General features: G+C 40.8%; 1 protein-coding gene across 3 annotated transcripts; it reads left to right on the top strand.

Annotated features, from left to right (window-relative positions):
• The first annotated feature begins 41,232 nt into the window (after nucleotides 1-41,232).
• On the top strand, nucleotides 41,233-71,627 carry WDR26 (WD repeat domain 26). Of its 3 annotated transcripts, XM_086631751.1 has the most exons (15): nucleotides 41,233-41,591; nucleotides 43,224-43,323; nucleotides 43,463-43,519; nucleotides 50,234-50,370; nucleotides 50,963-51,060; nucleotides 51,883-52,039; nucleotides 53,722-53,778; nucleotides 56,596-56,734; nucleotides 62,542-62,682; nucleotides 64,052-64,171; nucleotides 64,990-65,135; nucleotides 65,664-65,742; nucleotides 66,331-66,460; nucleotides 69,228-69,413; nucleotides 70,905-71,627. In XM_086631751.1, the coding sequence occupies exons 1-15, from the start codon at nucleotides 41,233-41,235 to the stop codon at nucleotides 70,928-70,930; spliced, it is 1,932 nt and encodes a 643-aa protein (XP_086487877.1). In that variant the 3' UTR covers nucleotides 70,931-71,627. The 3 variants fall into 3 exon arrangements, with proteins under 3 accessions (XP_086487877.1, XP_086487879.1, XP_086487878.1); XM_086631753.1 differs by lacking the exon at nucleotides 53,722-53,778; XM_086631752.1 differs by lacking the exon at nucleotides 53,722-53,778 and having other exon boundaries at nucleotides 43,463-43,570.
• The last annotated feature ends 462 nt before the right edge of the window (nucleotides 71,628-72,089 follow it).

Below are 72,089 nucleotides of genomic sequence, written 5' to 3'. Positions count from 1 at the left end.
ACCCTTCACTCGGTACATCTCTGAGATTGTCTCAGTAATCACCAAAAAGTGTTACCTCCATCTCGTTATAAACTCATTACAGCTTTCTGTGGCATGAGGACCTCACAGCGGGGAGCCATTCCTTTGTCATTTCTGAACGGGACTGCTGCAAATCCGCAATCATCTGAGGCAAAAGGTGAAAATAATATGGATGTGCCTGACCCCTTTCTCACTGGCTCAAGCCTCTGTGAGCACAGCAGGACCATCAGTCTGCCTATTAGCTCCCCCTCCCCTTCTAAAGGTCTCGGACCTAACCTTCTGATGAACTGATGGATCTGATCCTAGCTGCGTGAGAAATCACAGTCCAGCACCCAGCTGTGCTCCTTTGAAATAATGCTTATCACTGAGGCCAGAACGGAGGGTGTGGGAGATGAGGATGCAGCATTATCAGCTGAAGGGATCTGGAATAGGCACACTGGACAAATACAGAGTATAACCATCTTTAGGAAAAAACCCAAACTGTTGCTTTCAAAACTTATTTTAATGCTACTTCTCCCAAAGAAAACCCAAAATGACATCCACATGTTAAGACATACTTGGCTTTCTTTTCTATTACTGGAAATAAAAGGCCCAGAGGTTCTGCAGCAGTCCATTAGGAACCACAGTAATCCTTGCTCTCTGCTGTTCAGTAGCTTGTTTCAGCAGCCACAGTCTCAGACTTAGCACCTCATCTTTCATTCTGCTGTCTTCGAAATGTCACAAATGCTCATGCTTCCTCCGGGTCATGTGTTTCCAAGCCGTTCCCAGAAGGGACTGCTGCTCTCACCCTGCAGCACACACCTGTAACCCAGGAATGCAGCAGCAAAAAATGTTCGGAATGCTGAAGCACAGAGGTGAATTTCAGACCAAGGAGAAAGTCAGGAAGAAACAAAGTAAATTCACATTCAGACTGATCAAAAAATGGTTTGTATTCTCTCCTCTTATCTTTAACCAGAGGCTATTTCACTTAAATTTATTTGCTGATAGGTCACACAACATACTTTGAGTTTAACAATACTTCCTAGCACAAGTTTTTACATGAACTGGTTTTGTGGGCTGTATCCCACAATACACACAAACAGATCATGACAGTGTGTTTGTAAAGCCTTCAGAGAAACGTTTTTTACAAAAGACTAAGGATCCTTGCTTTACTTGAGCAGATTAAACTTAAGAGGGTTACAGTTACCACTGAAGCATGCTTTGTGTCTTGGATTTGTTCTTTGTAAACAGAAAGCATTTGTCTTCACCTATTGGAAAATATGATTGCAGATTCCTGAAGGAATTAAAGAATCAAGTAGACAATTTTTCGCAATAGTCTGATCCCAATTTCATACAGCGTCATCACAAGAGGATAGATGGTGGTGCTGCTTTTGTACAACCAGTATTAGATGCTGATTTTCAAAGCTATCACTCTGCAAATATTATCATAGGTCAAAGTACAAAGAGAGAGGATTTAGAATCATAGAATAATATAGGTTGGAAGGGACCTTAAAGATCATTTAGTTACAACCCCCCTGCCATGGACAGGGACACCTTCCACTATATCAGCTTGCTCAAAACTGCATCCAGCCTGGCCTTGAACACTTCCAGGGACAGGACATCCACAGCTTCTCTGGGCAACCTGTTTCAGTGCCTCACCACCCTTAGAGTGAAAAATTTCCTCTTTCTCTCTAATCTAAATCTACCCTCTTTCAGCTTAAAGCCATTGCCCCTTGTCCCATCACTACACACTTTGTAAAAAGTCCCTCTCCAGCTTTCTTGTAGGCCCCCTTTAGATAATGGAAGGCTGCTAGATCACCCCAGAAGGCTCTCTTCTCCAGGCTGAACAAGCCCAACTTGCTCAGCCTGTCTTCATAGGAAAGGTGCTCCAGCCCTTGGATTATCTTTGTGGCCCTCCCCTGGACTTAAGTAAAAAAATTGAGATTTTTTACTTAAGCACAGCTTTTTACTTTGTGAGGACCTCTATGAAGGGCCCATAAAAATCCAGTCACTAGGTAAATAATAGCAAAAGAGCACATCTGATGAGCAACAGACAGCCCTTAAGGCCACATGACATCCAATGTTCCTGTAGATTTTGGGAAATTAGATGGAGTAGATTTATGAGTTCAGGATGTCCTTACATTAGCTGGTCTTGGACCACTTGATTTTATATAAAATGACCTTTTGTGCTAGATAAAGAAAGATCTGAAGGTACCGAAAGAAATTTCCAGTGGCTAATTTGTAGAACAGCATCAGAGGTGAGAAGGGACTGCTAGCGAGTCCTTTCAACTCTGAAATAAGTACCATAACTGTATAAACCTAAAGGACAAGTCTTTATAAGAGCAGTAGTCCCTGAAGTGAGAGGCTAAAATCACCGTAAATCCACCAAGGGGATATATCCTCAGCCAGGGTGTTTCATAGTATTAAGATTCATATATTATTGTTACACTGTATAGTTTTAAGTGTAACATATTCCTGAGTGCCTGTTAGAGTAAAAGCCATTGTATTAGTTAGAGAATTGTCATTTGTTAGTTAGTAATACAACTGACGCTCTCTTTTGTGAACTTTAAGTAATGCTAAATAATTAACAATGCTTATATTCAAACTGCCATACTGCTAATAGTCCACAGAGATTAGTAGAAGCATTTCATATCCTTATGCACTATTATTTCAGATTATCTGCAGATTCCTGCATTACTTTACTGTCAGTTCCTTTTCAAAAGGTTACTTTTGCAGTAATAAAGGCAAGTAACATTTTGTTAATGAAGTCTTATTTTCAGATAGGAGGAGTATGATAGTTCACAAACCCACTGACAATCATCTCATTTTGCTGCCAGGTGGACAAAACGCTGTTTCACCAGCAGTTAGCAAGAATACTGTTCACACCTTCTTCTGTAGGAACCAGCTGAATGAATTTTAACTACTTTATCATAAGATCATAGGAAAGTTTATGTTGGAAGGGATCTCAGGAGGATCTCTAGACCAACCTCCTGATCAAAGCAGGGCTGAAAGCAAGGTCAGACTAGTTGCTCAGGGCTTCATCTGGTCAAGTCTTGAAAACCTTCAATTACAGAGATGGCCCAGCCTCTCTGGGCAATCTGTTCTACTGCTTCTCTCAGGTCGTCTTCAGTAGACTTATCAGTTCCCAGCCAGTATCATTGCCAGGGCTTATTCCTTCCCTAGTACAGGACCTTACATTTGTTCTTGTTCAGTTCCATAAGGTTCCTGTCAGGCTATGAGCTCCATGTTTAATCACTGAAATTCACTTTAAAAAGCATGGATTAATATGCAGTACAGAAATGTTCCTAAATAGCAAAATACGACTGTTCAGAGCATGACACTATACTGCTTTGCTACTACTGTTCACTTGCCAGCCAATATCAGAATTATACACTACCACATTCATGCCCATAATGGCCACTGGTGAAATCTGGGCTTCAGATTTGCAACTTAGATCGCTCACCTGAACTAATTGATCTCAGTAACTGCTCTGTCCCATGCTTTAATAACCAGCACCACAGGGACACAGTATACATTTTGACTGTTCGTGTCACTGATAATTTGCTAGCAAATAGGCGAGTGTTTGAGAACAGAGAGAATCTGGGACTTTTTCCATTATCGGCAGGGTTAGTGGAGCGATTTTGTGAGCACAGGTCTCTGCAGCTCTTTATCCCTAACCTATGCTTTTCTCCGCCATTTCTCCAGCCTTCTCTCCCCTCTACTGCACAGTTCTGCCCACTAGCCTGTCTTTCCCTTATCTTCTTGCTAGTTTAGAGTCTCAGCCTGGTCAATCCACTGCCTCCTACTTCCTCACTTCCTCCAAACTCAGCTTTTGTCTCCTGGAAGATCATTAAGACTGCTTCCTCACAGCGATGAACTATCCGACAGGATACTAAGCACTCCAGAAAGACAGGATGTCTGCTTGCGCAGAGTACCAAAAGCAAGTGGAAATAGCACTTGCAGAGAAGGTCCCGCTTTAAAACACCACCACTGAAATGGAATGGGGAAAGAATTTGCTTAATTCCAAGAGAACTCTAATAACTGTCTGAAATTTTCAGAAAGATTAAAATTAGCCAAAGACCATAATTATTCATGGCAACAGCAGAAGTCATGTTCATCTTACAAAAGTTACCTCCTTCCAGATGTGAAGTCCTTTCAATACATGGAGAAGGCAAGAGCCTTCCGTAAATTAGTAGTAGGATTTTCAGCATTGGCAAAATAACATGTCTACTTCTTTTTCTATGAACATTTTTCTGAACTGTTCAAGACCTTTAAGATCTAGAGAGGAAGCACAACATAAAAATGGGACCCCATGAAGGGAATGGAAAGTAAGGTCTTAACATGGAATATCTGAAACAGTCTTAATTACCTTTGACGTTACCTGTTTTGCTTCTAATCAATACGTAGAAACTTCACATAAATAATTCTTGCTAACATTGGTTAATATTCTTAAGAAGGAATTTAATTTGAGTCTGTACTGGGAAGACAGTGGGCTCCAACTTTATAACTTCTGAATAACTGAATTACATCAAAGGAATGAGAATAGAATAAGAATTTTTCTGAATAAGTAACCTATGAGAAATCCTTCATCAATCACTGAAGATCCTGCAGAGCTAGCTATGCAGATAAGACAGTTTGAATAAGACACACATTCAACCAAACAGTGAAGTAACATTTTAGGCCAAATTCCTCCGATTTTAATGGTGTTTAATTTTTTCCTACTCCAGAGCCTGAAACATTCTACTCATCTACAAGGCCTGCTCATTGCTCCCACCCATTGCAGGCTGTTTCAGATCACACTTCATGGCTCAATCATTCAGAACAGAGAAGCCAGTACAAAGTCAAATATGAGATGTCCTTCAACAGTTCTCCTTCTCAGAGGAAGATTAATTTCTCTCATACTAAACCAAATGCTCTTCCTCTTTATCTCTTTATACTGAGACTGCTACTGAATGCTCAGCCCTGCTGTCCAGAAAACAACAATCTGGTGCAGTAAACCAAGGTGTGGTGTCTTTGCTATAGTTTAGACAAATTTCAGTATTTCACCAAACTGGCATATGTGTTCTAACTGCATTAATGGTCTTAGTCATTTTTAACTTGTAGGCATAAATGAATAGTTTCAGTATGGTCTGCATAAATAACAGTGTTGACTAATGAATACGTAAACATTAAATTATGGCTGTACTTATTCAGAAAAAGCGTTTTCATTTTTGGGGCAGTTTTATGAGAGGTGGGTACATCTGTGATGTGAAAGGAAGGAGAGGCTGTGCAGACATACAGCAGCATGCACTGCACTGACAGTACAAATGGACTGGTTGCCATCAGCTCAGGACCCTTATAACCTTGCCTCCTTGTCCTCTGCCTCTGCTAACTTAGTATCAGGTTTTACTGATTTCTGCTTAAAGGGAAAAAAAAAAATCAATTGCCCAAAACCCATGAGTTATACTACTAGCATATCAATAAGAGAACTCTTTATCAAATGCTGAATTTAATTAAAGATTGTCCAAAACGATCCCCTAAGCTTTTGTAACTTAGAAACATATTTCTCATGTTACACCAGAGAGAACACTAAAACCCCATACATGGGGATATTTTTAACTGTAGGAACTAAACTAACGATTGTAGCACTCTGTATCACTTAGAATTTCTAGTCAGTTCAGTGAAAGTCCCTCATAAAAACTATTTTAGCATTTGACAACAAGAACTGAAGAATTCATATTGTGAATTGGAAAAATACCAGAAGAAAAGGTTGGAGGTGGCAATGGAGGAGTGGGAACATGTTTAGCAAGAAGTCTCATGAGAATGCTGTGCTGAAAGATCATTCCTATTCTAAATATAAACGTTTAATACATTAGCCATCCTGGTTTTAACATCATATGAAATATTTCTAGTCTGAAGGAGAATCAGCAAGACAAGGTATTTCTCTGCAATTTACCCATCTGTTACGAAGAAGAGATCAGGAAAGATTTGACATCCTGGTTGCAGGTTCTAGCGCATTTTATACTGCAAATATATTATCTTCATCTGGGTTCTGTCTTCTTTTTCTTTCTGCCATCTTTAAAAGTCTAAGTAAACTTGCTTAGACTGCAAGGGTCAGATAATGAAAGTTTGGATCTAGATCTTTAGTAAATATTCAGAATGCCATCTGAAATACTCCATTTAACTCTAGGAATAGTTAGCAGAAACAGTGATTATGATATATTAAGTAAAAATTCTGCCTTTGTTTGGCTTATTTTTGGAAGTTAATACAAAATACATGTCATTCAGAGTCGCCTTTTTCCTAATCCTATGTTTTGTACCTACATTAATCATTAAGGCCAAGGTACGCTTTCTTTTGTTAAACCAATTGTCACTTTTATTTCTGAGACAAAAGTGGCTGAGCAGTAACAGGTGCCAGCTCTAGTCATCCATGATCTCCAAATGGAGCTCTCTTGTGTTATTTCTTAAAGACTTTACTTGTCACTCAGAACTCTGAAGCAGTCGTTCACTGGAAGATCAATGAAATACAAGTCTCAGAGATTACTAGAGAAATGGAAGAGCTAAATGTGATCTTAACTAGTCATTACCTGGGAAAAGAACAATGACTCATGTCAACTTCAGAAAGTTAAACAGCCTTTAAGAAACTATCATGACTCACAAGTACTGCGCGCACACAAACACACACACACACACACACAAATCTGTTTTTCAGTTCAAGGCATTTAGCTCCTCTGCAGAGAAACTAAGCTCTCTTCTCCTTGAACCTGCAACAGCCTTACATTAATGGAATTGCCTTGACATCAGCCAGCTAATTGATTCAGAGAGGTAGATGCTATATATATGTTTCTTGCAGACTGGGTTACGTAAACGGTTGATCTATAAACTGATGTGAAACAGCACACAACAGGAACAAACTTTTTTTTACCCTTACAGATTTGTAAGAGTTTGCTTTGGACTGCAACTCAGACAACTCTCAAAATTTAACTGATTCCATGCAGGTTTTCTTTGTGGGCATGGTTATCTAAAAGAAAAATATTTTTCAGCAAGTATTTTGGTGGGGGGGCTATTTTGGCTTCTGAAGCATTCATTTTAGTGGCAATAATTCCATATCCATTGAAACAATTAACATCAGCAAAACTATGCAGTTAAGCAAGGCTGATCAAGTTGGCAGACTTGGGCTTGAAACAGAAGCAAGTGTGACATCTTAGCAGTACTGCTATTTCCAATTCATGTTAATGATCTTTCAGTTACTGTTGTCAGTAACATGTGTACATGTATGCTGCCTTCTGAGAGGTACTTCAATACCGATAACTGAAAATCAGAAAGCATTTCATAGAATCATAGAATCATAGAATTGTTAGGGCTGGAAGGGACCTTCAAAGGCCATCTAGTCCAACCCCCCTGCAAGGAACAGGGATATCTCCAACTAGATCAGGTTGCTCAGGGCCTCATCCAACCGGGCCTTGAACATCTCCAGGGATGGAGCATCCACCACCTCTCTGGGCAACCTGTTCCAGTGTTCTACAACTCTCATGGCAAAAAATTTTTTCCTAATATCCAACCTGAATCTACCTCCCTCTATTTTAAAACCATTACCCCTTGTCCTATCACAACAGGCCCTCCTGAACAGCCTCTCCCCTTCTTTCTTGTAGGCCCCCTTGAGGTACTGGAAGAGTACCTGATTTTTCCTGATTTGAGCTGCGGAAGATTTTTCCACCATGATAATCTGAATACGACCAGACAAAACACATGCATTCAGTGGAGATCATACTGCAGGAAAAGGTAACACACTGGACAACCCCCTGAGTATTCTTGTTCTGGCCCAGGTGGAGAAGTTAATTTGTGATAATTAGGGTGTAAATTTCCGAGCACTGCATTAGCTGTCCTAATTCCCACTAAGGCCACTTTGTTTTACTAGGAGAAAGTAATCTTGCTTTGAGAGTACAGTAAGCCATTTTGCCATTAACACTGAAGTGTCTCCAACAAAAATAGTGTGAACGGTAAATTCATGCCCAATGTGGATTCTGATTAATTTCCTTTTGTTAAAGTGCCCATAAATAGGTGAGGTGTCTTGCAGCTGACAAGCAGGCTAATAGATGCCCAGAAAGAAAATGTCTATCACGAAGTGACAGAAGTCACTGGGGAAATGAATTAAGATTATCTATGTCCACAAACGGCATTATTGAGTTCATTTTCACCTCAAAGAAGAGGAACAGCTTCTAATGCACCCCAAGGAAGAAGGCAAAATTATTGCAAATGAGCTTAAGCAGCTGAGTAAACAGCTTGATATGCCTAACAACTAACTGCTCATCTGTGCAACTAGGGTAGCTGAGTGCAGCAAGGTGTGCACACGCTGCATTGAGCCTGACACAGCAGCCGAGAGAAATTGTCCTCTGATGGTTGTTCACCGGACTGTCTGAAATAAGCAAATCCAATTCTTACCAGAAAAGTGTCTGCCCTGCAAAAACTCAAGAGTGTGCCAAGCACAACGAGATTCCCCTGCTAATCATCTTGGTGAAGAGGAACAAACATTTAATTACTCTTCTGCTCCAACAAATGGTACCTCCACACTATCATCCAGAAACTGCACTGGGGGTTGTGTATGTCTTTACCCATTCCAAAATCATCCCACATGGATTATTGCAACCTGTGGGGCTGCCAGGTCCGAAATAAACCAAAACACATTAGGTAGTTTCCAACCTTTTGATTGCGTTTATTGATATTCTCTATTAACAGGTGTGGGACTTTCTTTGAACTTAGTAAAAATATGCTCATAAAATACTGACCATCTGTCCAAAGGGTCATACTGTGTTTTCTTAAGATGTAATTTAACAGTGTGCTGCAAAAGACCCAGAGGACTGAGAGTTATTTTAAGTGGAGTACATTTACTTACGTGTTTTGCAACATATTCTCACTTTCATTTCTTAGAAATCGGAGCGGGTGAGTTAGAATGAATGAAATTGACTTGTTGACTTGTAAGAAGCAAAAATAAAAATGTTACCCCTACCAGCTACAAAAGTGCATGAATACTGCATGACATCTGCCATTTTTTTCCACTACACAGCCAGGGTCATCTTTAAGAGGACAACTTTCAGGTTAGAAGCTCGAGTCATAGAAACATTAATTTAACTATGCTGCAAGGCAAAGATGTATTTAGCTTATTTGAATTCCTAGGCAAGGTGTGAAATCAAACTGGAGAGAGTCTCTAGGTAAACTAAGAGCAATCATCTGACTGCGTTTCGATCCAAAGCCGCATCAGTCATAGCCATATAAACTCATTTTATGCACGATTTCTTCTATTAACTTATTTAGTGTCTTCTGCTTCTGAACATCAGATGTGAATTCCAAACCCCACAGTTTTGGGCCCCAAACCTGAGGCATCTGAATTTACTGACGTATTATATTGTGAAAGTGGATCATCACATGACTTTTTATCTAAATATCTATCAAATTCATAGGGGCTAGCAGCAGATATTCACCCTTCTGTCTATGCAACTTCTTAAATGCGATTCTCTTTCAATACACAAGTGTTATGGTATCCATATGTATTGTGAAAATGTACTTTTTCACAGTAATAACTAGTATCTTACTATCTTTGACAACAATATTTTTTTTTCCAATACTACATTATGAGACAGTCTGAGATATCCAGGAAATGTCCCTATAGGAAAGCCAGTTTATCTAAGGGGACTGGCACACATTTCCAGTGTGGTTTATATTTTAAAAGTTGCTATGATCTCAGATTGACTAAATATTTGAAAAACTCTGAAAGACAGATGAAGTTCCAGAAGACTGGCAAAGATAAAAACCATTTTCAGAAAAGGGAATAGCCAGGGAATTATAAACATTTTGGCATGCTTCATTATTTCTTCTATTATTTTTCCATTAATTTAAATTAAACAAATACCTAGAGGAGAGAAAAAAAAATAGCAAAAACCAATGATTAATCGAGGTAAAATTTATCAAATGAAGCCAAATTCTTTCTATAACAAAGTATCAGGTCTTGGGGAAAGGAAAAAACAATTAAAGCCATATATTCTAACTCAGATTTTGACACTATTTCACATGACATTTTGAAATGTAGGTTAAGGAAGCATGGTTTGGTTGACATTTTTATGTGACTATTAACATTGTGTTGGGAAAATGCAGCTGGTTTTGCTATTCATGATCCACTGTCAAAGTGGAGGGGTTTTGCAGATGGGATTGTGTAGGATTCTACCTCAGGTCTAGCACTAGTCAAAACTGCCATTAATAATTTGAATAACACAGTGAAGAGGATTATTAAATACCATTCAGCCATCAGCTGCAGAGGATCCCTTAACTGCCTGTGAAAGGGCAGGATGCAAATTTAGAACTGAGGATCATCACAAGTTAAGGAATCAATGTGAAAAGTATACATAACTCATTAAAGAAAAAATGAGAAGTACTGCATTTAGGTAGGAATAATTAAATACATGATATTAAGAGTGGGAACAATCAGACAGCAGCTCTTAGAAAAATAGCTGCATGTCTTACAACTGAATGTCAGTCAATAGTATCAATCTGGAATGAAAACAAAAAACATTGTACTGGAATATATAGGCAAAAATACATCACTGAGATGTGAAGTGATGAAATCTTGGGACATTACATTTGTGAAAACTATGTGCACCAGTTGGAGATAATTCAGGAGATAATAGAGATGTAAAACACAGGGCCTCTGAGATAAGGCAGAAAGAATTGAGTTTGTTTCACATAAAGAAAACTGAAGACCTATGTGAAAACAGTCTTCAAATATGTAAAGGTCTAGTGAGTGTGGAAATAAAATTTAGTATTCTTTGCCCACTACAGATAGAATAAAATTTAATGGTCTTAAATTACAAAAAGTGATTTAAGTTAGAGATTAGAAAGACTTTTCTACTGGTAAAGACAATGAAGTAACAGACAGAATTGCCAGAGAGACCAGTTCCAAGAAATGGAATATTTTAAGAGCAGTTTACATAAGCCTATGTCAAGAAATACTTGAGCTGGCTTTTTGTCATGTAGTTAATTCGATGGCATTTTGGTGTGCCTTCCAACTCTATTACCTACGATTTTAAAATATTCTGTTTTGTTTTAATTAAGTTAAATGAGTAAGGGGAAAATCTATTGGCTTATCCTAGAGAGGCGATCGATGCCCCAAGATTGTCAGTGTTTAAGAGGCATTTGGACAATGCCTTTAATAACATGCTTTAACTTTTGATCAGCCCTGAAGTGGTCAGGCAGTTGGACTAGATGATCATTGTAGGTCTTTTCCAACTGAATTCTTCTCTTCTCTTCTCTTCTCTTCTCTTCTCTTCTCTTCTCTTCTCTTCTCTTCTCTTCTCTTCTCTTCTCTTCTCTTCTCTTCTCTTCTCTTCTCTTCTCTTCTCTTCTCTTCTCTTCTCTTCTCTTCTCTTCTCTTCTCTTCTCATTTCACACAAACTCCACTGTAACAATATCCAACCAAAGAAGGCACAGTACCATTAACCAATGAAATATACAGCAACTACATTACAGTGGGAATCATTCTCAGGTTGAACAGCAGGCCAGGAGACTTCTATGAAGGAATTTTTCAAAAGCTGTTTTCAAAATGGCTTTATGGATGGTTATAAATTTTTCAGTTCTCAGTGAATATAGATTTCTCATACTCAGATAGGAGAACAAATATTTTTCCCAAATGAAAGAAGTAACTGTTAAAACATATGGGTATATGAACATCATATTATAATAGAATCAGGTTATTGTGTAGGTTTCAAACTAGAGTGTGCTTAGAAAAAACAAAACTTTTTGTCTGCATCTGCAAAATAAAAGCAGGAATAAGAGGAGAACACATTATATCATGTCTGTTTAAGAGCTCTGCAACCCTCCAAATTGCATTCAGTATTAACTATTTAATGCCCAATTGTGACAGTAAATGTAACAAAGAACGATATTCAAGCTGTATATGTGATATAGTCTATAGTCTATTTAATCCAGAAAATTCCAAGTAATGCAATTACTTTGTCTTATTCCCGCTATTTACTTTTGATTTAAAAAATAACAGTTTACACAGAAGATACATCCCACAGACTTTCATGCACGCTGCATCTAAGGTCTAAGATTGGATGGTTAACTAGACTTTGATTATAAATTATGAACCAGACTCATTACACTACCTAACACGTATTTTAAATCATAGAATCACAGAATACTTTGGGTTGGAAGGGGCTTTTAAAAATCATCTAGGCCAACTCCCTGCCATGGGCAGGCACATCTTTCACAAGGTAAGGTTGCTCAAAGCCCCATTTAACCTGACTTTGAACACTTCCAGTGATGGAGTGTCGTGGAATGTCGTGCTTTGACCCAACCAGCCACGTAGCAGCTTGCTCACCCTCCCTTACCCCTCAGGAATGGGGAAAAGAATTGAAAGGGAAAAGGAGACTCATGGTTGAGATAAGGAAAATTTAATAATTGACATGAAATAAAATGAAAAGTAATAATGATAAAAATAATAATATATAATATATAATATATAATATATAATATATAATATATAATATATAATATATAATATATAATATATAATATATAATATATAATATATAATATATAATATATAATATATAATATATAATATATAATATACGATATACTATATACTATATACTATATACTATATACTATATACTATATACTATATAATATATAATATATAATATATAATATATAATATATAATACATACAAACAAGTGATGCACAGTGTAATTTCTCACCACTCACTGATCAATGCCCAACTCATCCCGGCTAATGATCCCAACACAGAGAAGTCCCAAAACTGCAATCCCAGAAGACTGAAGAGCCCCAAAGAACGATCCAAAGAGAAAAAGAGAGAAAAACCTCCCGGTCAACTCTCATCTATATACTGACATGAAGTTGCATGATATGAAATATTCCATTGACCATCTTAAATCTAAGCTCAAACCATAAGCTGCGAGTTGTGGGTCCTTTGTTCCAGCCATGCTCTTCCCCAGCCTGCCGTGCACTTTCACACTGGCAAAACATGGGAAGCTGAAAAGTCCTGATGTCTCAGCAACAGCTATAAACATCAGTGTGTTATCAACATCCTTCTCGTAGCAAATCCCATACTAAATCCAAAACACAGCGCTATTCTAGCTACTAAAAGGAAAACTAACTCTGTCCCAGCCAAAACCAGGACATGGGGCACCTACAACTTGTTCCAGAGTCTGAATACCCTCATCATAAAAAAATTTCTCCCTCATATCCAGTCTCAACCTACCTTTTTTCAGTGTAAAACCGTTGACCCTTGTACTATCACTACAGGCCTCAGTAAAAAGTCTTTCTTCATCTTTCCTATAAGCCCCCTTTAAGTATTGAAGGGCTGCAGTAAGGTCTCCCCAGACTGTACTCTTCTTCAGGCTGAACAACCCCAACTCTCTCAGCCTTTCTTCATAGGAGAGGTATTCCATCCCTCTGATCATCTGATGATTTTCATGGCCAAATGATCTCTTACCTTTTATTCAATCCTCTTCAAAAGGTTTCCTGAGATTTAGGGAAGTGCAATATCTGAAATCCATTTTAAAAATGTCTACTTACCCACTAAAAAACCATAAAACCTAGATTTTTTTTTTAAGCCCAAATATTCAGACTTCTTCTTCTGTTATTATATCTGATGGATGAGGTAGCTAAATTTCAAAAAGATTAAACCCCACTACCAGCCAGAACCTTTTGTGTGGGTTTGTGTGGAGGATCATGCTTGACTGACACAAGCAAAAAGAGAAATGCTAATTTCTCTGCAATTGGTAAGTGCTGTGCAGAAGCAGGGAAAGGCAGTGGAGTAAACAAACAGCAGGGGAAAGTACAGCCTTAAAATTTGGCATTATAGCAGGCAGCTGAACTGCACAACCACATTTAGAAATAATTGAGCTGCTCTGTTTGGTACTTCAGAGCTCACAAATTATGTTGGTTCTTTGCTTACTGAGAGTATCATCAGTCGAATTGCATGACTTCTGTTATAAGAGACTTTCATGGCAAAGAATAATTGAGAATGGATAGAACTGTAAATCTCTGAGGAATTATTCAATGTACATGAAGTCTGAAACAAAAGCCTGGATACGGCCATCCTCAGAGCAGTCTGGCTCCAACTTTGTTCTATTTACAGTTGTTTTTTATTCTGCTATTTTATGACTGTTAAGTATTATATTATGAATAGACTAGAGTGTGAGAAGTGGGAGAGGTGTGGGAAATACAGAAGATGAAATATCGCTAGGACAGGAGACAGTTAGGGACTGACCTTTCAGCACTATAAGCAGTGCAAGGTACTGACCTGCCTGGTGAAGAAATGCCTAAGGAAATCCTCAGATTTCTTGTCCATGTTTGCTTGAAGTTTTGACACACAGAATCACAGAATCATAGAACGGTTTGGGTTGGAAGGGACCTCAAAGATATCTAGTTCCAACCTCCCTGCTGTGGGCAGGGACAGCTTCCACTAGACCATGTTGCTCAAAGCCTCATCCAACCTGGCCTTGAATATTTCCAGGGATGAGTGTGATAGTTTGATGTGTGGGGGGGTGTTCTGGTGGCAGGGGAGGGGATTTGCTCCCTGTGCCACCAGATCTGAGTCCCATCCCCCCCCGGGGGAGGTTGAGCCAAGGCGGCGCCTCTGCGAATTGCCCTATTTAAGTTGGGACAAAGGGGCGGGAAAGGGCTTTTTGCTCAGGAGCTAGGAGAGAGCAGGAGGTCGCTGCCCTCGCTCCCGGCTCCCGGCCGAGCGGCCGCTCGGGCCCGGGCCGGCGCCATGTGCTCAAGATGGCGCCGGGGGAGCCGCATGGGGGACTCGGTAAGCGCCCCACTACCGGGGTGCCCGCCGGGCCGAGCTTCCCCAGAGAGGATTAATATCTAAGAGAAGACAACCACAACGACCGGGTCAGCAAAGATGGAGCAGGAGGAGGTGTACTGGAGCTGAGGCTTCCCTTGCAAATCGGTGTGAGATGGCAGGCGGCCCCCCTGCAGCCAGGGTGTACTCGGCGGAGCAGCGACCCACTCGTGGCCCGTGGAGAAACCCACGTCGGGAAGGAGATGCCTGAGCCCAGGAGAGGTCGTGGAGCAGGGGATGCGCGACCAGGTACTGTTGATAATGGGGCATGGAATGCACGACGAGGTCGTGGAGGCATCTGGAGACCGTGGGACGACCCACGCCGACGCGAGTGGCAGCAGCTCCCTAAGAGGCCGAGACTGGTAAAGCCCGAACTGGTGCGATCCATGGGGAGGATTGCAATCCTGCGGGCAGGACTTACTTTGGAAAAGTTTGGGGACTTTTTCTTTGTGAGTAGGGGATCCACCGAAGCAAGGGAAAAATGGTGTAAAGACTCCTCCTCCTTTAAGAAAGGAGCGGCAGTGAACAACATGGATGAACTGACCTGTACTCCCCCATTCCCTGTCTCCCTGCGCCGCTGGGGGGAAGACAGAGCCAGGAACGAAAGGAAAATAGGGGGTGGGGAGGTGTTGTTTTAAGATCGGGCCTTGTTTTCTCTTTTCTCCTCTCAAGTAACCGGTTTCGCTCCCTTGTCTCCTGTTAAGTAACTGTTAATAAATTGTTTTGTTTTTATGAAGAAAGCCTGAGTCATGTTTTGCCCGAGACCATGGTTGGTGGGTGCTCCCTTTCGGTTCTTGTCTCGACCCTCAGTCCAAAAACCACGACAATGAGGCATCCACAACTTCTCTGGGCAACCTGTTCCAGTGCTTCACCACGCTCAATGTAAAAAATTTCTTCCTTATATCTAATCTAAATCTACCCTTTTTGAGTTTAAAGCCGTTGGCCCTTGTCTTGTCACTACATGCCCTTGTAAAACGTTCCTCTCCAGCTTTCCTGTAGGCCCCCTTTAGGTACTGGAAGGCTACTGTAAGATCTCCCCAGAGTCTTCTCTTCTCCAGGCTGAACAAGCCCAACTCTCTCAGCGTATCTTCATAGGAGAGGTGCTTCAGCCCTTGGATCATCTTCGTGGCCCTCCTCTGGACCTACCCCAACAGGTCCATGTTCTTCTTATGTTGGGGACCCCAGAGCTGAATCTGGTACTGCAGAAGGGGTCTCACAAGAGCAGAGAGATTCAGCAGAATCATATCAATGTGTATAAATACCTGAAGGGAAGGTGCAAAGAGCATGGAGCCAAGCTCTTCTCAGAGGTGTCTGAACACAAGACAAGAGGCAATGGGCGCCAACTGAAACACAGGAGGTTCCCTCTGAACATCAGAAAATACTTTTTACTGTGAGGGTGATTGAGCACTGGCACAGGTTGCCCAGAGAGATTATGGAGTCTTCCTCGTTGAAGATATTCAAAAGTTGTCTGGGCAACCTGTTTTAGGTGACCCTGCTTGAGCAGGAGGGTTGGACCAGATGACCTCCAGATGTCCCTTTCAACCTCAATCACTCTGTGACTGTGATTCTGTGATCCACTGCTACTGAGCGTAGGAAGCAGTCAGTTTGTTTTACAAGTTTTCTAACTTTGTTTAGGAGTCATGCCACAGAAATCAATGAAGTAGATCACCAGTGAGAAAGGCCCCAGTTTCTTGAATCTCAAACTGACAAAGTTGAAGCTCCCAGGCTAAGAGCTAGAGAGACAGAAGAAACACAGCAATCCTCCAGCTGATTAAGGAACAACCCAGATCTGTTATGAAAAGCCTTACACAGTTCTTGCCAGGTGACTGTAAAGTATGGTTTTGAAATCATTATTTTAGACTGCTGTTGTGAGTAGGAGAAATGAAGATAAAGGCAAGGCAGTAAACTTTCTCTAAAGAAATCAATGAGAATGTAGAGTCTATTTACATTAGATATTTATGCAATCCCTATTACAGCAGTATCAGTACTCTTCTCAATATTTAATGTACTTCTCTTTACAATAAGGCTGTAAGGTCAGTGAATCTGTGAAATTGCACAGTCAAAAATAAAAGATTCATGAACCCCGAGAGAAAATGCTATGAGAAGACTCAGTAAACCACTCATGAAGAGTAACTCAGTGATATCTCCTTGGAGAAGAGCATACATGATTTCTAGGTCCTGCTTTTAACATTTCAGATCTGCCAATATCACTGAATCCAAAGATATGGGGCTGACTGTACGTGCACAGATCAGCTGAGCATGATGGGTGCCGTTCGACAGTTACTGAGCTGTTAATGCGCACATGTGCAGCTGCTATCATCTGAGTTTTGGTCATCTGAAAAGATATTATTTTCCTGCTGTCCAAAACAACAGCAATTACCTGTAACAACATGCTGTTCTGGGAGGCTTAACAGGTATGTTGTTTACTTATTTTATCCAATGACTGATTACATTTAAAGCAGATAAATAAGCCCAGAAGCACTACTTACTTAGGTGTGCACCTAACCTGTTGAACTTAAAATTCAAATAACTAAAGAACAAGCACTCATGTCTCAGTCCTAGACTTTCATCTCAGTTGCATGACTATCTTTTCTGACATTATCTCACTCCATGGCCTGATTTTTCAAAGACACTACTTGTAAATTTTGAAAAATATAAATCCAGGACTGAGCATGCAGGACAGGAAAAAATCATGTGGTGAACATCTCAGCAAGGTTTGAATGTGTTTTTTCATCTTCCCAGTCCTTGACTGTAATAGAAATACACTACTAGTAGTTCACAATTAATAGATTTCTCAAACTGTCTCCAGACTGCAATGTTACTTGTCTTTGTGTGTTGTCAAATGAGGATCCAAAAGCACTTCCAAAGCACTTCCAAAATACAAAAAAATACATATGTATTATTTATACAAATAATAGGTTTTACTTTTTTGAGTGTATCCACAGCTATTCCATGAGGATGAACCAGTCATATGAAGAAGGCTTTCAAATCAGATCCATACCTCACAGATCGCGTCTAAATCAATACTCAAAGAACCACAAGAGAATATATTTTGTGTTTCACTTACATATTGCAGATGACTTTTTTATGAAAAAGTAAGTTGTAAGAAAGCTGAGTTCCAGCTTCTGCAAAAGAACAGAGGCAGAGTTAAGCTACATCACTTATTCTAGGCTTGAAAACATTTTGCATGGCCATTGAGAGGTTAAGTTCTTTAGAAAGTCCAACAGATTGCAGCACAAAATCTTTTCACAACACTGATACCAGCACACTTTGGGACTGAAAGGCAAAGCCGTCAGTTAATCCAGTTCTGCCAAGACAAACACCTTCCTGAATTTAGTGTTAGAGAGAGCATCTTCCCGGGCATGAGCTCTAGAGCCTAGAGCACCAAGCAAGGAAAGCAGCAGAATGACAATTGGCAGGAGAAAGGTCTGCTACTGGATCAGATTTCTACATTTGTGGAAGTCCAACCCTCGCTTTCACCACTGTAGCTCCTGAGAAGCAAAAGGGTATCTTAGAAAATATCAGTGCTGGAAAGATATTCTAGGTGTTAATCTGAGAGTGTACATAATAACGTCACTGTTAGGAGCATGGTCCAGAAGCTGCCATTCGAACAGAATTATGCAGATTTGGTGCCCCCTGCTGTCTTTTCTTTCATTGCCAGAGCGACAGATGAAAATATGTGTGCAAAAAGTGCTGAAGGCACCGAACTGCACAAAACACCCCCAAAGGGCAAAATAAAGACCCCACTCGAAAACACACATTTAAACTAGAGTGTGAGTCCACAGACTGTTTTGGTGAAGAATCCAGGAGCTGAGAAGAGCAGAGCTGTATGTTGGCAGAATAACGATCACAAACAAGAGGAAAAGCATCAAGTGCATCGCCACCAAAGGGAACCGCATGGAGGCCTGAGCTTCCACCTTGGCACATCTCCAGTGCTTGAGAGCAGGACCACAGAAATGATTCAGTCTTTTGTGGGAATAAAACCACACAAAATCTTCGTGGTGCCTCTTTCCTCGCTCAGGACTGGGACTGCTACATTCCTGCCTCTCACTCCCAAAGACAGAGTTTAAATAGACTCAAATCTTTTGTATTTATAGGAACACTTAGAGATCTCAGAAAATCATAGTACCAGTGGTACCTCCAGGTAAACTCTGGGTGCATTTACGTAAGCTTTTGTATGAATTAAACTGGAAGACGTGCTCCAGGAGCACACCCAATACAGCCACCTCCTTACATGGGACAAGCCTAGAGCTAACCCAAAGCAGAACTCCTCCGATGCACACAGCGTGGCTGTTGGGATGGTAGCACAACCTGTTTCTCTCTACAGAGCCAATCCTCTTGGACTAAGCTGTGTGCTAAAGTAGATCTACCCGTCAAAAATAAGACTTATCCATTGAATCTCACTGCCACCGAGGGTAGTTGCCTAACCTCTCCTTCCCTCTAGCCGCCCATTCCCAGGTCATCCACTTCGTTAGCACCAGCAACCAGCCAGCAACCGTCTGGCACACCAGGCTCACTTAACTTCCAGACTCAACTGAAAACTAATCTCTCCTCTTTTTTTTTTTTTCTTTCCTCAGGGATGTTTTTTGGTTGGATCAGTTTATTGTATGATCACGTGGGTGCCTGGTCTGATGTAAGAACGAGGAGGAATGTCTCTTTTGGCAGCAGTACAGTCTTAGATTGGCTTAAGCTAATCATGAAACTTCTAGCCTAAAACAAACAAGGGTGTGAGATGCCAACAGGTGCAACAGCTTGTTCAAAGTAATACAGCACATGTCTAGCACAGCTGAGTTGAAAGCTTGCTATAATCAATGGCTAAGATTTTATATCCCTAACTTTTTTTATTTATCCATTGGTTTCTTGCCCCTTCCCTGTACTTCACCTGGAATACCATACAACATAAGTGATGATGAAGCAAAGCTACAGTGCCCCATCCAAGTGTCTGCAGAGCGACAGACAACTTTTAGAAGAAGAATGTCTGTTTAAGTGATTTTCTACCATCAATCAACAGTAGGCTAACAACTGATAATTTTGTGTGTTTATTCTCAAAGACATCTTTTTAAAGAGGCCTTTGTTCAGTAGCCACAGCAATGAATTGGTCAATCAGTTACTTCCTCCCTTTTGTATCTATGCTTGGAGATGAAAAAAAAAACCAAACATAAAAACTCCACAGAGAAGGGACAGTCTTGTCTTGCTGCAACAGAGGCATTTAGTGACTGAGACTGGTGCTTGTATTCCTGAAAACACCAGTGCTAAGGCAGCATTGTGCTGTGCTTCAAACAGATGTGCAGCAGAGGATGCTTCATCATTTCATATTCTCCTCATGTTGGAAAGCTTTTAGGACTGACATTGAAACTACAAGTCATGAACTGTTCTGGAAAGGCTTTCTGGTGAACAAGATGAAATTTCTGTCACTTGTAGGGACTAAGAAGGTTTTTCAGCTTCAAGAGGAAAGAATTTATCCAGCTTCTCTGACACTTACTCATATACACAAGTCCTAAATGGCCATTTTCAACTCTTGAACTCCTGTGACTTAGTGAGATGGCATGACCTGTATGACATCTGCTGTAGCAGCATTTAAACAAACATCCTTTAAAACATCTTGCTCACTCCCACCATCCAGAAACCCTATTTTGTATTTTACACGTTTTGTTTTTATACCTCAGCATTCAAAACACCAGAAGGCAGGAGTTTGGCCTGGTAATTATTGCACTCTCATACAAAATCAACTCGCTTGCCACATCCTTTATACTTGTTATTTTACTCAGTATATTGGCTGCAGGAGCCGAGTCTAAAAATTCACCTCTATCTCCTCTGACTATTGTGTAAGTCAAGGGTCTGTCCTCTTTTAACTTCTTTTCAGGGTGAAAGGCATCCACGTACAGCCATGGCAGGGGTTGTGCAAGAAGAAGATTACGAGGGTGGATCCACTTGTTTTGATCTCCCAACAGAGCACTTTAGCTCGCCCTGCTTCCAGGCTCCTGCAGCTGCTGCCTTGCTCTTTTTCCAGTACTAAGCTCTCTTCTTTCAGCGTTTTTTTTCTTTTGTCCCTGAAATAAATTCAAAATGTGCATATCTAGCCACCATCAGTTGCAAAAAGCCCAGCCTCAATGCTCTTGAGAATGAGGAGCTCACTTCTAACTATTGAAAGGAACTTGAGTGGTGAAAGAGTTGGTTTGTCACAGAAGGGTGGTGTGAAGAGGGATGAGTGTGGAGGTTTAAGTCAGCAGGTCTTATTATCGCTAGACCTCAGGGCACTGGCTAATCAGTAGGGGTGTAGGTTTATTGCAAAAAGTGTATGATACTTATGTCTATGTCTGAAACATTTGTTTTTGGTGAGACATCAGAGAGACTTCATGAACCACTGGCGTGCTGCACCATAGCAATTAATAACCATTATCAGGAGATTCCCTTTCAGTGCACGCCAGGCCCCAGTGTGCAGGAAGGGATGAAATCCATCACTACTCATGCTCTTCCAAGCATGCTTTTCCCAACACAAAACCTAAAGTAAATATCAACATACATGTCAGACTTCCTTCCTTCTTTTCTTAGCATACTCTTTTTCCTATAATTCAAGTATAAGAACACATTTCTTCCAGCTAGCATATATCTGGATTTTCTTTTATCTAAAAATGCAGATTTGCACATTGTGAGTTGTAGCTTTGTCATCATAGGATAAGAAAACCCTTTTGGAATAAAGAATACAGAACTGGGCAGCAAAAAACCCAAACTCAGTTTACAATGTTAACAGAAGATCTTGCACTTACTACACTTGTTAGACATCCTGTCTAGAATAGGATGGCAAATTGCCCGAGGCTTTGTTTATGCTGGCTAGCAAAAATGCTATAAACCAAGCAGAAGACAAACTGGATTCTAACATGATTTGTCCAGTCTGTGAGGACTAAAATCAAACTTTCTAAGGCTAAAAGCCACAACAACAACATTAAAAAAAACACAAGTGGGAGGACTGAAATGAGCTACATGTAATACAATAAAAAAAAAAAAAGAAAAGCAAGCATCTATGACCCAGAGCCAGAATTCAAGTCATTCAAATATAGAATAAACAGTGAAGGGATAGTAAGCAAAAACAAATTTCTGTAGCAAATATCCATATTTCAGGGTTAGCTTAAAGAGCCAAAGCTCCATTCATAGTCTTCTTCCAGAGACCAAACTAGGGTTGAACTAAGTGCATACATATGTCAGTGTATCAGTGAGTACCAGTATATACTCTTATGTTAGAACAACATTCTATCACATACTTTTGTTCTTATCAGAAGCTGGAAGACAAAAACACTCTTCATCCTGCAGTTAAGAACACCAGGTAAGAATCTATTAGTCTACATAGTCAACAATACATTTTATGAATCATAGAATCATAAAATGGTTTGAGTTGGAAGGGGCCTCAAAGATCATCTAGTTCCAAACCCCCTGCCATGGGCAGGGACGCCCTCCACTACACCACGTTGCTTCAAAACCTCATCCAACCTGGCCTTGAACACCTCCAGGCATGGGGCATCTACAACTTCTCTGGGCAGCCTGTTCCAGTGCCACACCACACTCTGAGTGAAAAATTTCTTCCTTATATCTAACCTAAATCTGCTCTCTTTCAGTTTAAATCCATTGCCTCTTGTCCTGTCACTACACACCCTTGTAAAAAGCCCCTCTCCAGCTTTCCTGTAGGCCCCCTTTAAGTACTGGAAGGCTGCTAATAAGATCACCCCAGAGCCTTCTCTTCTCCAGGCTCAACAGCCCCAACTCTCTCAGCCTGTCTTCATAGCAGAGGTGCTCCAGCCCTCGGATCATCTTTGTGGCCCTCCTCTGGACCTGCTCCAGCAGCTCCATGTCCTTCTTATGTTGGGGACTCCAGAGCTGAACACAGTATTCCAGGTGGGGTCTCACGAGAGCATTATTTCATTAAGTATTATTTCGTTTTCTTTGAGTGCACTCTTCTATGTTTCCATTTATTGTTACCTGTGGTATCTTTAGACTGGAAGCTCTTAAGAGTAGGGACTAACGTTTTCTTCATGTCTTTGTAAAGATTAGGACAGCAGGGTCTGAAACCAGGGCTACTAAATATTACAGGAATCCAAGTAATGACATATAAAAATATCATCCATTATAAACCAATTTAGCTCCAACATGGGCAGTTGTTGTAAGGTATTTTTATCTTGAGTTCAGTATTTAAGCATTTTGGTTATGAGAATTAAATATTTCCTTTCGTGTGATCCTACTAAATGTGAAAGATGGATGGTCATTAAAAAAAAAAAAGTGTGAAAACTGTAATATTGATATTCTTGGAAAGCAATGCTGTAACAGCCTTTCAGTGTGTGTGTGTGTGCGCGCGTGCATGTCTTGAAAGTTTCCTTTCTGGCCACAGCTTCCCTGCATGGAAACTGCATAGGGTAGAGATGAATAAATGGTGGGAATTCAGATGTCATCCCAATTGTGGATTTAGACAGGGCGCACGCACTCAGGGAGCTGAAGAGCATGCCTGAGGCACACAGTATAGGCACAGCTAACGCAGCCAAGGAGAGGGCCTTAGGCAATAACTGACTTTGCAGCTCTGTCTAAGCTCCAGTTTTATAACTGGGTGCCTTCTGATGCTGCTCCTTTTGCTGTGAAACTCTCCCTACCTGTAACAAAAAGCTCCGGTAGTTTCACAAGACATTCCCAAACGAGAGATATAACGATACATATAACGGCTATGTGCTGCATGGTCCACTGCAATCAGATATTACGACTTTTGATGGTATTCCTTTATATAAAACGTGACATCAAGAGTAAATATTTTATGGTCAGTGATCTATAAACAATAGAATTGAATTTCTCATTCGCTGGGTACATGGGGCTAAATCTTTATCCGGTGCTCTGTAATAAAACACAGCTCATAAAGTAGTATTATGCTTTGGAATATAAATATGACGCATTATACACAACATGTAATTTAATCTGTCTTGACTATGGCATAAATGGTTGGAGGTGAATGCCATCTAGACTAATACTAATTACACTTTGCACCTTTATGAACATACTGACTGAAGTACTTATCAGCCATGCACACAAGCAATTTGCTCTAAGCCACACAATGAGTCAGTGGCAAACAAAGGAGGGGGAAAAAGGTCCCTTTATCTCCCAGACTTCTTCTGAGCCAGTTTCTCACCAACACGAATTAAAAGCCATACTGCATAGTGATAAAGTAACTGTGTTTTATCAGAGTTGTAACCTCAGCCTCACAAGATATGAAAAAGCTTTGTACAAGTAAATATAAAAAATATATATATTTGTTAAACATGGTAAAACATAAAATAAATGGATTAAAGTCTTACAACTCCTAAAATAGCTCATTTTTACACCTTACTGATGAAAAGAGTACTACTCTTAAAAGTACACATTTACTGTGTAAACCTCAGTATTTTGTGTAGCCTTTAAGTTCACTGCAGTCATTCTGTACCATATTTTTATGTTTTTTTAAATGACCACTGGGTGTCAGAGTTATCAACAGTAAACTCTATGCTGGAGAACTTTCCCAGGTTTGTTTCAAAATAGGTTCATATTATCAGAGATAATACCAATTCCTATACTATATTGCTACTCTCATTACAAGACAAGGAAATGTTTTCCTCAATTAAAAAAAAAAAAAAATCAACCAGTGTTAATACAAACTCTGCACTTCTAGAAACTATAGAAAAATTGTGATTTGTCTTTCAAATTTAGTCTACAGGTAAGATTCTGTCATACTGAACATTTGTGAAGAATTGTCACTGCGAGCATGGAATGAGGCAATTCTAGACTTCATGGACTCGAGTAATTTCCATAGGCTTTCTCTTTCCTTTCTTCTTGTTGTGGACACCTGGGAGAGGACATAGTGGACAGCCAAAGTGTGCCAGGACAAGCAGGTTGGTGCTCCTAAAGCGCCTGAGGCCACCACGATGTCTGGAGGATGCTTGGGAAGCCTCTGCAGTGTATGTGCTAAGGAATACTGGTCTGGACCAGGTGCTGAGATCAGCCAGGGCTTCATATTTGAGATCATCCTGGATAAGAGTTTTGGGGATTTTTGTCAGGACCTGTAAGATGTGAAGAAGGAAAAAGGAAGGTATTTCCTGGCATATATTGGAGTTCAACATTTGAGAGCTGAATGAAGGTGTGTGGGCCTAATTCTGACTGTGTCCTCACCAGCTGTAGCTGCTGCCACATTTTAAGTTTTCTCATTCTCTACTTTTCCTTACCCATCTCTGACTTCAGAAATGGAGAGAACCAAAAATGGAAGCAGAGAACTAACATAATCCCTGAAAACCAGGCTCTACAGAAGTACCTACGGTTCCTGGCCACAGCTCAGGTGACGAGTGAGAGATACAGGCTGAGACATGGGCAGGTGAGACAGAAATGCCAAACAGGCATTGTCATAAGAGATGCGTAACACATGGCAGGCATCAGCCTCTCTCTTATGTGCTATGTTTAGGGCCCTAGATCGCCTTAAGCAAATCGTCCTGCCCTGCCCAGCATTTTCCAACTCCTCCACCTCAGACACTTGCCGCCTGATTGGCTAAAATAACCATCTCAGCCAGAATTGCATTTCTTTTTGTTATTTTTACCTTTAAGCTATTTTCATCCAAGTCCAGATGTACACAAGAAGGCACACTCAGCAGAACGTAAGCATTATCTAATACACAAAAGATGGATGCAAAGAGGAAGAGAATTAAGCTGTTCTTCATGTCCAGTATGGCACGATAAGAAGTAATGGGTGTAAACTGCAGGTGGGAGGTTTAGATTAGACATTAGAAATGGCTTTATAACAGTAGGTATCGTTAAGGACTTGAATAGATTGCCTGAGGAGGCTGAGAAGGACTTCAAAAACAGGTTAGACAAGCATTCATCAGGAATCATATTGGTATACACGTTTGCAGACTGGAGCAAGGAACGGATTGTTTGAAGTCCCTTCTAGTTCTGTTTTCCTGTGATTTTACGATTCATGGATGTCTAATGGTCTGTCTTCTGCTAAGGATCAATCTTAAACAAATCCCACAATCTTAAAACACTGCCAGTAAAAAAAAAAAAATTGATGTTATTCCAATTCCCTCTCTCCTTACTGAAAAAGCCCTCCTGCTCTTCAACACATTCAACTGCAAAGCTGAATACAGCCAGTAAAATACTGAGAGCTCTATATTAGCAGCACCGATAACACTGTGGCAATCATACAGCAAGCGATCTGAAATCTGTATTTCTTTTGACTAAGTTCTCACCCCTTATACCCTTCTCTCCTCCTCCCCATCCCAACACAATACCTAATTTTCTAAATTACTGGAGCTATTATGCACACTTTCATTAACATAGCAGGTGCAGTTATTTAGACCATTAATGTACTAGCAGTAGCGTACGTTGGGAGTGACCCCACTGCAAATTAACAGTTCAGACACAAGAGGGGAATGGTGCTTTAAAATACAGCTGGAAATCTTCCACTGTACCCAAACAGGACTTGGTCCAGGGTCCTTGTCTGAAAGCTGCTCCCTTAACACAAGTCTCTTGAGTTGGAGGAGAAAAGCGTTACAGATTAATTCTGGTTTGTGGAGAAAAGAGGCTCTTTTCTTCCAGCTGAAGTTAAAAGCTGCCAGCAAGCATCAGCAACCTATTTGGAAATTTTGGACTGACTCCTCATGTGATTTGACCATGGACTTTTTCTCCCCTTGCTATTGTATTGTTTCTATGAAGTCAGTTACCAAAAGCTTTTTTGATTCAAATTGATTCTTTCTGTCCTTTTCTTTCACACTACTTTGCCACTATATGTCTTTCCTTTTGTATTCCCATTGCTTCTTAGTAATAACTTCCTTTCCAATAGCTTGAAAGACTAATGCCAACGCTAAGAAAAAAACAACAGTGGAATCTCCCCTATTCAAACTGTTCTGTTTATATTACCTTCCCATTTCGTCTCCTCTTTCTAAACTGTAAGCTTACTGGGCCTGGATAGACATTCATTTTATGCTTGTACTAAATATCAACAAAAATAGGGTTCACTTTGCCTGGGTCTATAGGGATTACTGGTCCACGGATGTTAAAAATACTGTGCTTATGTATTGTAAGTAATGCAATGTTGGGTTGTGGTTACTACTACATACCTTTCTAAGGAAATAGAAAAAATAACCTCCCGGAATTCTTCATGAAATATTACCAAAAAATACGAAAAACAGGAGATGCAAAAAAAAAAAACCAGTATGATGCATCATATTAAAAATGCTCCTGTGCTGCTTACAACCCCACATGTCAAACCACACTCACCATTACTGAATACAGTACTGGCCACGGAGCGGGGACCCACAGCGTTTGTTTGGTATTTGCATCACCTGTGCTACATATTCTGAATGACTTTGGTTTAGCTACCCGACTTATTATTCACATAAAACTATAGTTAAATGTAGGATATGACTGCACAGCACAGCACTCCTACCAAACTAACTCCAAAACAAGATGCTGTATAGGTGTGTCATCAGGGTGCTCCACCCCGGCTAATTAGCACAGCAAGCAGCTGGGAAGGCAGGCTAAGGTGGGAGACCTGTGGCTTCCACAGCTCCAGCCCATAGTCCAGTGTCCCTGCGGGAACTGAAATGAGGAATAGGCCAAGTGTTAGACCCAACTCACTTCAAAGACTAAGAAATAGCCTTTTGATGTCTATGTAGAATATATGGATGTAAAGACAAGACCTACTCCTCTTTTAACTGAGGGACCTCTTTAAGTGAGATTCCAGTCCAGCTAGACACAGCAGTCCTTCTTGTTCAAGCCGCCTAAATTGCTCTTCTTCTGCAGAGCTACAAGGATGGCAATGCGATCAGAAGTTACAATAAGTTGGGTCTTATGTTGTTGAGGATTAATTATGTCATTCAATAAATGCTAATCTGTTTCAATGGACCCTATTGTGACCTCACACCAATAAGAATTACAAAAAAGCTGCACAGAGGCCAGTAGAATTACACAGGTGTAAGCCAGTCTTAAACCAACGTAAATCTAATTTAAATAAACAAATAATAGGCCCAATATATCATCTATCTGAACTTACTAAAATAAAAATCTATACCAAATAATATTTGGAGTAATCACCACAGGTCATATCCAGTGAACCTCATTCTGATTTTACTTATTCTTCTTCACATAAAATTTCTGCAATGTAAAGAAAGAAGGATTAAGCCAAACAATTCCATGAAATCATTAGCTTCCCACCACAAACACAAATAAGACACGCGTAAGAATAAAAAGCCAGTTTGGCAAGATACCATAATGCCAAGTCAGGTCAGTCAAGTTATAATAATTTCTAATTAACACTCTTCCAAGTTTCAGTGCTATTTATTTGCATGTCAGTGTCACTCAGAACAATGCAATATTCTTTCCTGCCTATGAAAACCACTAAAAAACGAAAGAAAAACTCACAGCCTGATCTGTACAAGCAGAAAACCAACATAGAGACAAATAAAAATGATGGTTGAACTTGGCAACCCTTGATGAAAACGTCTTTAAAAATTAGAAGACTGATACATGTTCACTGATCAAGAAAAGCATAAATCAGCAGAGGCTGAATACCACTGAAGACATGAATTCTACATCTTGTTTTGAGTTCATTTATCCAAGCAGCAAAACTTCCCCCATCTCAGAGGCTTTGTATTACCTTGCCCCTGAAAATGCTTCCTTTTGAAACACGGAGTAGTGCTGTTACCTAAGGATTACAAACGCCCAACATAAAATTCAGCAGGTTGAGCCTGCTAGAAGGCTTCATTAAAAAATTAAATATTTTAATTATGTTTGGAAATTGCCTGATAGTGCAATAACTATGCAATATTATTCAAGAAGACTTGTTTGAAAAGCAAAGTCATGGAAGCAGTTCTGTTGACAATCTGGATATGCCTCAATTTACTGTATTCAGAATATCTGTAGTTGAAAAAAATTAGACCAAATATCCATAGGGTTCATTATATGCATTAAATTTTTTACAATTTAAATTAATGTTTACAGGTATACATGTTATGTAGGTAAAATGATAAAATCCATTAAAGATGTTGAAAGGTATAGCTAAAATTTTCATTCCTATGACAAACTTTCAAACATATCTAAAGTATCATTGTCTTATTTTTCACATAATAGTGCGCATTTATTTTGTTAACATTAATTAATATTTTAACAATATTGATCAAAAATGTTAATATGTAATCAATGATAAATTAAGTAGTAGAGTAATATATTAGTTTTGTGTAGAAGACGGACTAAGGATGTTTTCATATTAAATATCTCATAAGACTTGAGTGAAGTCATAATGTGTTGATATCGGACATTTTAAAGTACCTGCATGGTCAAGCTTTTTTAACAATGAAGTAGATAATCTTAAATTTCTTCTCAATGTTGAAATAATGTTACCAAACAAGAAGGCATCACAAGTATCCATTAGAGGGTAAGTGACCTTATAAAATTTAAAAATTAATATGAAAAAAGAATGGGTTTAGGGAACAAAAGGGCATATTTTAGAGTTTTGTTGAGAAAGCTTTATTTCCAAGAAGAGGTAGCTGATACCTGTAACTTTTCATGTTTCTACAAAGGAAAAGAGATTGTGGAAACACTGAGAAACTGCTGACAGTTTTGTATACTCAGAGTGCTTACTGCATTTAATCAGTAAAGGTTATTAAGCTTTCACGTTGTTTTTGCTCCTGTACAAATAGAGTAATAGTTCTATGAGAAGTTTAATAATTTGCATATTTCCAAAGCTACAAAACTAATTGAGCAGCAGTGACCACCCATTACTATCTAATGGACTGCATATATTAGACTCTAGCTAGCGCCAACAGCCACAAGACACACACCCTGAAGAACTAAAAGGACGGTGAGCTCTGGGAGAAGCTTCCAAGTAAGAGGTAGTAGGTCTAGATCCTCAGAGATCCCTAAAGGTCATCCTAGGATCTTACATGAGAATCTCCTTAGAGACCTGCTGCTTCTTCAAGTGATCTGTCAAAAGTGGCCTCAGCATCCCTCCCTGGCTAGTAAACTCTCGTGGATGAAACCATTATGAACTTGAAGACAGATGATGACAGATCACCAAGAAGTGATGTGACAGTATGGCTCCACCTTGGCTTGTGAGCTGCATGCAAATCATGAGCCACAGGTTGACCTTGCAGTAATATGGGAGTAGGTGTTCAACCGTCATAACTTGCTGTGACTGTCAATGGCCTACTGGCATCTTTCACCCATGATGACACTGTTTGCATTTTCAAATCTACCACTAAAGTGGTAGAATTTAGGCCAGAATTTACCTCTTTCAACTGTACGCACCTAGAAGTTAGTGACGTAGTCTAATGGAGTTGGGCTAGGCTTCCCCTAATGTCAATGGAGAAAGACACCAGAAAGCGATTCATCCTGTCCTCAGATAAGTATCTGGAATGAATCACCTTTGTAGGTGCCTTCAGCTCTCCAGAGGAAGCTTAGAAAAATAGCTTGGGCTAGATGCTTAACTTACAGAGGTATAAAGTCAGGCTAGATGAATATCATGAACTATATTTTTTAAAAACAAAGTTCTATCAAGGTTTTCCTGCTAATACTATTGTTACAAGAGTAACAGCAAAGCAGATTTATCAAGCTACCTACTTTGCATTTGTGTCCATGCTCCTGGCAAAATGGAATTCGTCCTGTTCAGCTGTGTCTTTGGCACTACATGTCTTTGGTACCGGACTTCTAACAACACAAAGGGATTCTTTTAGCTTCAGGGACAGGAGCCTCTGGTTTTAAGAGAGAAAGCCTGAGCTCATTTCAGAAAGCCCTGTGAGGTTTTGAGTGTCCATGGTGTGAGATACACTTAGCTACTTCAAGAAGACAGATTTTTTATAATTCATAATACCAGGTTCCAACTGTGAAAATGTGGCAAATAGTACTACCCACAGAAGGATGTCCACGCATGCACTGAAATATTTAAAAGACCAAGCCTTTGATTCTATTTTTAAAAAACTTCCCTTTCCTCCTTCCAGCTCGAACTACTTCCCACCATGCCTCCCAGCTCCGAGTGTATCTAGTAGGACATGGTCCTCTCTCAGATGTGGCATTCTGAAGAAGTGCTACTAAATAGGAGATATTTACAAAGAAAATGGTAGTATTTATAGAAAACTAGGAACTAATTCGTAAATTCTGCAGACATAATTGAGTATATTGTACCATCTTGTCCTGATGGATAAAAATAGGAATGACAATATACAGGGTGCCCTTCTCATTAGTCAAACTGGTAATGAGTAATGCATCCAGATGAATGTCAGTAAAGCCTACCTACCACGCTATGCCTCAGAAACCCTCTCGGCACTCTTCTTTAAGAGAGAAGCCACAAAAGCATAAAGGTTTAATCTGCATGTATTTGAAATGATTATATTATTTTGAGGTAAAATTCAAATAAGGTATACTAGTCACCCCAAACAGGTGCCAGTAAAAACTAACTCCACCTACATTCCACAGATTTTACCCTCTTCAAAAGAAAAAAGTATTTTAGAAAATTTTGGGAACATTAAGTTTTCTATTTGAGAAATCAGGTTGGTTTAGCACCAAAGACTCAAACATATTAGTCAAAGACAAAAAAATCCACACACTATGAGATACTAGGAGACTTTGGAAAAGGATCTGAATAAACTCTTCTGGAAACCACAATGTAACATTTAAAGGTCATCAGATCACATGGGTTTAACACCTTACTGCTTGCTGTTAGCTACAGAAAGAACTTCTGTGTCGCACTACTGTCCCAAGAGCTGGAGTAGTCGCCCTTCAATGCTGTGTAATACTCTGCTTCCCCCTCCTGCATCTCAGGCCAGTACAGGCCTGGAACAACACTCTTTTTCAAGCATGCAGAAGTATTTTTGTGCTGGGTTACTGGGGGTGTCTCGTGTTCTTTATTACAGTAGCTATTTGAAACTTTCCAAGGTCTTAAGTGTGAGGAGTAGTGCCAGAGCTGATGCACTGCAAAATAGTGACAATCGAGATGAAGTGGTGAAGATTTTTTACCATGTAACTGTACAGAGCCACATGAAGGAACCTTTTCTCTAATTTTGTGGCTTTTTATTTCTGATGTAAATACTATGCACCTACAAGTATGAAGAAGCTTGTGCAGAAAGTTGGATTTTAAGCAAAGATACAATTGCAACAAAAACTAGTGATTTCCCTTAAAATAAGGTGCACTTAAATCATAGAATCATAGAATGATTTGGGCTGGAAGGGACCTTAAAGATCATCTAGTTCCAATCCCCCTGGCCACGGGCAGGGACACCTTCCCCTAGATCAGGTTGCTCAAAGCCTCATCCAGCCTGGTCTTGAACACGTCCAGGGATGGGGCATCTGCAGCTTCTCTGGGCAACCTGTTCCAGTGCCTCACCACCCTCAGAGTGAAAAATTTCTTCCTTCTATCTAATCAAAATCTACCCTCTTTGAGTTTAAACCCATTGCCCCTTGTCCTAACAATAAACGCCTTTGTAAAAAATTCCTCTCCAGCTTTCTTGTAGGCCTCCTTTAGGTACTGGAAGGCTGCTAGAAGGTCTCCCCAGAGCCTTCTCTTCTCCAGGCTGAACAGCCCCGGCTGTCTCAGCCTGTCTTCATAGGAGAGGTACTCCAGCCCTTGGATCATTTTCATGGCCCTCCTCTGGACCCACTCCAACAGGCCCATGTCCTTCTTATGTTGGGGACTCCAGAGCTGAAGGCAGTACTGCAGGTAGGGTCTCATGAGATCAGAGTAGAGGGGCAGAATCACTTCCCTTGACCTGCTGGCCACACTTCTTTGGATGCAGCCCAGGCTATGGTTGGCTTTCTGGGCTACCAGCACACATTGCCCGCTCATGTTGAGCTTTTCATCAACACCCCCAAGTCCTCCTCCTCCAGGCTGCTCTCAATCCATTGTCTGCCCAGCCTGTATTTGTGCTTGGGATTGCCCCGACCCATATGCAGGACCTTGTGTTTGCCCTTGTTGAACTTCATGAGGTTTGCATGTAATGCAAACAGTAGTGCGAGGACTTTCTTGTGACACTAACCTTTAATCTCCCATCCAAAGCAAGTAAGGAGGGTCTGGTGGTTCACTTGTTTTTGTAAATATGGACTTGGGAAAACCATATATTCCTGATTAAAAAGGGGAAAAAAAATATTACTAAGTAATCCCAGGGCTCCCAGGAGCTATTCACAAGCTTAATGTTAAGATACAATCTGCTGGTGATTACGTAACAATTTCCCCTCTCTGCCCATTCCAGCATGCATATGAGATTCTACAGCGTACATGCCTGGTCTTGAATGTTTAGTTCCAGGTGTAAGAGCTCATTGCAATACAACCCTCTAGAGAAAACAGAAAAAGCGGAGAGAAAGGACTAGTGTACATGTCATTCTGGGAGAGGCACGGTCTAATTCAACGGCTAGGCAATAGAAAGTGGTGTGTTACCCCAGTCAGGGTTAGGCTCTAGGAGCTATGTAGGAGTTGGCAGACACAATTAACAAGCCTGAAATAACAATTGCCTTGAGAGCCAGTAAGAAGTAAAAGGCAAGGGAGCGGCCCTCCAGTAGGAAAAGTAAAATAACTGCAACAATAGAAGGATAAATCTAATCTCACACAAAAACATTGATAACCCATCTAAGCCTCGGACACAAAATCAAGACACTAATATTAAGGAACACAGACTACAGGAGACACTCTAAACAACAGGCTTGGAAAGCCCCATGGGACAAAATCAGTGCTACGTTTTTCCATGGAATACCTGCCAGCTCCTGCTGCATACAATGGTCAGAAGGGGATTTAGTAAGTGTTAGAGTGAGCATTTATGCCTATCAAGATGTGGAGAGGAAAAAAAGTCTAAGCATGCTGTTATTCTGACCATTGCGAGTGTGGAAACACCTCTTTGAAGCACAGACCTGGTGGCCTACCATGTTTCCAAATCCTGGCAACATGTAACTTCCCAATATGTCTCAAAATAGCTCATATACCACAGTATACACAGGCAGATTTTGCAGGCTGAGTCTAGGATAGTCCCAGACAGATAAATCATGCATGCAAAGCAAGTCTGACATGTCAGATTCACAGCATATGCAATATTGTCTTGCTGTACACACTCAGTGAAGTTGCACAGTAAGTACAAGTCTGGCATCAGACTTTTCACACATGCGTGTTTTATCTGCCCATACAGAGAAGTCTGACTTCTCCCAGTGTATGGCATCCTGAACATCCAGAAAAACACCTATGGCAACAGAAATAGAGGGAAAGCCATGCCATGTATGATCTTCCTATAAGAAATTGTACTGACCGTATAATAATTTGACACACCCCGTATCAAACAGGATGTTCCATACTACATAGAATCATAGAATCATAGAACGGTTAGGGCTGGAAGGGACCTTCAAAGGTCATCTAGTCCAACCCCCCTGCAAGGAACAGGGATATCTCCAACTAGATCAGGTTGCTCAGGGCCTCGTCCAACCTGGCCTTGAACATCTCCAGGGATGGAGCATCCACCACCTCTCTGGGCAACCTGTTCCAGTGTTCTACAACTCTCATGGTAAAAAATTTTTTCCTAATATCCAATCTGAATCTACCTCCCTCTATTTTAAAACCATTACCCCTTGTCCTATCACAACAGGCCCTCCTGAACAGCCTCTCCCCATCTTTCCTGTAGGCCCCCTTGAGGTACTGGAAGACCGCTATAAGGTCACCCCGGAGCCTCCTCTTCTCCAGGCTGAACAGCCCCAACTCTTTCAGCCTGTCCTCATAGGAAAGGTGCTCCAGCCCTCTTATCATCTTCGTGGCCCTCCTCTGGACCCTCTCCAACTGGTCCATGTCCTTCTTATGTTGGGGGCTCCAGAACTGGACGCAGTACTCCAGGTGAGGTCTCACGAGGGCAGAGTAGAGGGGAAGAATCACCTCTCTCGACCTGCTGGCCACGCTCCTCTTGATGCAGCCCAGGATGCGGTTGGTCTTCTGGGCCACAAGATCACATTGCCAGCTCATATTGAGCTTCTCGTCCACCAGTACTCCCAAGTCCTTCTCCTCAGGGCTGCTCTCGATCCATTCACCACCCAGTCTGTAATTGTGCCTGGGATTGCCACGACCCAGATGTAGGACCTTGCATTTGGCCTGGTTGAACTTCATGAGGTTGACACAGGCCCACCTCTCCAGCCTGTTGAGGTCCCTCTGGATGGCATCCCTCCCTTCCAGAGTGTTGACAGCACCACACAGCTTGGTATCATCGGCGAACTTGCTGAGGGTGCAATATGGGATCCTCAGCGCTTTCTGATACTTATTTTTGTTACCATTCCATGCTGTGATTGCTCAGGAGAGTGCAGAGGTCAACAGCAGTGTATGTCCACAACTTTGGTGGTCAGAAGACACAGTGCGATTACCTAATATTTAATTAAGTTACAACAATAGCACTAATGTCCACATCCCTGCGACATGAGCTCATCTACAAAGCAACACGATGTCTTTATTGAAGTTTTGGGACATAGTATCAGTAACCCCTGAGACATAACAATTATTGAATAACCAATATTGTTCCTCCCATACCATTCTTCTAGGAAGCATATTTAGAATCACAGTAAAATTAAAGTTGGGTGAGATCCTTTGCAGGTCACTGGTTCAACTTCCTGCTCCAAACAGGGCTATCTTCAAAGCTAAACTAGGTTGCTTAAAGCCTTGTCTAGTCTAGTTGCATCTCCATGGATAGAAAGTCTACAGCCACTCTGGGCATGTGTTCCAGTACTTGAATACTCTCACTTTCTTATACACAGTTGGAATTTCTCTGGGTACAACTTCTCACTTTTGTCTCTTGTCCTGTTGGAGCGCATCTCGGAGAGAAGCCTTGTGCCACCTTCTCTGTAATTCCCCCAAAAGCTGAACACTCTAATTAGATCATGGTGTGGTGAAACCCACTTCCTCAGCTTCTCCTTGTAGATCATGCACTCCAGCCCCTACCACCTTAGCCTCTGCTGAACTTGCTCTAGGCTGTTGATGAAGGACCTAAAACTGGACAGTGGACATTCAATGTGACCTCACCAGTGCTGCACAGAGAGCACATACCTGCTGGGTATATTGGCAATGCACTCCTGTAGGTGTTGAACTCTCATGATGAACTTCTTTTGTCCACCAGGGTGGCCAGGTCCTTTTCTGCTGAGCTACTCCCAAGCCAGTTGGCTCTCAGCCTGTAGAATTGTATGAGGATAGTCTGTCCCACGTGCAGGATTTTGCACTTGTCTCTGTCGACCATCACAAGATTCTCACAGGCCCATTCCTGCAGCTTGCCAAGGCTACTCTGAATGGCAGCTGTGGCCTCCAATATGTCAACTGATCTCCCCAGCCTGGCAAGGAGATCAGGTGAAAACTTGCTGAGGGTGCATTCTGTCCCATCACTTGAGTCACTGATGAACATATCAAACCAGACTTGCTCCAGTATCAATCCCTGATCCCTCCTAACTGGGCACCAGTCAGACTTCAAACCAATGAGGCACTACCCTGAGGTACAGCCAGTTTTTCACAGACATAGTCTGCCTGCCCCATCCGCATCTCCCTGATTATAAGGTAACTGAGGGAAACCCTATCAAAAGCCCTAATAAAGTCAAGCTTAAACAGCAACCTCTGCTTTCCCCTTGCTCACTAAGTCAGAAGTCAGTGAAGTTGGGTCATAACTGAACTTAAAGGCGTAACATTTGCCTTTTTTCCTTCATCGGCAGTTCTAAACACCACAGCCTTTCAAATGTCATAGGGAGTGAGCACACAATACCACTGGCCAGCTCCCTCGATGCTCAGCCTAGCTGGTCCAGCGGACTTGTATATGGCCAGTTTGATTCAATGGACTTCGACTTAATCTACTGTGGGTAGTTCTCCTCTCCGCACAAACTCTGCTACTAGTCATGGAAGCTTGGGAGATGCAGCTTTTTTCCCAGTAAAGGCCAAGGCGAAGGAGGCCTTGAGTATCTCAGCCTTTTCCTTGACCTTTATCACTAGGGGAATCACCGAATTCTGCAACAGGCTCACATTTTCCCTTGTCTTCCTTCTGCTGCTGATGTACCTGTAGAAGCCCTTTCTGTTGCCCTTCACATTCTCTTTCAGTTGCCACTCCAGCCAAGCTTTGGCTTTCCAGATTCTGCTCCTTTACCCCAATACCGACCATCCTCTTCATGAAGTGATGGAACTGCAGCCCAGTGTAGTTTGCTTACAAATCCTCTATCTGCTGAATACTTCCTAGAAATGCTATTTAAGGAAGGTGGCTGTTTTTCATCCATATCTCATCTTTTGAAAGTTGAAAGCATATGCATGTGCCTGTTCAAGCATTCATTTAGCTGGTACTGCAGACAATGCCATTGCTCTAAATTATTCTTTCTTCCTTTGTTCTTTGTTGTTAGTTGGTTTGTTTCCAGTAAGCTCAAATTCAGTGCAGAAGAAAAGGAAAAGTATACACACATACACCTGATACGAAGAAATCAAACGATCCATTACCTTCACCATGCAGATTTGAGTGCTAATCCATCTCTCCAGGATTTTATCTAATATTTTGTAGTATTTCAGTTCTGCCTAAGCACTTTCACATGGTTATCATAAAAAAACCCAGCCCCTTAATGAGACAATTCCTTCCTATTATTCAGATCTGGACTTCCTGCCCCATCCTCCTCTAAAGCAAAAAGAAAAAAAACCAAACAAACGAGAGAAATTACTCAAAGTTGTCTTAGCTTACAGTCATTCTGTAAATGACAAATTCAAGGTGTTTTTTTCTTTTTTAACTTCCCAGATCTAGAAAAGGGAGGTGTTTCTTGCTTTTCAAGCACTTGTTTATAGTCTAGAATGTCCCAAGACAGTTTTCTTATACATAAAGACAACACTTGGTCATTTCATTGGTTGTTTCGGGTATGGAGTGATTGGTTTCTTCAGTCTTCCAAACTTTCACAATAACTAAGAAATGTTTCTGAAACATTTTCTATTAAAGATATGGCTCTATACAATAGGAAGTTGTTTGAATTACAATATAGTCAGAATTGTACATATTCTGCATAGTTATGTGTTAGCTCTGTACTTCAGTAACATGGTTGATATTATGTCAATTTTAAAGTTGCTAAAATTTGTCTTTAAAATTCCTCTTCTGGGTGTTTATAATTTTGTCAATTTTATTGCTGAACTGTTGCATTTATTCTCTACTTTTGGGAAACTTTGAAGGCATCTGAACATGATGAATGCATACTTCTGTTATTATAATAAAGTCCTCTGTTACAAGTGAGATGTGGTTTGTATTTAACAGACGATTCGTCCAATTGCTCAAAAAGCTACACACTTGGATTGTCATTAAATCTGCTCTTTCTCATAAGGGTGTGGAATAGAATTAGGATCCAAATCAGGGCTCAGCTGGTGAAAGACTGCCAAAGCACACTGCCACTGCCCCTTTCCTGATTCTCCTTTTCCTCGCTGCAGGAAAGTCTGTTAGCCACAGGCCTGTCACATCCCAGCTCCCCCCTTCTGGAGACTGGGAAAAGCCTAGGTGAAGGAAAAGCCTCTCCTATCACCAGGAAAACCATAGGTGACAAAGGAGGAAAGGAGCAGGAACTGCTCCAAGAACTTTCCATGTGTGGGCTAGGATCTGGCTGAGGCATGCTCTTCACACCTGAGACTCTGAATCATGCCCCTTCTATACCTTCACATCAGCTGGGATCCTGAGAAACTTTCCGATGTCACATCCCAGCTCCCCCTGGCACATCAGCCGGGGCCTGTGCCAGCTCAGCAATACCGAGCTTCTTCCTCCAGCTCTTTGTGTTTCTGCTGGGACATTTCCTCCTCCAAGGAGCGAAATGAGGTAGGAGTGGGAAGGACTTTCACTGCAATTAATGCAGCAAGATGTACCACTTAAAGCTGATCTTTTCGATTCTTTTCAGCTCCAAACACTACTCCTACTCCAAGAATATTTCATTGAAATGAATGCAGCATACCACGACGCTGTGAGACCCTTTTCTATCGCAGATGGAAATACAGAGCCACTTACCCATGTGATATCATCCAGCTACAGGAAAGATATTCTGCATTTCTTTCACCACGGATGGACTCTTCACAGAGTCATCAAGACAAGAGCTCGTGCATGGGACCAGCAGGCTACATGCAGGTACTCAAAGCAGTGACCAACTTGGGAAGGGCAGGCCCTCCAGGCAGTGGGAGGGGAGGGCAGCACGGCAGGGCAAGCAGCTGGAGGGACAGTGGCACAAACGGGTATGGTGGGAAGGGGTTTCTACCCCCATCCCCGGACACTGAGGCACAGGGCAGGAAAGAATGATAGGCAACTTTACCTTCATGAAAACCCAGTCTTGCTCACTTTCAGGTGCCTTCACAGGCTTTACGCTGCTTTCTGTACCGTTCCTGTCATCTTTACCCAAATCCTCGAATTCTAGGTTCAGTGATGGCACCCGGGGAGGGGGAAGACTGAGGAAGAAGAGCTCGAGAATGATGAAAAATCAGTGATGGAGATGAGAGGAGATAGGGCACCAGTGAAGCAGCTAAAACACAAGCAACACGTTCTCCAGCAATGGCTGGTGAACTAAGGAACACAAAATCAACACACTCCTCTCTCTGGAAGACCAGTGTTGAATTTAACCCTACACTGAATTTAACACTTGGGCGGCGTGCAGTGACAATGCTCTTTCTAACCTCTCCCATTGTTGTAAGGGTGGTTCAGCTGGTATCAGTCAAACACCTTCCAAGGCCTCTAAACAGAGCCAAGGTATGGGATCTGCTTCAATTGGCTGGACCTCCATGCAGTCTCTGGTTTCATTCCTTTAGGGGATTTTATCTCTTCACAGACTTCTCCTCTGGTCTTGGGCCCATCGCTTCCCTCAGTCAGACTTCTCCAAAGCTGCACTTGAAAGAAAGCGCTATTGTCCAAACTTATCATTTTACCAACATTTATCATCAATGTCGGTAACATTCAGTGCTCCTAAAACCTCAACTTCTGAAGGTGAAGATGACGAGATGTTAATCTCAGCTTTCAGTCAGAAAAAAAAGTTTTGTTATCCCCCTTTGGGTTTTGGAGAAAAGCTTGAGAATATAAAAAAAGAAAATTCCAGGCTCTAAACCAAATAACACACAACGTATTCAATACGTTATTTTTAAAGACTAAGATGTCCCTCGTCTCATGACTTTTGGCCAGAGACTTGGCTGAGGATTTGAGCTTCCCCTCCATCGCACAGGAGGGGTGGGAAGGGAGACACCTCAGAGCAGAGACTGGGACCCCTAAAACGCCCAGTGTCTTCAAACAACCTGCCCCCACAAATGTGCCCCAGCTCCCAACACTCCTGGAAGATCTACGGCAAAACTGCTGTTTTCTCCCCTCTTCCGTGCCGATGCATGCCACGACTACAGAAGACCAGCCGTGGGTGTGAACCCTTCCAGTAACCAACCCGGGCAATGACAGCATGCGACTTCGCCGAGCATTTCTCCTTTTTTTTTTATTAAAAAAAACCCCAGATTGCTGCAGGAAGTTGCCATCACCCCCCTCCGCCTGGTCACCTCCGTCGCCTTACGGGGCGGCCTGTCCCACCGAGACGTGTCCGGGCGGCGGGCGCTCGCCGCATGTCACACGTGCCCACCGTCGCACGTCTCTGCCGCGGAGCTCTGGCCCCGGGACTGACGGGCACGGGCACGGGCACGGGCACCGGCCCCCGGGATCGCCCCCGGGATGCCCCCCAGGCAGGACGCCTACAGCCCCGACAGCCATCGGTGGACCCCGGCCCCGGAGGCCGGGCGGGAGCGACGCGGGGCGCCGGCGCTGATCCCGGGGCCTGCCCCGCCGCCGCCCCCCGGCACCTATAGGGCCCATACCCCACCCCCAGCCCCAGGCGGCGGAAGTGTGTGTAGGGGGCAGTATAGGAATTTCCTGTGACGTCCCGGCCCGGACTCCATTAGGCTGCAGCTGGGCTGAGAGGAGACAAACCCAGCGGGCAGCGAGCGGAGCGGGCCGGGCGCCTGGGGCTGCCGGGCGGGGGCTCAGGGCAGCGGCGGCCGCCATCGCCAGAGGGAGCCCCGAGCGGGCGGCGGCGCTGCCTCCGGGACCCCCGGGGGGCACAGGGCCCCGCTCCGCCTCCCCTCACCCCCGCCGCCTCCCCCTCCTCGCCCCCCCGGCTTCCCACCACGGCCGCTCTCGGCGAGGAAACTCTGGCCTCCGCTTCCTCCTCCTCCGACTCGGACACCGGCGGAGCCTCCCCGCCCCCGCGGAAGAAAGCCCGGGCCTCCCCGGCGGCGGCGGTGGAGGGAGCAGGAGAGCCCGGGGCTTCCGCGGGCAGAGCAGGCCTCACCTCGTCCCAGTCCCCCTCGCTCCCCGCCGGGCTCGCCCCCGCCGCCGCCCCGCTCAGAGGCAGCAGCAGCGGCAGCAGCAGCGGCGGCGTCGGTAGCGCCATGCAGGCCAACGGGGCAGGAGGGGGTCAGCAGCAGCAGCAGCCGCCGCAGGGGCCGGCGGGCCCGGAGCTGGGCTGCCTGAGCGCCCAGAACGGCGAGGCCTCGGCGGGCACGGCCCCCGGTGACCAGCTGGCCCACGCCAACGGGCTGCTGCCCTCGGCCAACAGCGGCGGCGGCAGCCCCGGCGGCCTCAGTGTCAACAACGGGGTGCCCGCCGCCGGGGGCCCCGGCCCGGCCGCCGCGGAGCTGGGGGGCGGCGGCGGCGGCGGCAGCGCCCTGAAGAAGAAGAAGCGGCTCTCGCAGTCCGACGAGGACGTGATCCGGCTGATCGGGCAGCACCTCCACGGCCTGGGCCTCAAGTAAGTGGCCGCGGCCGCGGAGGCGAGGAGGCCGCGGTCGGCAAGGGGGAGCGCAGCCCGAGCGGGGGGGGGACGGACGACACACGACGACTCCTTCCCTTCCCTTCCCTTCCCTCCCCGAGCCGGCCGGAGCGCCCTGACCGAAGGGCCTCCGTGGGGCCCGGGGACGGCCCCGCACAGGCGCCCCGCTGTCCTCCTCTCCGTCGGCGGGGAGGGGGCGACAGGGTCCGGCGCGGGGTCGAAGGAGACCGATGGCCTCCGCAGAGGATGGGCAGCCCGAGGTGGGGAGCCGGGGCGGGGGGAGACGAAGAGACCTCTGGAGGAAGGGTTGGTGGCGAAACCTGCCCTGTCGCAGCCTGGTAGTCCCCAGCGAGGAGAGAGCGGTGCCGGGGTGAGAGGCAGAGCAGTGGGGGCAGGCCGGCTCCCGAAAAAAAAATGGAGCCGGAGATGTGTTTTCCAAGCCTGTGCCGGGCAGCTCGGTGTCTGCGAAGGGACAGGCCGGGAGCTGCCTTTGCCAGGGATGGCAATATGGAAGTCGAGTTGCACACCGATAAGGGTAGATCAATACGAATGTGTTAGTGGGGGAGAAGTTACCTGGTAAACATCATGGAGCCCGCAGCTGGGCGGGGGAGGGGGGCGGGCGGGGGCAGCTTTTTGCAGATGAGCTCCAAGATTTGGCTTGTCAGCTCGGAGGAAGCGAGCACAATCTAAACTGCCGCTTAAATAGGCTGTTTGGTTTCGCTGTGAAAACCTTCGTCCCTGTAAGTGGTGAAGGCCTCTGCAGATTTGTGCTGGACACATGTTTTTAATAACAGTCTTATCTGTAGACTAGGGACGAGTATGTTGGCTCGTTCTTAATGTCAGAATAGTGAAAATAATTTTCCAGTGGAGTAGGGGAAGTCTTAAGACTGTAATCACAACACTCACTTTGTGAGTAAAGCTAAAGCCAGCACATCATAGTTTTGGAAGTCCTGTAAGGTCTTAATGTAGCTGCCAGAAAAGGAGTCTTCAAAACACTGTGGAATGGGTCAATTATAAAGAACTTAGCACATAAAATAAATTGTCTCTGACACAAGAGGCAAGTTTACAGCAGCAGACAACTCGTGACTGTTCATAGACGACACCACAGTAAATAAGCTATTTTTAGTGTAAAAGGGGGAGGGCTACAGGTTCATGAGTTTGTTTATTTTATTTTAAGGAGCCAGTCTTTTAATATGTGATGAAGAAGAAAAAGTCCTGTTGCAGATGTAGTGGCTCTCTGCGTTCTTTTGTGGGGTGGGAGGGAGAGGGCAGGGGATAGTAGCCAGTAGCTAACAGCTTTTTAGTCTTTATCTTCCTTCATGAAGTTTATCTTCTGTGCAGGGATGGCTGTTTGTGGTAGCTGGTAAGTCACATACTTTATGGTACTTCAGCGAAGCTTTCGAGCTCATTGACAACTTGCTTTAGATACAGGTAGCTGTTTACATGTCTCAAGCAACTGAGATAGTCTTTTTGGACAAGCATCTGAATCTGGTCATAGTATTCTTGCTTTGTTAAAGTTACTTTTAAATATAGCTAACTGTTATCATAGCAGGTGGTATATTTGCGAGGGTAAAACTGGTCGGGTTTTTTTACACTGTATCTCTCCTGCAGCCAGACTGTTGATCTTCTCATGCAAGAGTCAGGATGTCGTTTAGAACATCCTTCTGCTACCAAATTCCGCAATCATGTCATGGAAGGAGAATGGGATAAGGTAACGTAGGGCTTATAGGACTGTATTAACCACTGTTTAAATTTATAGTATCTGTGAGAGAATTAAAAATCCACCCTCCTCATATACTTTTTTGTTTGTTTGTTTTTGTTTTTTTTTTTTCTTATGCTGATTTCTGCAGGCTGAGAACGACCTGAATGAACTTAAGGCCTTAGTGCATTCTCCGCATGCAATTGTGGTAAGAGGCACACTTGAACTCTTTCAGAGCTGTATAGTTGGACTGATTGTAGTGGGGTAATCTTTCACTGTGAAGTTGGTTGTCCATAGTTCTTGTTTTCTTTTTTTGTTTACTTTAAGAGGCTTGCATGCTATCTCAAATGTTATACTAATCTGAACTTTTAAAATCTCTTTTTAGAATGTGAGATAGGAAGCCCAAAAGTATTGAGGATAATATTTGGTGTACTGAATGTTTAAACGTTGTTAAACATACTTAGCTGATATATAAATCCTGTAACAGTTCTAAAATAGGTCAGTTTCTGTAGAAACTGCCTATGTTGAATACTAATTTCAAACTTAAAATACTTTTCACAATCTCTATGTTTGTGGGAGTTAGGCTTTCTTGAGGGGAGGGAAGAGAAGTTTAGAAATGGAATACAGGAATACTGATGTGGAGTTGGCATTGTAATAGCACATAACAAGAATGTAGAGGCTGCTATAGACCGTGAACAATACTGTTGCTTTTCCAGATGGCTTCTAAAGAGCAAATGCATTTGTATTGCTGTTTGGGATTTTATTTAGAGCTTTTTCTCTTTGGCTGGCTTTTTTTTAAAGACGAACCTAGAAATAAAGGTTGGTAGATCCTGTGACTTGACAATTACAATATGTGTTGTTACGATTTCAGTTACTTTGAGGAAAGTGTTTCTTGGTTTGATTTTTCTATCTTGAGATGAAAATCATTACTTGGCTCTTCAAACGGCTTGTTATGTTGTGTTTAAACATTTATTTTGATTAAATGAAGTTAGAACAACTACGGTCACTTAGGAAGAAAACAGTAGCAAGGCTTTTTGAAGTGTCTCTGACTGTAAACAATGAAGAATCAGCTGATGGCTGCTTAGCTCCACTTCTAGCTGATTCATTTGTTGTCAAGACAATTTCCTGTCTGGTGGGGGAGGGAGAGAAAGAGAGAACAGGAAGTGAAGTAGGAAAAACAGATGTTTAACAAAACATCAGAGGATACTTGAGAGAAGTTTACATTCTGTTGTATTAACTTGGTCAAAGCTTAGCACCTCTTAATTAGACTAGTAGTTCACTTTCTCTTTTCTCAAATACTTGATATATGTAAGATTTACTGTTCAAATAGTTTAAAATAATGCATGCAGTTTTCAGTAGCTTGTGGATACTGAAAGTATGAAACCACCGTATGGGAACAGGAATGGTCATTTGAAGCAGATTTTTCTCATGCTTCTAACTTCTGAAGTTATCAAGTTTCTCTGTAGTATTAAAGTGTGTTGCGTGTCTGGGAGTCAAGAGGTTTAATTGAGTATCAACATTGTACCTTTTGGAGAACTTAATTTGAGGAAAAGGGGATGTTTTCCTTCTGTTGTTTTGAAGGGCTCTGAAAGCATACTGTTCTTTAATGTAGGTGTCTAAATGCTTGAATAAAACTTGGTGCAACAAAAATACTTGGCTTAGACTGAACTTTACCTGAACGAAATATTAACTATTTTGTTTCTAAAGTTGTTCTGTTTATATGAAACTTCATATAATTTGAAACAAAAAACAGTATTAAGTGTCTTACACGTGTGTGTTAGTAAGACAATACTGGTTTGCAAGGATAAGTTGAGCTCGTTCCTGCTCCATCACTGTGCACTGTCTCCACCTCCCTCCCTGTCTAGCTTTTTTGTACATAGTTGAGATTGAGTGGGTATTAGTATAGTCAGCACCCAGAAAACGAGTGAAAGATCTTTACAGGTAAGGAGGGATGCTTTATGCTCTGTAGGTAATCCTGACTGCAACAAAGTCAGACCTAATGAAGGTGATAAATGTCTTGATTAGGAAAAGTCCAAACAAGATGCTGCTGCAGGTAACTCTTTAAAACCAGAAAATTAGATTTTTGGGTTTCTTGACTTGTGACTCATACTGTATGACAAGGTGTTTGAAAAATGTTGTGCATACAAGAAGAATGGGTACCTAAAAGTTTAGATGACACAAAGTATTTAACAAAGTAGGGGATGCGTATGTTTGGTGGCTTGGTCTTGGTTTTTAGTGGTTGGTTGGTTGTTTTCCTTAAAGTTAATATGACCTGGACAAAATAACCAGGATCTATAGCTGCTTTTGACATGTCTGATCAATGAAGAGATTGTATGTATTCTGAAAATTCTCCTCCTGTTTCAATTGCCTTATTTCTGCAAAGTGCTCTAAGTTCTATAGGTGAAATCACTAAATGTGAAATGGCTGGTCTCAATTTGTAAGCCTTTGATGCTGTGTGTTGATATGTTGGGGGAGGGGAAGGGAGGAAGGACAGTCTGCTATTTCTATTTGTGTGAACACAACTGAGTGCTATATAGTCTGTGATTAGTCATGTTTACTTTTCCAGCATATAAGATACAGCTGTCTTGAGACAAACTGTAGGAAAACTTTACAGAAAATATCAGCTTCAAGTCAGCCTGAGGTTTTGCTTACTTTAGGACTACTCAGACATATTATGGCATCTGTCTTGGGTAACTAATTGAACCTAGGAAGAAATCTGGAGATTATTCTTCTATAGTCATCTAGAATATACTTTCAAATTGTCCTCTTTAAGTAAATTAAAATAAAAAGTAAATTGAACTTTGGCCCGGTTCTGGAGGTATACAGCCCGCAGCAGGCAATACAACAAAAACCCATGATTTATACCTTGTCGTTTGAGCAAAGTGCTCCACCTGCCTGTATGGTGTCTCTCTTGCTACCAGCATTAAGGGCAGTTCCCTACTGGAATGAATTCATCTTTAAATGATAGGATTTGGTATGGTTAAATTCTATAGGCCAGAATATTTTCTACCCTTTACATATCAAATCTTACATTCAAGTTTTGGATGTTTTTTATCAGTGTTTTACAAGACTATCAAAGTAATAAAGACTACAAAGTAATGAAAATTGGGGTCTTAGTTCTGCAGGCTATAAGCAGATAGCTGCTGTGTTTCTTGAAACATCAGCTGATAATTTCAGCATGTCTTCGTTTCAAAGAAGAGTTGTTTCAGCGGTGTTTACTTATTTATTTTGAACTCTTAGTATAGTGATAAAACTGCTGTGGAGCTTGTTAAGATGTGCAGGCTAAAAGTAACACCCAAATCTAATCCCAAAATTAGATTATTGTGCATTATTATGAAGATTTGCTACTGTAACCAGTGATCAAAATGGCCCAATTTCGTGACTGTGGTAGGATGCTTGTCCTATTATTTTCACACTTGTGTTGCTGAGGCTTTCGCCTTCGGTTACTTAGTGCTGGGGACTCATGGCACGTAAAAACTTGGAGAACTTGGGATTCTGCAAGGGGCTTTCCTACTAACAATTAGGTTACTGAAGGAGTAAAGTACTAAATATTCATGTTAGTAATGGAAGGCCATAGTTTGAAGGAAGCAAAAAAACCATGTAAATCTGTTAACTCTGTCTTAGTTTTGCCCCAGGGTGATCAGAGGTTAAACATTGTTGGTTTTAGAAGCTATCATTTAAGTGTAATGCACTTTATCCTCATCCTCTCTATAGAGTTGAAAGATAGGATGAGGTAGTAATAACCGAACAAAACCAGCCAGATTGCAGTGCTGAAACTGTTGTATTGGACTCTTCCATGGGTCCTACGGGGTGAAGGATCTTTGGTATAAGCTAAGGAATAGTGGTGTCTAGATTTAGATTGTTCAACAGTTAAGAGTGTAATGATGAATTTCCATTGCAAACACTGAGATAACAGCAAATCCTGGGAACTTCTATTACATTGTACATGGTGTAATTTGGATTATGATAATGATTTCCCCTCTTTGGAAGGGATACTATGCAGCTAAAGAATATGGCAAATGAGCTGTTCTTGTGGGTGCATAGTGTCAGGTTAGTTTTATACTCATTCTGTTCTACTTAAATGGTGGAGTTTGCTTTTACCTTACAGTTGCCAATATTATAACTTCTCTTTTTTTCTAGAAGAGACGATGTACTCAAAATGGTCTTGTCTACCATGAGAAGGTGGTACTGGAAGTGATTAGGAATACTATAGGGGATATAAGTAGTTGAGAGAAAACGAAGACAAAATTCAGTTGTTCATCGAAATCTGTTTGTCAGCAAAGTCAATAGTTGCACAAAAGTAAGTGGCAGGAGGCTGTGAGTGTCCTGATACGTGAAAAATGACTTGAAATACAATGTCACTGGAGTGTGACTTTTGCCTTAAGGAGGCTGCGTTCGCGCCATTGTTTGTGTGTGCTGTAGGGCAAGTTTTGGAGCAGTTATCAAAATAGCTTAGAAAATCAATTTAATTTCCCTATCAACACTTTACTGTAGTCCCTGCCTTTTGCTATAGATAAGCAGTTTTAAATTGCAATTTACCTTTTATTCTAATTCTCCATTATGTTAACAGTAGACTCCTGCATGAAGTGTACAGTACTGTGTTGTTCTGGAGGTTTTTATACTCCTAATATGCCAAAGTCACACATAGCACTGATGACTTTTTTTTTTGAAATTATACTTTCTAACCCAAAACTCAAGTTATGTGTCTTTAGATAACTTGGCAACAACATTCTGCATGGTAACATTCCTGTAATGCTTCTGTGGAATTGTTAGGACTGGTGTTACAAAAACTGTTTTTTCCTTAGGGTTTTCAGATCTTTTTACTTTTTCCCCTAACAAAAGGAAATTAACATGTCAAGTCCTAAAGAAGTCCCTAAGAGTAGGGAGGGAGAAAGAGTAATTAGATACAGATATAGTTATTAAATTTATATCATCTTTCCCTTAAATGTGATAAATATTGTATGCAGCGAATAGAGAAGAAAGAGTTGGAGGGATTATAGTTTTTATTACAAACTGGAAGGATCAGACTATTTACTATATTTACCATGAGAGTTGTAGAACACTGGAACAGGTTGCCCAGAGAGGTGGTGGATGCTCCATCCCTGGAGACGTTCAAGGCCCGGTTGGATGAGGCCCTGAACAACCTGATCTAGTTGGAGATATCCCTGTTCCTTGCAGGGGGGTTAGACTAGATGGCCTTTGAAGGTCCCTTCCAGCCCTAACGATTCTATGATTCTTTTTTTTTTTTTTTTTAATCTGATGGTGATCATCAGTGTGAGGTGACCAAGAGGAGTGAAATATGGTATATGACTACTACCTGAGTACCTCCATGCATCCATGTGAGCACACGCATAGCTGGGAGAGGAAGCTCTTATCCCTCCTGCTGCTAAGTATATAAGCAAACAGCGTGAGGTCTGCTGGCTCCAACCAGCATGGAACCAACCACTGAGGCTGTAAATAATTGGGATATCTTTCTTTTGGTTGTCTACATGTCAGAACACCAAAAAATGTTCTCTCACCTGGAAAAACTGTACAGTGATGCTCTAACAATTCGAAATAAACTAAAGAACTGGATAGGGAATGTAGTAGGGGTTTACCTGTCATGTACAGGACAGTAGAGTACCACAGACATCTTTGACCGTAAATCACCTCTACTGTGTAATGTTTTACGTTTCACAAAGCTGTGTGGTAAGTTAATAGCACTGTATGTGGAAACTTTATTCTTTTGAAGCACTGAACATCTCTGGAAAGTGAAACTGCTTGATATTTTAACTTTGGATTTTACATATAGTAAGCCTTAAACTTTCATGTAAGCTTTAGTAGGACAGGAGCATCTTAAACTTCTCGATTATTCCTCTACTTAAGGAGGCTAGCAGTGTGTTTGAAACTAAGTAAACATTGACCAAATATGAGCATGAAAATAGTGAGGTGCCTGAGGTCTGACAAGGCAGAGGAAGCTGGTGATTGAACTGGTGGTGTGTTTGTTAGAAAAGCAAATGTAATTTGCTGCACTTAATCTTCATTTGGTTTCTCACTGGTATGTCTTAAGAATGTATGCTTTCCTCTTTAACCTGGTGAGTCTTGTGGACCAGAAATGTCTTTTCTCTCTGATAGCTGCTAGCAGTAAAGAAGATGTGCAAACACAGGCTAGTTGGTTTCATCCAAAACCAACCAAACTGTGTCTCTAATAAATTGGTATTAGAAATTCAGGTTTTTGAGTATAGTAAGTGAATACCTTAATTTCTTTTCTTTATCTGCCAGACATTTGTTGTTAGAATAGCAGGCTTGATTTTCTTTTTTAAGAGAAAACAACCAAAAGCTGTGCAAGATGAAAGGAACACTGTGAAATAGCAGTGATTACTGCTGAGGATTGAAGTGATTCCTAAATATAGGAAACTGTTTTTTTCTATAATCCTGAAAATGATACTATGCCCAAGGAAAACAACTTAACATGGAACTACAAACCAAAACCTCAGGCAGTGTCAATTTGTTATTGCTATATATTATGCAGCTATGCAAACAATCCATGTCCGCTCCTGTGTAAGCAGTATGAGAACTGAGTTGGCCTGTTGTATTCTGTGCTGTCGTGCAGTCTTAAATATGTGATTAGCTGCTTTGGGGCATTTTTCTTAATTGAATGTAAGATTGGGAAGAGAGATGAGGCGAGTTGAAGGGAGGGAACTGAGGAACGAGGTAGGAAGACACATGGAGCCCCATAAGGCAGGAAGGAAATTCACGGATAACTTAATTGCTGCAATGTTGTTGAAAACCCAGCAAAAAGAAGCTAAGTAATGAAACATTACATATAGCTGTGTTTCCGAAGGGCATAGTAGAATGCTTTCTACTGTTCTGTTTAGGCTCAAACGTTTTCTGAAACTTCAGTCAACCTTTTTCCCCTGACTGCTGCTTTCTGTCATGTCAGAGGATGAAGTTTTTGCTGCTGCAGCAGAAGTACCTGGAGTACCTGGAGGATGGCAAGGTCCTGGAGGCACTTCAAGTTCTACGCTGTGAACTGACGCCTCTGAAATATAATACAGAACGCATTCATATCCTCAGTGGGTAAGTGTTTGGACTTTGAGAGCTCTTTCAGTGGCATTTTCTAAGAAATTCCATAGCTTTTGATAGCTGACACTGTGAAAGCTCAAACTGTATTAAGGCTATTATCCTGTTGATTAGTAGACTGTAGTGAGATATGCTAAAATGGTGAGTAAAGAAGACTATGCAGTAGACAATGTTCTGTTTCAGATGCTTGAAAATAACCTAATTGTGATTTAATTTTATACTACTAGAACTCAAATTTATACATATGCATGTACAGTCATCTGATCTTGAGAATTATTAACCTGTTATCTTATAATTGAATAAGTAGGTGAATATAGTCTAGTTTGTTCTTTGATGAAAATAAGACATTTCTGCCTTCCCAAAATCTGTGGTTTGTTTTCTTCTTCTATTGCCAATTTGTAGACATTTGTTCTGAAGAAGATGCATGTTTGTGTGGAACAGTCCCCTCCCCTTTGTCTTATCAGTCTCTTATCTTAGGTCACCTGTTTCCAGTTCATTAAGAATGCTATTATGTATGTCGTGTTTAACAGTTAAAATAATTATTCCAGAAAGACTTGGTCTCTTGGTGTGTGTGCGCTTCTTTAAACAGGTATCTGATGTGTAGCCATGCCGAAGACTTGCGTGCAAAAGCAGAGTGGGAAGGGAAAGGAACAGCTTCCAGATCTAAACTTTTGGACAAACTCCAGAGTAAGATGTTCTAGTGTTTAGAATTTATTCCCACCTCCGTAAATCCAGTACATATTACATAATGACATATCTCAGGGAATTGGCTTTAACTGCATTTTCTGGTTTTGTTTTTGTATTTCTTGGTTAATGGGGATGCCTTTACCCTTTGATCTTCTGTATCTAACCTCTTGCTGTCTCTGATAAACTGTTTGTAACAGGAGCTCGTATTTCTTAGCTCTGCTGTTTGCAGTAATAATATAACTTGATGATTAAATGTGCAGTTCAGAGGAGGGGCAGGGAGTGTTTTGTAAATGCCAGCTACACTGAGAGGTTGAAATTTGAGTGGAGCCTATAACCACTAGTGGTACTAGTACTGGTTGATAGTGGTCTCAGACTTTGCTATGAATGATGGCTTCTCCTCTCTCTTTTTTGTGGCTGGTGTAGTACTATGTATCAGAGTTGTAAAACTCAAGGTATTCTTTATTTTGGTAATGTTAATAGAGAATTCCTTAAATTAACACAGCTGATACTGTTGTTTTATAATTTTACAAACTCTGTGAAGTATTGAGTTTTGAGTTAGCTTGTGTAAATAGTGCTTGTTGGCCAGGACAACATATGCTATAGCTACAAATACCTTGCATGCAGCTCTACTTCTCGGAAGTTCATGCTTCTAATTCCAGATGTATAGCTGTAAATTTGACAATATGCACTATTTTCCTGAAGCTTCTGAGCTTTATTTATTAAAGTCTCTGCTGAAACCACTCAAATCAAAACACTCTTATTTGTGACTTGGTTTCGATAAATCTTTTTTTTTGTTTGTTTTTCTTAATGACTTTTTTAAAGCGTACCTACCCCCTTCAGTGATGCTTCCTCCAAGGCGTTTACAGAACCTGCTACGTCAGGCTGTGGAACTACAACGGGACCGGTGCCTATATCATAATACCAAACTAGATAGTAATCTAGATTCTGTCTCGCTGCTAATAGATCATGTTTGTAGTAGGTAAGAAAACTTTTGCTACTTTTTAGGTGGGCAACAATATCTTTTCTTTGTCTTTTAAAATAATCTAATTGTACCTACTGTTAAAAGGAACACGAAGACTGCTTTGAGTTGGTTTAACAGGAGTTGACTGGGAAAAGACAGTTCTCATTAAATGAGTGGTGGTGGGGCATAGAGAAGCTGTGTATAAGAGGCTTTGTGGCTTGATATGGGGATAATGGGGTCAGACTGAAGCTTTAAAACTTTAATCAGATGGGTATGAATAGAATATATTACTGTGCTAATTGTTAGCCACTTGTTTCTTGTGATTTTGGACAGCCAATCTCTTTATTCATCAACATGTGATTGCTGTTTTTTTTCACTGGAGAATCACTAGCATCTTACTTATCCAGACTGTATTCAAGCTTACTGGAATGCAGAAAGCCTACTGAAGGATACTTCATGAAGTCAGCTTTCAGCTTTTAGTAGTGGACAGTGAGGTGCTTTTAGACACAAGCGTTAAAACAGAGTAGAAAGGTGCTATAGATATTTCTGGTTTACGTAACATAGAATACAAATGATATAAAGAACTGTTTTCTCAGATTTGTATGGTAGTAAAAATTGAACACCTCTTATACCTATGTATTACCTCTTAAAACTATCTGGATAACTTTTTATTTCACGAAACTGATGCTGCTTCTGAATCTTCAAAATACCACACTCCATTAGACATGAAGCAGGAAGATGTCGGTTTGTAACAAATGGCTGACTTGAGTGTTTTTTTCTCATCCAGCAGAACTCTGCCAAGGACCTAAAAACTCAGTGTAGCCTTTTTTGAAAGATTCTGTGCATGGTGTAGTAATGGAATGAGGGCTAGGGCACCTAGAAAATAAGGACTGTGTATGATACCCCTGTGTTTGTTCATGTAACAGGCCGACACTTGGGCTTACCAGGGAATTTTTTTATGTTAAGGTTAGCTCATCTGAGGAATTTAAGTACTGATAAATTTATATAGAAACCTTCTGAACTCAGCTGCTTCAACTGGGTTGCTTGGAATCTATTTTTTAAAGATCCAGGCTTCTATAGTACTTCACTGCAGCCATCTTAAAGTTTTAAGATTATTATCCTTGGTACTTCATGTATTCAAGTAACTTTTTTAGACTGTTGTATAGGTTGCAATTTTGCTGTCTAACATAGTTACAGCAGTTTCAAGTGTGTGTTTGCAGACATTTGACTGTTCCCCTTTTGAGAAATGATCATACTGCAGTTGTGGCTTTCCTACTTCATAAGTGAGTCTTAAAATCAGGCTAAGGAAAGAGGTTTAATTTTAGTCTTTCTACAATTCCCAAACTAACACTGGATGTTCTGTAGGGGTTTGATGTGATTAATCAAACCCCAAAGAGTGTTCAAGCCAACTTTTAAAGAGCATGGTTTACTGAAGTCGGACTAGCTAGAGCTGGGTATAAAAGTTGCTATAAGCAACAAATCTGGACTTGAATTTCACCCATCTAAATCTATTTGCTGACATAAGTTTGGGCATAGGTTTTTGGGGTTTTCTTTCACCTAATGTGGGTACTTCCTAAGCTTGCTTATTTGGTATGTATACATACATACTCTCGTGACTACTTTAATTCCAAAAAAGCCCACTTCAAAATACAGGCTTCCATTCTGTCCTCAACTCAACCTATTGTACCTACCTGTTGCAGGGGTCAGAGATCAGTATGTGGTGCGATGTACTTGCTGCCATGCTTGGGCATAATGAGGTGAGTTAAAGACAGTGGAAGCCAAATTTTGATTAAACTGACAGAAGTAACAGTAGTCTAATAGCTTAGACAATTTCAGTTCTGTACTACTTAAATGATAGAACACTGACAACTTCCCCTTTTTTAGTTGGAACTAATCTGTTTTGGACTCCTGGCAATATTTTGATCAAGCATGCTTGAATTGCACTAATAGGTAAAATGTATAACTAAAACTTAATCACTTCATAAGAGTGGGAGATAAGAGGGAGAAACTTTTGGGAGTGAAGGTGAGGGATTTCCTTATTGTGCCTGAGATTTTGATAGTAGAGAACTGATGCTCTTGGGGGCGGTCACTTCTGGTTTTGAGAACCTTCAGCCAAGTCGGGTGTTTTGTTTGTGGGTTTTGTGTTTGTTTTTCCGTCCCTGTGTTTACATGGAAAAAAACCCTAAACTTTAGTCTGAGTTTACAAACAAATAGTGAAGCCGAAATGAGAGGTGAATGCAGCTGCTTTCTAGGTACTAGTTTAATGTAGCATTTATGAAAAAGAACCATTGTGGAAGTTAAGGAACAAATCTTCCATTGTACGTACAGGGAATTAAAAAGTCACTGTTTTATTTAGAATTTAGAACTTCTGTAAATACAATCACAGATAACTTTATTAAATACTTTATTTCCATATGTGAGCAACATGATTCAAGCGTGTTATGCTGAACAGAACAATTTGTAACGAAACACTTCAAAAAAGAAAAACTTTTGAGCTACAATAATATCTAATTACCAACCACAAAAACTTATACAGCCGGTTTGGGTTTCTTGTTCCGAGACTGCTGCTGTTTCCTTCTGCAGAAGGGTTATTTAATGTATTTGTTGATATCTAGGAAGTCAGACCTGCTGGGTTGTATGTTTCATTAGTTAAGAGAACTTTTTGTGAGAGCACTCTGATCTGACTGGATTGTGAATAGCATAATTCAGTATTGGATTGTGTCTGCAACAGCCTTATTAACTGTGTCTGTTACCCTTTTTAGGAACCTGAAGGCCACCTTACTATAAAAATTGTGTGCTCCAGCATTATACTGCTTGCTTTTCATGTCTACAAAACCCTGGCTGCTTTTCTTAAGCTTTAAAATACAAGTGCTATTGTTCTATAGAGTTGTTGAGGTTTTTTTTAATGAAATATGCTGAAAAGCTTTCTTGGCACACGGCGTGCCCCTTGTACTTTGTATGAGTTATGGATAAAGACTCTTTCACCTTCTACAGCAAATTGCTGCTCTGAGGAAAAACATTAACTTACTACAATATGGCTAAATTATAATGAAACGCTCTTCCTGTAGGTGCACATATCTGTGTAAGGGCTTGCTCACCTTCCTCCAGACTTCAAGGAAAACAATGTCTTTCATAGCTAGGGCTTTTTACCTTGGGGTCAGTGTTGTTCCAGTGGCAACTAGACAGCTCCTGGTCAGCTTAAAGCAGGGGCAGAACAGACTTGTGTTTCTCTATAAACAAGTAGACTTACCCAAGGAAGCCAATTACAGATAGGGAGATGCGCATTTTGTTTATCCTCCTCTACCATAAGACAGGAAATGAGGATGTATGGTTGTTTAGTGCTGCTCAGTAGTCTTTAAGCATGGACTAGGAAGTATTTTCTAGTAAAAAAAAAAAAAGGATTGAGAGGATATAGACACTGTATCAAGTGTAACCTTTTCTAGCTTCTGGTAAGAAGTAGTTTTTCAGGTGTATGTCAGCCCAGCTACCACCAAACTGCATTTTTAAACACAAATTTAAAGGAAGTAGGTTGTTTTTGGCATTTGTGTGGTGTGTTTTTTTTTTCTTTTTTTAAGACCAGTTCATCTCCAGTGATAGAAGTACAACTGTACATTCACAGAGACTGTCGTTACGTTACTACCATTGTGTCCCATTAGAGTTGTGTTGCGCTGTTGCACTGAGCAGCATAAAAACTCAACATGACTAAACCACTTCAGGATCCCTGCAGTTCAGGAAAAAATGTCCGTAGTTAGAGACTGCCTTTTAGTGCATCTGAACAATGAACTTGTAGTTACTGCAGTATTACTTATAAAAGCAGTCATCTGCTGTAAAAGCCTACGTTTATTTTAGCTTAGCTCTCAAATTCTTATACAGTGGACAAGCTGTAAATAAAATAACACTTAATGTTTTACAAAATAATGTAGACTTTGTGAGAGAACACAGTTCAAGTTGAAAGCTCATAATGTTATAGTGTTAGTTATGCTTAGCTATTGTATGTGATATCTGCAAAGAAAGTGAAAAATGGCACAAAATGAATGCAAAGAAACACCTAACTTACTGCAAGACTGCATTCAGGAAAAAGAAACTATTCTTTTACCCAACTTTTATGTAAGAATTGCTTCTAAAGATTTGGCAAGATACAGCTGAGTGAGCTAGGTACTTCCAAAAACCTCACATGTAAATGAAACGCTGCCCATAGGGTTCAAAGAGGTTTGAACTCCAGTATTTTCTCTGCATGATGGAAGTGTATAGTAATAAGCTGTTACACTCCTAATGAGGTCAGTTTTATTCCAAGTTATATGAAAACATAACAAATTATGTGAGTGGGGTAAGAATAGTTCTAACTTCTTAAAATTAGTTATGATCTAACTATAGATGGTGGTGTGAGCTTTTTACCAGATAAGACACTTCATTCTGTACTTATTTGAAGCAGCTGTTAATAGAAGTATTTTCTAAGTTGTCTGATCTTGCATTTAAATAAGTTTTTGTTTTAGTTTTTACTAGCTCGGTTTAAAAAAAATAAATCTCTTATTGCTTTCTTATTAATCTGCAAATACATCCCTTTCTTTTCCCAGGAAACAGTTCCCATGCTATACGCAGCAGATACTAACGGAGCACTGTAATGAAGTGTGGTTCTGTAAATTCTCCAATGATGGCACTAAACTAGCAACAGGATCTAAGGACACAACTGTTATTATATGGCAGGTCGATCCAGTAAGTGTGCAACGTGTTAAAATGTGTATGACTTGTCTTGTCCTTGCCTCTGCTTTCTCTTGCTAGGATAGTTTGGTTTTTGTAGGACAGGCTAACATATACTGTAGCCTGTTGACTAGGGTGTTTCTCTGGAGTGTGAAAGATGGAACATCATGGTCAGTGTAAGTTAGTGAAGGAGGACACTTGAAAACTTGATGCCTGAGTGTAAGGCTTGAGCTATTGGCTGCTTTGGGGCAGAAACTTTCTGTAACCCTAACCAGTACCATGTGGTAGAGCCTGCTGGTGGGCCTTCAAGAGACCTTCTCAGCTTGGAGGCCTTGAAGCGTTGGGTGAGAGTGGAAGGAGCATGACAGTTGCCAAGATCTCCAGGCAGTAAAATAATATGAATATCAAAGCAGTCCTGCTGGATCAATATATTTGTGAATCAGTCTTCATACAGTGAGTCTTGAGTGGTGGGAGGAGGGATTCAAGTGCTGGATCTGGACATCCGTTTTCAGAAGGATGGTGTACCTATGCTGTGGAGCAAGCTATGCATGGAGTGAGTAGGAGGAAATGAAAATAATTGTGCTCATGAGCTGTGGAGAGGTGTGTTCCATACCTTCTCAGCATGGATGGATGGATGCAGTTTGGTTTAGTATGTAGTATAAATGCTGTTGAAAAAAAACCCTGTAAGTCTACTTCTTTTTTAGCCTTAGTTAATAGTTTGTAGATGTTTGTATGAAGAAGAGAAAGCAGTACTTCCTACAAATGTTTAATAATATATTGGGACATATCAAAACACAGAGACCAAAGGAAATGATGAGTTATGTCTTGCTTTTTTCTTATTCACCTTCTTTTGTAGCACTTAAGACACTTTCAAGTAATTTTCCACAACCTTGAAGATAAGAAATTTAACGCAAACTGAGTTTCTTCTAGTAAGGAATGAAAATAAAATACTGGGTATCAGCAAAGTCACAATAAAGGCACGAGAGTTGGAGATGCTTAAACTATCAGTTAACTAAATTTGCCTATTGGTGCAGGCATTAGGTTTAAGAAATGTATGTACAGATTGTAATGTGAATATGAGCATTTGATTTTTGTTGTGCACACATTGCTCATCTAAAACAAGTACAGAATGGTTCTTTAGCTGATTCAGGCATTGTATTCTAAAATGCTCATAAGCTTGATGCATAAGAGTAAAATATTAAAAATGTTTCTATACATTCTTTCTTTCTTTCTTCTAAATCACTCTTAATTCTGATCTATGTATGTAAGTTACTGCTTTCTGTTACCTTGTTACTACTAGTTTGCTTGGATTTAAATACTCTATCCATTTCAGCATTTATTACTTTATTTCTGAGTGATGAAATGGTATGTGCTAAACTGAAGCCACATCAGTGTACCACGTCACACTAGTTACAGTTTTAAGATTTGCCTTGGCTTGAGATGAAGATTTAAATACTTGTCAGAATCCACTGACACATGGAAGTATACCCATCCGTTTTCTTGCAGACTGTGGTTTTAGGTTTTGATACTAATATGTGGCACTGTTTCTCTTATATGAAATATCCTACAGCTACCAGATTTATCTTTCCTACCCATATTTAGTCTTACGTAAATAAAAAGATTGAGCGGTGAATCCAGGCTTGTTTTAATTGACTCATAGGAGTGATACGAAAGTATGTCCATATGTTTCATAACAATTGAAAACTAAATGAACTTGAATGTATGCACACAATAGATTTACAAGCATTAACAACTTCAAATATCAGAAATAAGCTTATTACAGTTTTTAACCACACAACTGCAAACTGGTATGTTAAGTGGAAGATGAAAGGTTTCTGCAGATCTGTACTGGCTTTCAGTAGGATTTGAGAGCTGAACTTAATCCTTTTCTTCCACTGCAGGTTAGGAAGCCATATTATTTTTTTTTTTTAAGAAGGTGTGAGAACTTTAAAACCCTGTTCCATGTGCATTGTTGTTATATAGCCCCTGAACTAACAGCAAGTGCTACGGATTTTTCAGGCATAGAACTGTTGTGGTTTGTTTGTTACAGGAGCCAGTGTGCTCTGAGCCAAGAGGTGCAAAGCAGCATAAGCTGACTTCTGTTATTTATTTAGGAAATTGTTTTTATTGTGTGGTGTATTTTGTATTTTTTAAGTAACAGAGTAATTCTAAGTAAATTAAAGACCAAACCAAAATGATTGGTGGGTTTTAATAACCAACATCTTGATTAGCACATTTTATAGTGAATTGTTAGCTAGTATCTAGTTAATCAAACCAAATAAATCTGGGTGTTTCAGACTAATCTTTTGGCCGAGGGTTGCTAAAGGTTTGGCCAAGGGTGGCTAAAGGGTTGCTAGCTATCTAATAGATAGTTAGTGACAAAGCAGCTTTGTAGAGTTTCATCTTCTGTATTTGAGTACTTAGAAAAAATAATAATAAAAAATTTGAAACCTTGACTTTCAAGGAGGTTGATGCCTAAATAACATTAGACCACATAACTCAAGTGGTTCGTTTTCATATTTGCCAGAACATGCTTCTCATTTCCTGTGACAGTCGACAATGATTTTTGAACTATAAGTTTAATCAGGCTTTCAAAGCTTTAGATATTTAGAATTATTCTTATCTGTATGTATAGACTACAGGGAAAAATCCATCCAACTCTGGGTAAGTTATTGGAGAACATTGTTTTAAATGAACAGTATTCTTTTTCCACATGCACTTTTGTGTGTGAGAATCCTCCTTTTCTTCTCTTCATCACCCCTCTTGAAGTGTAGTGACACTGCTTCCGTGTGTTTTATTAAAATTCTTATTTATTAAATTTCTTATTTCTTTTCTAAGACCCAGCTACATGTCTAAGCTGTCTTAGCCCATGCTTCTGCTTTCATCTTCATTTGTTCAGTTCAAAGTTCTTATGCAGACTCAACAGCATTAAATAATGTCTTGAGTGAACTAGGTTTGTGTGTGGAATGCAGTATTTGACCATTACTAAGTACAGCAGCATCTTTCGAGCACAAAGGATAAGCCAAGTAGGCACGTCACCTTGTCTGGCATGCATCTTCTTTGACAGAGCTCTCCTTTAACTTGTTCCTTGCAGAAACCTTTTCTTCTGCACATTCTGAACACTGTTGACAGGGTTTTGGCTTTTCAGCCAAGGAGCTCAACTACAGCAGACTTCAGTTGATACCTGAATAGTTGTTTCTTCTATGTAACAAAAATCTAGGAAGCTATATGTAAGAGACAGAAGTGCTGATATTTCTTTGGGGTGGTGAGTGGGAAGCAGATTGACTAAATTTGGGGATGTTTTCCTGAAATACCATTGTCTGCTGTTTTAGAGCAAAACATGGTATAGCAATTTTCCTGTATTTGGAGAGAAGTATGAGGGCAGCATGAGCGATAATAACAGCTACGAAGTCCTGTCGTTAGAAGAGGAATGTCCTATGGGTCTTGCTCCTCATAAGTCTCAAATGTGACACATTAATCCTGATGTAAAAAGAAATGCATCAGTTGCAGGCAAGCTCCAGGATGTGAGGTGATGTCAGACATGACTCAGTTTTCTTGCAGATTAGTTTAGCTACAGACACAGCAGTGTCTGAAGGAGGCCAGGAATAATAATTACAATGGAAAAGGGGCCTTGAGGAGATGCATTTGTTTGCCCCTCTTTCTCTGATTTGAAGATTATTCATAGCTCACTTTCTTTTGAGGAATTCAGTTTTTCTAGGCAGCAAAACCATCAAAGCTGCAGGCTGGCCGAGAGTCACCAAATCCCTTGCAGCTGATCCCAGGAAACAGTCCTTCGTGTCACTCTGTTCTTCTGTTGATTATGTTCTTTCTCTTTAGAATCAAGAGGTGCTCTGCTGATTGATACTAAAACAAAAGAAAGAGAAAGGGCAATTTGAGAAATCAAGCTAGATTTTCAAATGAGTCACTCTTTTTGAAGAGAAGTAGGAGGTAGAAACATCTTCCATGCAGGAAAAAAAAAAGCGGGAGACAGGGAGGAAGGAAAATCCACTTGCCCTTTTCCAAGAGGCTTCACAAAAGTTATTGTCAACAGTTTAACAAGCTTGGTTCTACTTCCTATATATCATGTTGTTGTCAAGAGTCAATGCTAGTACTGTAGTGAAGCATGTTTCTATATTTAGGAAGCCAGTGTATGGTCGTTTCATGGTATCTAGCTGTACTATTTATTTTGATAAGCTGCTTGAAAGTCAAGTTCCTTTGACAAGGTGGCAGTAGAACAGTTGAACAGTTGTGTTACAAGATACTTTGCATGAATGCAGTATGCTTCATTCACTAAATCTGGCAGAAAAGATGCAACAGCTTGCTGTAGGCAACGCTTCTGAAATAAGAACATCTCTCAAGGAAGCTTTTAAAAATATCTTTCTGTAAAACTTCTTTCTTGAGCAGCACACACAAGATACACTCTAGTTTATAAAAACATTGGCACTTGGAGGTTTTCCCTTCTCAGCGTACTGGAAGAGTTTGTTTCTCTGGTTAACCATAAGAGGCTTCCAGCATAGAATCACAGAATGGTCAGGGTTGGAAGGGGCCTCAAAGATCATCTAGTTCCAACCCCCCTGCCATGGGCAGGGACACCTTCCACCACACCAGGTTGACCAAAGCCTCATCCAGCCTGACCTTGAACACTTCCAGGGATGGGGCATCCACAACTTCTCTGGGCAACCTGTTCCAGTGCCTCACCACCCTCTGAGTGAAAAATTTCTTCCTTATGTCTAATCTAAATGTGCCCTCTTTCAGTTTAAATCCATTGCCCCTTGTCCTGTCACTATATGCCCTTGTAAAAAGCCCCTCTCCAGCTTTCCTGTAGGCTCCCCTTCAGATACTGGAAGGCTGTTATAAGATCACCCTGGAGCCTTCTCTTCTCCAGGCTGAACAGCCCCAACTCTCTCAGCCTGTCTTCATAGCAGAGGTGTTCCAGTCCTTGGATCATCTTCGTGACCCTTCTCTGGACTCGCTCCAGCAGCTCCATGTCCTTCTTGTGTTGGGGACTCCAGAGTTGAATGCAGTGTTCCAGCTGGGGTCTCAGAGAGCAGAGTAGAGGGGCAGAATCGCCTCCCTCGACCTGCTGGCCATGCTTCTTTTGATGCAGCCCAGGATGCGGTTGGCTTTCTGGGCTGCCAGTGCACATTGCCAGATCGTGTTGAGCTTCTCATCCACCAGCACTCCCAAGTCCTTTTCCTCAGGGCTGCTCTCAATCCTTTCTCTGCCCAGCCTGTACTTGTGCTTGGGATTGCCCCGACTCATGTGCAGGACCTTGTGTTTGGCCTTATTGAACTTCATGAGGTTCTCCCAGGCCCACCTCTCCAGCCTGTCAGGGTCCCTCTGGATGGCATCCCTTCCCTCCAGTGTGTCCACAACACCATACAGCTTGGTGTTGTCAAGCATGTCTTTTAAGAAACTAACTTAATTCGGTAAAATATGGATAATAGTACTTTTATATTCCAGTAGATACAGAGACACGTGACACTACAGACATTTTCTATACTAAAGCAAGTGTAATGTAATGTACAACTCTGTATGCAATGGTATTTTGTGAGTTCCATATTAAGTATCATGGAAGATCAGAACAAAAATACCTATATGTGTTCTTGTTTTGCATGTTGAAACTTAGAAGCTTTCATTTTATGATCTAACTCTGTAAACAAGCAACTGCTTTTCCAGTAAGAACCTATTAAATGTCTTGTAAAATACAGGTGCCAATTTTTATAAAGCAAACTTGCCTTGCTGTACTTGGGCACGCGGTATATGTGAAATCCAGTAAGAGTTCGTTTGCGTTGTCTCAACAAAATCTCTCCTTGTTTCAGGACACTCACCAGCTAAAACTACTTAAGACGTTAGAAGGTCATGCGTATGGCGTCTCTTATATTGCTTGGAGTCCAGATGACAACTATCTTGTTGCCTGTGGCCCAGATGATTGTTCTGAGCTTTGGCTCTGGAATGTACAAGTAAGTGGTGACTAAGGGTAAAAAAAACCACTTTGGTTGGCCTACTGCATTTGTTTCAATATTTACATGTGTTAAGCATGAACGAAGTAATTTCTATGAACTTGTTGTGCAAAGGTGTCAGTGTAAAGAAGAGACACTGATCTCCCTACGCCCCCTCAATTTGAAAAAATAACTGTGGCAGCTTACAAATTCTGTACTTGGTTTGTACAGAACTGAAATTAGAGTTGAAGTCCAAGTGCCTGGGACTGTGCAGCAATTCTAGAGTTTCTGGTTAATGGTCATTTCTGAGAAGGGATGGCATAAACCCCTAGGACTTTAGAGAGCTTCTGAAGAGAAGAACAGTACATTAATCCAGAGAAACAGCAGAATTATCATCTAAGGGGAGCAATTACTTATTCAAGATTTTATCAAGTAGCAAAAGTAAAAGATACAAGCTATTTTTACTTTGTGTAACCTTCCCAGTGATGTGAGTGGAAGATCCATAGAGAGTTAAATTTCTGATTTCAGAGCTTCATCTTTGTCAGACACTAGGGCATTTTGCTATTTCCTTCATGAATTTGAAAGTCCTTTTCTGCTGTTGGTTTTTATGGACATTTGAGTTGATACAAAAGCTTCTCCTGCCTCGGTTATGGGCTGTGTGGTCTGTCTTGTGCTACCTTGGACTCTTGTGCTACCTTGGAGCTAATTTAGTTCCCTAAATCAAAAATGTTCCCTTTTTTCACCCTTGGAATACTTTTTCCTGTTTAATTGACTAAATTGGCTCAGTGAAGAGTGCTGGAGCTGGGAAAAGGGAATAGAGAGAAGCCCTTGCTGTTTTGACAACGGTAAGCCACTCATTGGCACTTTGTGTTGTGAAACAGTAGCATTATAAGCTAGGGATGAAAGCTAAATTTTGGCATGGAGAGGTCCAGCTCAGGGAGGAAAGTGTTTTAAGTACTCTAAAACTCCCAACTTTTTACTAAAATGCATTTTGTCATCTCGGTTTTCTTTTGGTCTCCTCCCGCCTCTTTGCTTTCCATGTTTGTTTTTTTTTTTCCATTTCATATTGCTTCTCTCTTTTACATATTCTTCCAACTTATTTTAATTCCTCTTTTTACTTGTGATATTCCAGATGTCTATGACACACAGACTAGTCCATCTCTCTTGATTTGAGGGACAAAAGAAATTGTCCCAGATCAAGCCCAGGGTAACTGGAGCTGCTGAAGTAGTTTTGCCTTTTTATTGCATTATTCATAGGTTTGTGTCGCTTTTTAACAAGGACGTTGAAATACATGCACTTCCAAGCACTATGCATGTCAGATAAAATTATGGACACCTTTTTGGGAAAGGTTTCTGGTATAAGACCTTGCTGCCTCTTTTTATTTTCCAGACCGGGGAGCTGAGGACAAAGATGAGCCAGTCTCATGAAGACAGTTTAACAAGTGTGGCCTGGAATCCTGATGGGAAGCGTTTTGTAACAGGAGGTCAGCGTGGACAGTTCTATCAGTGTGTAAGTTCTCTGCATCTGTCCCATTGAAAACAAGGCAAGAAATGAAAGTTTTGTCATGGTCAAATCTGAGGGGTTTTTGTTTTGGTGTTGTGGGTTTTTTTTGTTATGTTGGGTTTTTTCTCTTTTGTGTGTGTGTGCACACTAAAATTTCTGATACTTTGTAATTCAAAGCAGCAATACATTAATGCTAGTATTTCAGCAGCACTTCTGTGTGTAGCAGTTAGAAGGGTTCAAGCATCTTTTGCCTACCTAAAGGAGGATTTGTGGGCTGGGAATTTTTTTGTTAGCGGCTCTAGAAAATACACTAATAAAAAGCAGTGTCTTTGACCACGTCTTGCTTATTCCACAGAAGTTTGCCTATGTCTGTCTTAGTTTTTGCATGCTGTCTTTCCTTTGTGTGAACAGAAATCTGAAACTCTCATTACTTGACTACTGTTGGTTTTGGGTGGTGGTCCACAGTCTTCATTAGACTTCAGTATCCTTCATTATTTGTCATCTGAATTGGTACCCAGAGTGATAGTGCAGTATGCAAACATTACTCACTGCAAAGGTGAGCTCTGTGACATGGCATAGATTGCACGTGTCACGCATGAGAAAATAAGTGATGAAAGGGGGTTCTTGGCTCTCCAGGCCAGGTACCTACAACAGCCCTCAGTTAAGACAACCAAGTCCTAATTGAGTCCTCTCTTTTACAGTGTAAGATTGCTTTCTACAGCAATCATCTGAACAGAAGGTGAAAGATACTTGTGTCACAACTCCTCAGAAATCTGAGACTAAGAGTTCAATTGTTATTTTTGGTTTTTTTTTCTTCTCATCAGGATTTAGATGGTAATCTCCTTGACTCCTGGGAAGGGGTGAGAGTACAATGCCTTTGGTGCTTGAGTGATGGGAAAACTGTTCTAGCATCGGACACGCACCAGCGAATTCGAGGTTATAACTTTGAGGATCTTACAGACAGGAACATGTAACTACCTCTTTCTTTGGTTTTGAATTCCTGGTTCTTAGTGTCAGAAGAAGGTTGAGGAAAGGTTTGTGGGGCAGGATGGGAAATGAGTTATTAAAATGCTCTCGGTATTAAAAGAGGAGGAGGATAACATGGGACAAGAATTTGTGAGTTCCAATTGCAGCAGGAAGTGTTAGATCAAGTATTAGAAATAACTTCTTAAGCACTGGAGAAGGTTTCTTGTGGATGTTATGACATTTCTGTCATCAAGAGCTGTTGTCTTTGATTCCTGACATATTTTACTAGATCCTACCTTGAAGTTAGGGGTTGAATTTGAGGTCCGAAGTCCCTTTTGGTTTTGGGATTTGTCACAAGTATAAGCCGACTGTTGCAGACCCGGCTTGTACTGACATAGAGACATACCTAATTTCAAATTCAGAGAACTGTCTTTCCCTGGTAATATTACAGTGGCAGGACATGCCTTTTGTCTCTGTTGCATCATTGTTTGGTTAAGTGTACTCTTAACACTGATGCGTCTTGTCGTTTCAGAGTGCAAGAAGATCACCCTATTATGTCGTTTACTATTTCAAAAAATGGCCGTTTAGCTTTGTTAAATGTAGCAACTCAGGTGAGTTGGTGGTGATAAATGGAAATGCAAATAAGTCTGCTTGCAACTGCTACCTGTTTTTAAATATGTTGATGTGAATTGGAATGTTTGATGTTAACCAGTTGTATTCAATGTAATGTGAGGGCCTTAATATTCATAAGTACAGCATGGCGTTCTCTGACAAGTAAGCAATCTTATTCTTGAGACTGATTTTTTTCTTCTTTTTTTTTTTGACTGATTTATAGTCAAGAGTTTAATACTGTGAAATATGTACTATTAAATGTTAATATCTGGCTATTGCATTGAGAAACCAGGTACATCAAGAATTGTGGCAGGTTGACATGTTTTGGGGTGTAAAAACTAGATTTTGTTTATTTAGTTCTACTTTTGGAACCTTGGGTAAGAATAAGAGCTCTCAGAACAGAAGGCGCCACAGAGTGGAAGTTTAATCTAGTAATTTGGTATGTCTTTACTCTCTTCATCTAGTAACAGTACTGAAGTTGGCTGGAGTAACGTACTTGTCATGTTTAATGTTTTTTACTGTTTCAAAAGAATGGAATGAAAAACGTTTAATGATAAAATAACATTCTTTATGCTGCTTATTCCCAGGGAGTTCACTTATGGGACTTACAAGACAGAGTTTTAGTGAGAAAGTATCAAGGTGTTACACAAGGATTTTACACAATTCACTCGTGTTTTGGAGGTCATAATGAAGATTTCATCGCGAGTGGCAGCGAAGGTAACATCATTCCCTTTTGTGCCGAAAACTGGAACACTGTATCCTTCCTATACCTTACTTTTATAATATTATTGTTAGCAGCAGTCAACTATAAAAGCAAGCAACTGGTTCATTAAGTAAGTTTGAGGAGCACTGAGGTTGTGGCATGCTTCAATAAGTAATTGTGTGCTAGCAGAAAGAATCTTTTGGCAGGATGGTAGTAGTAGAAAGCATTAATGAATCTCTTGTGTTGCTCCTGTAAAGCAAAGGCATCTGCCCGGTTCTAATTAGAAGTGGGTGGGGTGTTCTTGTGGCTTTTTGTGGTATGATACTTAGGTTTATGGTTTGAATCAAAAATACTTCTGGGGAGTAACAGCTTCATTTACCTGTTGACGACATAGGTGTGGTGAGGTTATTTTAATTTCAGTAGAGTTGTCAGCTTAATTACAGATGGAGTAGTCTCAAATTCAGCAGTTGTTGACATAGTCTAGTAGGGGTCATTGGTGATCAAAGGCTTTGTGGTATGTTTTTTTTCTACCGTCTGTGGCAAGAATAGAAATTAGTTAATGGTTTATATGTTGAATTGCTTCAGTTCTGTCACTGTTGTAGTGCCATCACCGCCCATGGAGGTCACTTAAGATTCAAGCCTATGCAGAGTTAAGAATTACACTTGGAATATGTAAGCAATTGCTGTTAGTGCTATGTAACTCGCTGTTGTTAGGAAATGAGGTTGGCCAGGACATTGCTACTATCCTTTTAGGGGAAATACCAAATATGTCTAAAATAAAAACCAAATTTCACCCACTGATCAGACCCAGTGGAATATAATAACTGAAGGACAGCACCTCGAATCCAGTGTGAACCTCTTCATGGTTGAACAAGGCTCTTGGTTTGAGACCTGAGTGGCTGAAAGCTCAGGATTTGTGTTGAGCCATGCTGACATACTGATGTGCATGTGTAGGTTTAGATACTCCAGTGCACCAGTCGTTTTCTTCCCCTATTTACTTATTCTGTATTATCTTCACTGTCTAAAAGCTACCAAGCAGTATTTGAAACCGATGGCATTCTATTTAAATTTGGACTGTCTGAAGCTGTCGCCTCTTGGCGCTGAATTGTTGCAAATGTGGCTACTGAGAAAGTCTATGTATCTTGAAAAAAACAAGCAAACAAAACAAAAATAACAGATCACATTTGCATAGCCTTTTTCAAAAAAGTAATAGATTGATTAAATTGTCACAACCTCTTAAACTTTATGTATGTTGTCAACTGGGTCGGCTTTTTTCTAACATTGGCATCAATAGGAAGAAAATGGAGGTCTCTTTCTGAGAGGGAAATTGACTGCTGCCATAATCTAGCTAACTTTTTTTTTCCAAAACAAAACACAGGCATTCTGACAAACACCAAAATACTGGTTTGTGTTTAGATTTTGATTCTCCCAGACAGCAGAGGCTTGCGTGTCCAGTGTTTAAGCAGAGAGTGAATTGTGTTGTGTGATGAATAGCGCGGATATGTAGTCTCTTGAAATCCTAAGTGGAATGTAAACACTACCAGAACATTTGCATCAATACAAGTATATACAAAGGTGTTGAACTCAAATGAGCTGATTCAGCAGAAGACAAATGAGTTATCACATGGTTCCATGATGCTATTCTAGCAGGTAGGTCAGAGAGCAAGTTTGTTTTGTAAAGGGTTGGGAGGAGGAATAGAGGAAGATTGGTTTGTTTGCTAAGCCTTCGGAATGGCATCTAAGTTAAAACCTTTCTAATAGATTAAAATACTTTCATTTGATATGCTAGTCCTAAATACTAAGCGTTTGTGTAATACTAGTAGTGCATACTTGTTTGGTTTGTGTAGCTCTGTTTGGAATATTCTGAGGACATTCCTAGAGAGGTCAACCTACAGACTAGGTAAAGGCTGCTGATCTACAGTTATGGAAAAAAACCCTCTACACCATTAGTCATTTATTCTTAAATATGGTTGGTTACAAAGCAGTAACAGTTCTCTAAAAATTACAGTGCAGTGTCTGACCAGTTCACTATTCTGTTTCTAGCATGTTGCTAGAAGTAATTAAGTTTCCTATCACAAAATAAGATCTGTGGGGTTGTTTGTTGTGTCTACTTTAATATGTACAAATTCATGTCTTCAGATACCACACATGAATTAATTGTTGTTGAAGACAGTAATAGCTCATAACTTGAGACATTAAGCTTTGTTGCTCTCCCTTGTTTGCTCTGTTTGCGCTTTCACTAGAATGTTTTGAGTCTTTAGTATCAAGATGTATTTCATGAACTATAGAGCTGTGATCTTATCTAGTATTCATCAACAGGTGGTGGTTGTAAATATTCTGCCTCAGTACTCATTACTTTATAATGCGTGTACTAATCTGTAAATATGATTGTTTAAGGAAAAAAATAATACACAGGACTTCCCTTTGAATGAGATTACAACTCCATATCTTTAATTGAGAAGTAGCTTGATTTCTGTCTTTAGCCATGTATTGGCTTACTTGCGTTGTAGTAAAATGTTTTTTCTTCAAATACCAAGCGTAATAAACTTGCAAGTCTTAAAGGGCAATGTGCCTCTTAGTGGAGAGCTTTACCCATGTTCTTTTGATCGCTTCTAGAAGAAAAATTTTGTTAGTGCTATTGCACATTCAACAGACATGGGCTTTACAACACTCTTTTTTAGTTGTTGAGAGCTTGTGTGGAAGTGCTGTTTGATATGACAAATCGGTCTGTGCAGAACTGTGTTTCTCATGCTGTTTTTTTGTAATGCATATTTTATTTAGATCACAAAGTATATATTTGGCACAAGCGTAGCGAGCTGCCAATTGCGGAGCTGACAGGGCACACACGTACTGTTAATTGTGTGAGCTGGAACCCGCAGATTCCATCCATGATGGCCAGCGCCTCTGATGATGGCACTGTTAGAATATGGGGACCAGCGCCTTTCGTAGACAACCAGGATATTGAAGGTAAAAAACTGTGCGTATGTGTGTGTTCTATAATCACTAAAAGATGCTTTGAACTCTCGGGTTAGAATCTTTACTCTTACTAAAAAGAAGCTACTGATTTTTTTAAAAAAATGTATGGCTGTTGATTTTTATCTAAATTACCTATGTTTGTGTAATAAAAGAGAAACAACTGGTATTTCCAAAATGATATTCGTATTTCTGACATGGCCCTATAGAAAACCGTGGTGTCACTAAGACTTCAGGATCATATTAACTTATTTATGTAGACTTCTAAAAAATCTAGCATCCAATGCTTGAGGTTTACTAACATACAATGTCATAAAATTTAAATAACACATTCTGACCACACTGCAAATTGAATAATGGTATTGCAGTGCTTACAAAAGGAATCTCCAGTGTCTGGAAAGAGTGAAGTTTCCCACTGTAAAATCTGTATAAAATTGATTCTTTCCTAACTGTCAGCAGTCATCTGTGCCTGGGAGAGAGACATTTGTTTAACAAGGCAACTTTTTTTCACTGCCAAAATGCACGCTTGTTCCCAACCCTTCTTACCTAACCCCCAGAATTGTTAACGAGATGACAGCTGGAGGGTTATTCTGCAGTTTATAGGCTTCTGTCATTACCCCCTCAGCCTCGTGGTGAGAATTTACAGTAGGCATTAAACTGAAATACAGTATACCCCGTTGCACAGGACCTCATGGATACCAGGTGTGGACACAAGTTCAAGGGGAATATGGACAAAGTAATCGGAGAAATCCATTGAGTGCTACTAGATAAGTAAAGACCTCTAGTTCAGAATGCCCCTTAGGTGAAATGGCTGAAAGTTGGAAGGATATTAGGAGGAAGAAATACTCCTCTCCCTGCTCCTGTGCTTTCTGATGCATCTGCTTCTGGTATTGGACTAGGTGGACCAGTCTGGCCAATCTCCTGTTTGTAACACCTTGAATGCACCTACCAGGACTCAGAGCCTATTCTCCAGTTGGTTTTATTTGTGATTTCGTTTATTGCTTTCTCCAATTAGCTGCTTGCTCACTCTTTCTTAGTTCCTCCAGAAAATGAGCTAGTGAATGCCATAAAAATCAAAACAATAGAAAATGGATTTCTCACAGCAGTGCTTCCACAAGAGGTGTAGATGCACGGAATAAAATCTAACAACTTAAGAATCTTAAATGGATGGCAGACAGCTTTGCAATTAGCACACTCCCCTGGAACTTGAATGCAAATGTGTGTTATTTCTTGTTTGTGTACCAGCACCTAACATGCTAAATTAATCTCTAAATTAATAAGAATAATGATATCTAAAATAAGGGGTTTTTTTAGCGTGGGGTTTAGTTACAGAATAAAAATAAGATCCATTAACTAATGCCTGTTCAGTAAAACTTATGTAAATACACTGTATTTATGACCTTGTAATAGAGGTATTAACTATTGATAAGATCTTCAAGGTGTGATTTTATTTTTTTTTTCTCTTATGTTTTTGTTTTTGCTCAGAGGAATGCAGTAGCATGGATAGTTGATGGCGAATTTGGAGCAGACGACTTCAGTTTAACTTAATTAGTCGTATTTTAAATGGCTTGGGATTTGGTGCAAACAAACATGATTGATAGCTGGACAGACATGCTCGTCATGAAAAAGAACCATTTCTGAAGCCCGGTTGGGGCCAAACATTTACCACCTTGCTTCATAGTAACCAGTCGAGATGAAGCACGTCGTTAGAACGTTGTTGGACACCGTGTTGAAATTACCCCCCCCATCGGTTGTGAAGAACTGTGCTACATTCAGGCTAACCATTGAACTCAGTATATATATTTTTCCCTCCTGCCTTTTTGTCTGGCAGGCTACTGTTCTTGTTGCTCTTCTGTGTAATGAAGTTTAAATGCTTGTTTGGAACACTTTATTTAACAGTTTAGAAGGCTTGATAGAAAGAGTGCTTTAGTCTGAAGAGTATACATTGGATAGGAAAGTATTTCCTTCTCTTGTTTCTCAAGTCTCTCTCCGCCTTACTTAGCTTGAGATCTTTGCAGCTTGGTTCATGGATTCTAGCCTTGCCCGTTGCGCAGTATATATAAATTGAGATGATAAACCAATGAACTATGTCAAAAGCACTCTCAGTATCACATTTGACAAAAAGTTTTGTACTTTTCACATAGCTCGTTGCCCTGCAAAGGGGTTAACAGCACAATTTTTTAAAAATAAATTATTTATAGGATTAAAGTGACTTCATTTGTATACATTTGGAATTAAAACAATGCAAGAAGTGTCGTGAAACACGGTATCACTGATGCTTTTCTGGAGTGTCTTGAGACCCAATCAAAAGCAGTGGCTGGAAGGAGCTTTACGTAGGCAGTGAAGCTTGTTTTAGAAGGAGAAACTCACTGTCCCTCTTTACAGATATTTAGAAAAAAAAGCACTCAGAGTGCACCACCAGACTAACAGTTTAAACAAGACAAGGTCTTTTGGGGGTTTTTTTGATTGTTTTTTTTGTTGTTTTTTTTTTTAATCACATAAATATATGCAACAATGCTGGTAAAAGGTAGACTACACCTCGAGGGAAGAATGTGTTTGAATCCTTTCTTCACAAAGTCAACATTTCATAAAAGCAAATAACATACAAATCATAATTAAACACTTGTATTACAATGGAGATTTTTCTTTGTTTCATAAACAAAGGTGTAT

The sequence above is a fragment of the Tauraco erythrolophus genome, chromosome 2 (assembly GCF_009769465.1).
Source record: "Tauraco erythrolophus isolate bTauEry1 chromosome 2, bTauEry1.pri, whole genome shotgun sequence".
Taxonomy (NCBI): Eukaryota; Metazoa; Chordata; class Aves; order Musophagiformes; family Musophagidae; genus Tauraco; species Tauraco erythrolophus.
This window is presented reverse-complemented; position numbering and strand designations above follow the sequence as displayed.

Coding starts and splice junctions, on each gene's coding strand:
- WDR26 (XM_086631751.1), top strand. CDS start 41,233: ATGCAGGCCAACGGGGCAGGAGGGGGTCAGCAGCAGCAGCAGCCGCCG. Junction 52,040..53,721: donor ATAGATCATGTTTGTAGTAG/GTAAGAAAACTT, acceptor TACCTGTTGCAG/GGGTCAGAGATCAGTATGTG. Junction 64,172..64,989: donor GTGGACAGTTCTATCAGTGT/GTAAGTTCTCTG, acceptor TCTTCTCATCAG/GATTTAGATGGTAATCTCCT.